This window comes from Scyliorhinus torazame, chromosome 5 (genome assembly GCF_047496885.1).
Source record: "Scyliorhinus torazame isolate Kashiwa2021f chromosome 5, sScyTor2.1, whole genome shotgun sequence".
NCBI lineage: Eukaryota > Metazoa > Chordata > Chondrichthyes > Carcharhiniformes > Scyliorhinidae > Scyliorhinus > Scyliorhinus torazame.
The window spans coordinates 118,319,433-118,391,521 of NC_092711.1; the positions used below are offsets into that span (position 1 = coordinate 118,319,433).

At 46.5% G+C, this 72,089-nt stretch overlaps 3 long non-coding RNA genes and 1 other non-coding gene across 4 annotated transcripts; 2 read left to right on the top strand and 2 right to left on the bottom strand.

The window, feature by feature from the left end:
* Positions 1-2,663: 2,663 nt before the first annotated feature.
* LOC140419587 (uncharacterized) lies at positions 2,664-13,138 on the bottom strand. The gene is made up of 3 exons (XR_011945883.1): positions 13,037-13,138; positions 12,448-12,502; positions 2,664-3,745 (listed from the first exon to the last, which is right to left on the bottom strand). It is a non-coding gene; the product is annotated as an uncharacterized lncRNA (long non-coding RNA).
* Positions 13,139-13,509: 371 nt separating this feature from the next.
* LOC140419590 (uncharacterized) lies at positions 13,510-32,195 on the top strand. Its single transcript, XR_011945887.1, has 2 exons — positions 13,510-13,621; positions 30,883-32,195. It is a non-coding gene; the product is annotated as an uncharacterized lncRNA (long non-coding RNA).
* On the bottom strand, positions 21,116-27,543 carry LOC140419589 (uncharacterized). Its single transcript, XR_011945886.1, has 2 exons — positions 27,100-27,543; positions 21,116-22,322 (listed from the first exon to the last, which is right to left on the bottom strand). It is a non-coding gene; the product is annotated as an uncharacterized lncRNA (long non-coding RNA).
* Positions 32,196-32,776: 581 nt separating the features above from the next.
* On the top strand, positions 32,777-32,849 carry trnav-cac (transfer RNA valine (anticodon CAC)). Its single transcript has one exon. It is a non-coding gene; the product is annotated as a tRNA-Val (tRNA).
* The last annotated feature ends 39,240 nt before the right edge of the window (positions 32,850-72,089 follow it).

Sequence of the window (72,089 nt, forward strand, 5' to 3'; positions counted from 1 at the left end):
TGCCCTTAGTGTCCACAATTGCCCTGAGTGTTGGGTGGGGTTACTGGGTTATGGGGATAGGGTGGAGGTGTTGACCTTGGGTAGGGTGCTCTTTCCAAGAGCCGGTGCAGACTCAATGGGCCAAATGGCCTCCTGCACTGTAAATTCTATGATCCACCAAATAGAAGCAACAGGAAGGGTCTGGGCTCCAAATTGTAATTCACCAAGTGTCTGAAATGGGGATTTGACAAGATATGAAGTTTCTTTATTTAACAATGATGCACAAACTGTATTGACTGGAACCACTTCCAGCTCTTGTCCGTCCTTACATCCCGGGGCCAGCTCAGCCTTTCACTGAGTTCATGCTGAATGTGAATCCAGGCTGGGGGCCATTGGGTGGATGTGCAATGGGAGGATGAGTGGGTGAACAGGGAGGGGGAGGGGGGTTGGTGCTGCTGGTGGGAAGTGTTTATTCTGAAGGAGTCCCACCTGAAACAGAGACCATTCATTTCTCACTTTGAAATGATCAAGTTGCTGTCTTTCCCCATTTTTGTTCAGTTTTTCAATATTTATTTATTTAAATCTCGACTGAAACATATTCTGGTTGTGACCCTGAGATCCAGAGGATTTTAAATCTGTTAAAGTCAATCCCCATCGAGTGCACAGGAGGACTCAACTGGTCCGAACTTTTTATGTTATGAATAAACCCGGATCTTACAAGATGTTTATCGGGGGGTTTTCTCTGAGACCAGGGATGGTCAAACTCTATCCCAAAGTTCAGATATGGGACTTGAGCCTGGGCTATGAGGCCCACATACATGGAGCATCATTCCCAGATGTCCTTTATCCCTGACTTTAATCACATCCCAATTGGGGGCCATGCCGTCAGCTGGCTGTACTCTAAAGCTCTGGAATTTCATCCCTAAACCTCTCTACTTTTCCACTTCATTTTCCACCTTTAAAACTCTCCTAAAAACAAAACTCTCTGACCAAGACTTTGGTCATCTGACCCAATTCGTCCTCATGTTCCTGTAAAACTGCTTGGGACATTTAATAATGTTTAAAATCGTGATGTAAATATAAGGTGTCATCGTTCAGTCAGACCTAATCTGATCACTGAGTGAGTGAGTTATTTGTTAGATTGAGAGTGAAGGAGTGGAATTGATTCACAGCCTGAGTCACCAGTTTCAGGACAGGAGAGAGAATCTGGAGAGGGGAAAAGTATCAGGAGGAGACTGGAGACTGAATCTAGAACAATGAGCAGAGAGGGAGGGGTGTGTGTGGGACTGTGATTTATAGATTTGGGAGAAGATACCATAGAAACTAGAATGGTCTGTTCTGAATTTCTATCCTGCATTTACACGGAAAATCTCTATAAACTCCTTTTACTGGGAGTTAGAGGGAGAGGATTTGCAGACAGAAAATTCAACGTCACAATCCTGACGAGATCTTTCAGAATGACTTATTCCATGTATCTGATTATGAAAGGAGAATGATTGATCTCTCTGTGGGGCAAGTTTTGAAATAATTTTGACTGAGAAAGCCTGGGACACACAGACACAAGGTCCAGCAGTGCATCTCGGATTCAAACATGAGGTGTGCAAACAGGTCTGGTTTAGCGTCAGACGTTACCAGGGAGAGGAATGGACCTGGTAGCTCGGGAATGAAAACAATGACTTTGGCTTTCCCAATATTTAATTGGAGGAAATGTCTGCACATCCACCACTGGATATCAGACAAACAGGCTGAGAATTTAACAGAAGTGGAGAGAGGTGGTGGTGAGGTAGAGCTGGGAGCTGTCAGTGTAAATGTGACACTGTGTTCAGATGGTGTTATTATGGGAACATGTGGACGAGAAAGAAAAGGAGACAAGTCTGGACTGTGCGAGTGGGAAGGGAAGACATTACAAGTGATTCTCTGACTCTGATGGAGAAGAATGGAACCAGGAGAGAGCAGCCCCACCCAGCTGGGTGACAGTGGAGAGGTGACGGAGCAGAAAGGTGTGGTCGACCTTGTCAAAGGCTGCAGACAGGCTGAGGACAGAGGGGAGGTTTATCTTTGTCACAGTCACAGAGGATGGCATTTGTAACTTTGATAAGAGTTGTTTCAGCATGGTGACAGAGCAGAAACCTGATTGGAGGGATTCAAACATGGCATTCTGGGAAAAATGGACAGGGATTTGGGAGAGGAGAGGGGTGCTGGAGATGGGGCAGTAATTTGTAAGGATGGTGGAGTCAAGGGTTTGCTTTTTGACAAGGGTAGAATGACAGCAGAAGGAGAGGGACAGTACCTGATAGAGAAAAGATTCAACAAAGTCAGTGAACATGGGGAAGTTGGGTGATCAGTTTTGTGGGAATAGGGTCAATGGAGCAGGAGCTGGGTCTCATGGACAAGATGAGCTCTGGGAGGGCATGAGGGGAGATGGGAGAGAAAATAGAGAAAGATGTGGGTTCAGTGCTCGTGAAAGGATGAAATTTAGAGACAGTTTGGTCCGGTGGGCTCGTGGAAGGGAGGGAAGCAGCAGAGGCGGCTGATCGGATTTACTCAATCTCAGTCACAAAGAAGCTCCACAAGCTCCTCACACTTCTTGTTGGAGGTGAGGATGGAAGAGACAGGGGAGAGCGAGAGAACTTCAAAAGGAACTAACTTGTGTCAGAGATATTAAAAAGTTCCAACACACTGCGTATTTTCCACAGATCTAATTTATTTGACTTTTAGCCTGAATATGAGTCCCTGTAAGTGGCTGCAGTTTATTTCCATCAGCAGAACCAGACCCCAATGAACACGGCTCAGTCCTGGGTGTGATTAATGGAAAATTCCAATCACTGTAGTTATTTATGAACTCGCTGATGTCTCAGCAGGCTGGATGAGGTTGTTAAAGCGTTCCCACACTGGGAGCAGGTGAACAGCCTCTCCCCAGTGTGAACTCGCTGGTGGGTCAGCAGGTTGGATGACTGAGTGAATCCCTTCCCACACTGGGAGCAGGTGAACGGCCTCTCCCCAGTGTGAACGCGCTGGTGTCTCTGCAGGTTGGATAAATGAGAAAATCCTTTCCCACACTGACAACAGGTGGATGGCCTCTCCCCAGTGTGAACTCGCTGGTGTCTCTTCAGGTTGGATAAATTACTGAATCCCACCCCACACTGAGAGCAGGTGAATGGCCCCTCCCCAGTGTGAATTAGCTGGTGTCTCTGCAGGGTGGATAACCGAGTAAATCCGTTCTCACATTGAGAGCAGGTGTATGGCTTCTCCCCAGTGTGCATTAGCTGGTGTCTCTGCAGGGTGGATAACTGAGTAAATCCCTTCCCACACTGAAAGCAGGTGAACGGCCTCACCCCAGTGTGAATGCGTCGATGAATCTCCAGCTTCGATGGGACTCTGAATCCCTTCCCACAGTCCCCACATTTCCACCGTTTCTCCATGTTTTGGGTCTCCTCCTGTCTCTCCAGGTTCGACAATCAGTTCAGAATACGGGTAGGATCTCTCCTCGCTGTGAATGGTGTGATGTTCTTTCAGGCTGTGTAACTGGTTAAAGCTCTTTCCACAGTCAGTTCACTGGAAAACTCTCACTCGGGTGTGTGTTGTGTGGGTCTCGGTGTTTTTTCAGTCACACTGATGTTTTAAATCTTTAGCTGACAGTTCGGGAAAACATTTCTTCTTCTAGATTCAAAGGCGGGAGATATTGAGGTTCCAGGGAAGGGAGTGACTATCAGATCGAGGCTTGACTATTGAGATTTCTGTCTGTAATTCCTTCTCATCTAATATCCTGTAAAAACAATTTACAAAATTCATCACTGTCAGTACAGGACAGAAACTCAGAACAGACAATTCTAGTTTCTATGTCACATTTTTTCCTCTTTTATTCCCTGAAAGCTGTTAATCTCCATCCCACACAATCTCCCTCCATTCTCACTCTGCTGTATCTAATATTCACCCTCTCTATTCTCCTGAAGGTGCTGATTCAAGCTGATTGACAAATCCAAGCTCACAGCTTCCTGACCAGGAGATCACAACAAATATGAGCTGCAGTTGGCCATTCGGCCCATCGAGCCTGCTGAACTATTCAATGGGATCATTGGCTGATCTACCACAGCACCGTTTTCCCACACTATCCATCATATCCCTCGACATCTTCAATACCTACAGGAGGGACAGAGAGAACCAAGTGGAGTGGCGTAGCAACAACAATCTCTCCCTAAATGTCAGCAAAACTAAGGAGCTGATCATTGACTTCAGGAAGCGAAGTATCGTACACATCCCTGTCTGCATCAATGGTGCGACGTGGAGATGGTTGACAGCTTCAAATTCCTAGGTGTGCACATCACCAACAATCTGTCCTGGTCCATCCACGTCGACCATACGACCAAGAAAGCACAACAGTGTCTATACTTTCTCAGGAAACTAAGGAAATTCAGCATGTCCACATTAACTCTTACCAACTTTTACAGATGCACCATAGAAAGCATCCCATCTGGCTGCATCACAGCCTGGTATGGCAACTGCTTGGTCCAAGATCGTAAGAACCTACAGAGAACTGCGAACACAGCCCAGACCATCACACGAACCTGCCTCCCATCCATTGACTCTGTTTACACCTCCCTCTGCCTTGGGAAAGTGGGCAGCATAATCAAAGACCCCCCCCCCATCCGGGTTATTCTCTCTTCCAACTTCTCCCATCAGAGAAAAGTCTGAGAACACGCTCGAACAGGGTCAACAACAGTTTCTTCCCCGCTGTTACCAGACTCCTGAATGATCCTCTTATGGACTGAACTGATCTCTTCACACATCTTCTCTACTGAGTAGTAATGCACTCTGTATGCTCACCCCTTGCCTGTGCATTTATGTAGGTCCTATGTTTTTTTTTCACGTATGGAACGATCTTTATGGACTGTACGCAGAACAATGCTTTTCACTGTACCCCGGTACATGTGACAATAAATAAAATAAATCAATCAATAATCTCTCATCGTAACCTAACCCCCGTAGTCCAGGTATCGTGGCGTATCGTTTTAGTAAACGTATATTGCACTCCCTCCAAGGCCACAATATCCTCCAGAAGGTGTGGTGCCCAGAATGGCTCACAGTTCTCCAAGTGGGGTCTTACCAGGGTTTTGTATAACTGCAGCATAACCTCTGTGACTTTATACTCCAATCCTCTGGATATAAATGCTAGCATTCCTTTTTGATTATTTTCTGCACTTGTTCGGGGCATTTTAAGGATCAGTGCACCTTCGACATCCACTGTACTCAATATCTTTCCATTTAGAAAGTCCTCTGTTTTATTATTTTTTGGTTCAAAACGGATAACCTCACACTTGATTATATTGAACTCCACCTGCCACAAATTTGCCCATTCACCTGGTCTGTCAATATCTCCGTGCAATTTTATGCCATCGTCTGGGCTGTCAACAATGCCACCTAACATTGTATCAACAGCAACAGTGAAGAGGCCTTTCGCCCATCAAGTCTGGCCGAGTCAGAATCCAGGAGGGAGATTGAGAACCTAGTGGAGTGGTGCAGCGACAACTATCAATCCCTCAATGCCAGCAAAACTAAAGAGCTGGTCATTGACTTCAGGAAGCAAAGTACTGTACACACCCCTGTCAGCATCAACGGGGCCGAGGTGGAGGTGGTTAGCAGTTTCAAATTCCTAGGGGTGCACATCTCCAAAAATCATCCTGGTCCACCCACATCGACGCTACCACCAAGAAAGCACAACAGCGCCTATATTTCCTCAAGAAACTAAGGAAATTCGGCATGTCCACATTAACTCATACCAACTTTTACAGATCCTATCTGGCTGCATCACAGTTTGGTATGGCAACTTTTGGGTCCAAGACCATAAGAAACTTCAGAGTCGTGAACACAGCCCAGTCCATCACACAAAGCTGCCTCCCATCCATTGACTCCATCTACACCTCCCGCTGCCTGGGGAAAGTGGGCAGCATAATCAAAGACCCCTGCCACCCGGCTTACTCAATCTTCCAACTTCTTCCATCGGGCAGGAGATACAAAGGTCTGAGAACACGCACGAACAGACTCAAAAACAGCTTCTTCCCCACTGTCACCAGACTCCTAAATGACCCTCTTATGGACTGACCAGATTAACTACACCCCCTGTACGCTTCACCCGATGCCGGTGTTTATGTAGTTACATTGGGAGCTCTTCCGGGGCAGGTGTGACCTGTATAAGATGGACGGGTTACATCTAAACCGGAGAGGCATAAATATCCTGGCCGCGAGGTTTGCTAGTGTCACACGGGAGGGTTTAAACTAGTATGGCAGAGGGGTGGGCATGGGAGCAATAGGTCAGAAGGTGAGAGCATTGAGGGAGAACTAGGGAATAGGGACAGTGTGGCTCTGAGGCAGAGCAGACGGGGAGAAGTTGCTGAACACAGCGGGTCTGGTGGCCTGAAGTGCATATGTTTTAATGCAAGGAGCATTACGGGTAAGGCAGATGAACTTAGAGCTTGGATTAGTACTTGGAACTATGATGTTGTTGCCATTACAGAGACCTGGTTGAGGGAAGGGCAGGATTGGCAGCTAAACGTTCCAGGATTTAGATGTTTCAGGCAGGATAGAGGGGGATGTAAAAGGGGAGGCGGAGTTGCGCTACTTGTTCGGGAGAATATCACAGCTATACTGCGAGAGGACACCTCAGAGGGCAGTGAGGCTATATGGGTAGAGATCAGGAATAAGAAGGGTGCAGTCACAATGTTGGGGGTATACTACAGGCCTCCCAACAGCCAGCGGGAGATAGAGGAGCAGATAGGTAGACAGATTTTGGAAAAGAGTAAAAACAACAGGGTTGTGGTGATGGGAGACTTCAACTTCCCCAATATTGACTGGGACTCACTTAGTGCCAGGGGCTTAGACGGGGCGGAGTTTGTAAGGAGCATCCAGGAGGGCTTCTTAAAACAATATGTAAACAGTCCAACTAGGGAAGGGGCGGTACTGGACCTGGTATTGGGGAATGAGCCCGGCCAGGTGGTAGATGTTTCAGTAGGGGAGCATTTCGGTAACAGTGACCACAATTCAGTAAGTTTTAAAGTACTGGTGGACAAGGATAAGAGTGGTCCGAGGATGAATGTGCTAAATTGGGGGAAGGCTAATTATAACAATATTAGACGGGAACTGAAGAACATAGATTGGGGGCGGATGTTTGAGGGCAAATCAACATCTGACATGTGGGAGGCTTTCAAGTGTCAGTTGAAAGGAATACAGGACCGGCATGTTCCTGTGAGGAAGAAAGATAAATACGGCAATTTTCGGGAACCTTGGATGACGAGTGATATTGTAGGCCTTGTCAAAAAGAAAAAGGAGGCATTTGTCAGGGCTAAAAGGCTGGGAACAGACGAATCCTGTGTGGCATATAAGGAAAGTAGGAAGGAACTTAAGCAAGGAGTCAGGAGGGCTAGAAGGGGTCACGAAAAGTCATTGGCAAATAGGGTTAAGGAAAATCCCAAGGCTTTTTACACGTACATAAAAAGCAAGAGGGTAGCCAGGGAAAGGGTTGGCCCACTGAAGGATAGGCAAGGGAATCTATGTGTGGAGCCAGAGGAAATGGGCGAGGTACTAAATGAATACTTTGCATCAGTATTCACCAAAGAGAAGGAATTGGTAGATGTTGAGTCTGGAGAAGGGGGTGTAGATAGCCTGGGTCACATTGTGATCCAAAAAGACGAGGTGTTGGGTGTCTTAAAAAATATTGAGGTAGATAAGTCCCCAGGGCCTGATGGGATCTACCCCAGAATACTGAAGGAGGCTGGAGAGGAAATTGCTGAGGCCTTGACAGAAATCTTTGGATCCTCGCTGTCTTCAGGGGATGTCCCGGAGGACTGGAGAATAGCCAATGTTGTTCCTCTGTTTAAGAAGGGTAGCAAGGATAATCCCGGGAACTACAGGCCGGTGAGCCTTACTTCAGTGGTAGGGAAATTACTGGAGAGAATTCTTCGAGACAGGATCTACTCCCATTTGGAAGCAAATGGACGTATTAGTGAGAGGCAGCACGGTTTTGTGAAGGGGATGTCGTGTCTCACTAACTTGATAGAGTTTTTCGAGGAGGTCACTAAGATGATTGATGCAGGTAGGGCAGTAGATGTTGTCTATATGGACTTCAGTAAGGCCTTTGACAAGGTCCCTCATGGTAGACTAGTACAAAAGGTGAAGTCACACGAGATCAGGGGTGAACTGGCAAGGTGGATACAGAACTGGCTAGGCCATAGAAGGCAGAGGGTAGCAATGGAGGATTGCTTTTCTAATTGGAGGGCTGTGACCAGTGGTGTTCCACAGGGATCAGTGCTGGGACCTTTGCTCTTTGTAGTATATATAAATGATTTGGAGGAAAATGTAACTGGTCTGATTAGTAAGTTTGCAGACGACACAAAGGTTGGTGGAATTCCGGATAGCGATGAGGACTGTCTGAGGATACAGCAGGATTTAGATTGTCTGGAGACTTGGGCGGAGAGATGGCAGATGGAGTTTAATCCGGACAAATGTGAGGTAATGCATTTTGGAAGGTCTAATGCAGGTAGGGAATATACAGTGAATGGTAGAACCCTCAAGAGTATTGAAAGTCAAAGAGATCTAGGAGTACAGCTCCACAGGTCATTGAAAGGGGCAACACAGGTGGAGAAAGTAGTCAAGAAGGCATACGGCATGCTTGCCTTCATTGGCCGGGGCATTGAGTATAAGAATTGGCAAGTCATGTTGCAGCTGTATAGAACCTTAGTTAGGCCACACTTGGAGTATAGTGTTCAATTCTGGTCGCCACACTACCAGAAGGATGTGGAGGCTTTAGAGAGGGTGGAGAAGAGATTTACCAGAATGTTGCCTGGTATGGAGGGCATAAGCTATGAGGAGCGATTGAATAAACTCGGTTTGTTCTCACTGGAACGAAGGAGGTTGAGGGGCGACCTGATAGAGGTATACAAAATTATGAGGGGCATAGACAGAGTGGATAGTCAGAGGCTTTTCCCCAGGGTAGAGGGGTCAATTACTAGGGGGCATAGGTTTAAGGTGAGAGGGGCAAGGTTTAGAGTAGATGTACGAGGCAAGTTTTTTACGCAGAGGGTAGTGGGTGCCTGGAACTCGCTACCGGAGGAGGTAGTGGAAGCAGGGACGATAGTGACATTTAAGGGGCATCTTGACAAATATATGAATAGGATGGGAATAGAAGGATACGGACCCAGGAAGTGTAGAAGATTGTAGTTTAGTCGGGCAGTATGGTCGGCACGGGCTTGGAGGGCCGAAGGGCCTGTTCCTGTGCTGTACATTTCTTTGTTCTTTGTTGTACATTGTGTACCTTGTGTTGCCCTATTATATATTTTCTTTTATTTCCTTTTCTTTTCATGTACTTACTGATCTGTTGAGTTGCTCGCAAAAAAATACTTTTCACTGTACCTCGGTACACGTGACAATAAACAAATCCAATCCAATACTGACACACGAAAAACACCTGACCTACCGACCTAACCGCATTTGCCAGCAGTTGATCCATAGCCTTGAATGTTATGACGTGCCAGTCTTCATCCAGGTACTTTTTCAAGGATGTGAGGCAACCCGCCTCTACCACCCTCCCAGGCAGTGCATTCCAGATTGTCACCACCCTCTGGGTGAAAAGGTTTTCCCTCAAAACCCCCCTAAACCCCTGCCCCTCACCATGAACTTGTGTCCACTTGTGACTGACCCTTCAACTGAGGGGAACAGCTGCTCCCTACCCACCCTGTCCATGGCCCTCATAATCTTGTACACCTCGATCAGGTCGCCTTTCAGTCTTCTCTGCTCCAATGAAAATAACCCACGCCTATCCAACCTCGCTTCATAACTTAAATGTTCCATCCCAGGCAGCATCCTGGTGAATCGCCTCTTCACCCCCTCCAGTGCAATCACATCCTTCCTGTAATGTGGCGACCAGAACTGCACACAGTACACTAGCTAATAATAATAATGATAATCTTTATTAGTGTAACAAGTAGGCTTACATTAACCCTGCAATGAAGTTCCTGGGAAAATCTCCTCGTCACCACAGTCTGGCGCCTGTTCGGGGACACAGAGAGAGAATTCAGAATGGCCAATTCACCTAACAAGAAGCCGTTCCCCATTTAGAAAATAGTCGCCTCGATTATTTCTTCCAAAGTGCATAACCTCACACTTTTCCATATTCTAATACATCTGCCACATCTTTGCTCACTCTCCTAACCTGTCCAAGTCCTTCTGCAGCCTTCCCGTTTCTTCAACACTACCTGTCCCTCTACACATCTTTCTATCATCTGCAAGCTTAGCAACAGTGCCCTCTGTTCCTTCTTCCAGATCGTTAATGTATTGAATAGTTGTGGTCTCAACACTGACCCCTGTGGAACACCAATAGTCCCCGGCTGCCATCCTGAAATAGACCCCTTTATCTCCGCCTGTCAACTAATCCTCTAACCATTCCAGTACCTTGTCCCGAACACCATGGGCTCTTATCTTATTTAGCAGCCTGTTGTACGGCACCTTGTCAAAGGCCTTCTGGAAACCCAAATGGATCATATCCACTGGCTCTCCTTTGCCTAACTTCCTTTTTACCTCCTCAAAGAATTCTAACAGATTTGTCAGGCATGACCTCCCCTTGATGAAGCCGTGCTGACTCAGTCCTATTTCACAATGCAGTTCCAAGAACTCCGTAATAATGGACTCTAAAATCTTGTCAACAACCAAAGTCAGACTAACCGGCTGATAATTTCCCATCTTCTACCTCTTTCCTTTCTTAAACTGGGGTGTGACATTAGTCACTTCCCTGTCCCCTGGGAGCCCCTTGACTCCAGTGAATTCTGAAAGATCACCACCAATGGCTCCACAACCTCCGCAGTTATCTCCTTCGGTACCCTGGAGTGTAGTCCACCCGGACTGGGTGATTTATCCATCTTCAGACCTTTCAGCTTCCCCAGCACCTTCTACTTAGTGATGGCCACTACACTCACCTCTGCCCCAGACTTTCTTTGCCCCACTCCCAGTTTTCCCTTTCCCTCTCCTCTGTGGGGCCGCCCTCCTTGCCCCTGGACTTGGAGCATCTTGTGAAGGCACTGCTGGAAGTACTGCTCCAGTGCTTTTGAGGTGCCTGCTCTAGGCTTTCCAAGTTTCTGAAGCTGTTTGAGGGTAGAAAGAGTGAGGGATAGCCAACAGCTCATGGAAAGCAATGACATGCACGGTTTCATCAGCGCTGCCAATACAATTGATGACCTAAGCAGTCAATGGCCCCACCCCACTGAGAGCAAAGTGTGGAGGGGAACTCATCAAGGACAGAGTGTCAGTCAGTGCTCACTGGAGGGAACATTCTGAAGAACCCCTCGACCGAGACTCTGTCTTTGGCTTTAACGTCCTCAAGTCCATTCCTCAGTATCCTGTCCGGCCCAGTCCCCGTGGTACCCAGATCTGGAGCGGAGTGAAAAAGCCATTCAACAGCTGAAAAACACCATGGCCTCTGGAGCAGAACAAATTCCTGCTGAAATTCTGAAGCATGGCGATGTTACACCCCTGGCATAGCTACACAATCTCATATTCTTCACCTGGGAAGAAGGATGCATGCCGGGGATCTCAGTGACACTGTGACTATATTCAAGAGAGACAAGTCTGATTGTGGTAACTGCACAGGCGACTCCCTGCTGTCTGCCACAGAGAAGATCATTGCCAGGATCCTCCTCAATGATCTCCTCTTCGTGGCCAAACAGCTCCTTCCAGAGTCACAGTTAGGTTATCTCCCTTCACGAGGCACCAAAGACATGATCGACACTATTTGACAAACACAAGAAAAATATACGGAACAGCAGCAATCGCAGTTCTTTGTCTTTTCTGACCTCACAAAAATGCTTTACGCCGTCAAAGTGATGTTTTTTTCAGTATGTTCTTCAAATTTGGCTGTCCTCAGAAATTGGCCACCATCCTCCGCCTGCATAATGAGGACACACAATCCATGATCCTCATCAATGGAAACACCCCAGACACTATCTCAGTGAAGACTGGGATCAGACAAGGATGTGTCACTGCACCAACCCTCTTCCCCTCCACGGTAACACAGTTGTTAGCACTGTTGCTTCACATCACCAGGGACTTGGGTTTGATTCCCACTTAGGTCACTGTGCAGAGTCTGCACGTTCTCCCCGTGTCTGCAAGGGTCTCCCACAAGTCCCGAAAGACGTGAGGTGATTTGTCAGTTGAACTGGACATTCTGAATTTTCCCCCAATTTACCCAAACAGGCGCCGGAGTGTGGCAACTAGGGGATTTTCACAGTAACTTCATTGCAGTTTTAATATAAGCCTACTTGTGACAATAATAAAGATTGTTATTATGGTGTTCATAAACTCCAGCCTTGTTATAAGAAATTAAATTCTGAATAAAAATCAAGTGATGTCAATTTGTGTTAATCATAGTTAATCACTGCAGTGTTAATGTAAGCCTACTCATGACGCAAATAAAAATTATGATCTCACCTCCGGCAAATTACCAGCGGGTGTGGAGATAAACAGGACAGGAAACCGACACCACCTTCAAAACAAAACCAGAATCAGTCAACCTCAGACATTAAGCTCCAGTTTGCAGATGTCTGATCTGTTTGTTAAATCCATCCATCTCCCTTGATTCTATAACCATTAATACTCTCATCTCATAAACTTCTATCAGTTTTTATAGTTTCTATTGACAGAATCTGAACAGAATTGCAGATTTCACTATATTTTCTGTGAAGTGATTTCTGACATTGCTCCTGAACAGCCCAGTCTCAGTTAAACAAATAAATATCACTGATTTGGACATTTAAATGGTGACAATTGCTTTACTCTTAACTGGTTATGTAACCGTATTTCAAAAACATAATAATTTGAGTAAAACTCTGCAGAAGCTGGAAATGTGAAGTGAAAACAGAAAGTTGTGGAAATCCTCAGCAGGTTTGGCAGCTTCTGTGAAGAGAGAGAAAGAGAGTTAACATTTCCAATGCAATCTGATTCTTCTTCAGAACTGAGTGTTTGCAGCATTGTGATTTCATTTGGCAAACATACTGAATGTGAACTTTGTGGTTCTTACAGATATCTGGCTGTAAATCTGATTTCAGACCTTCCTCTGAACACTTTCCAACCTCAGCTCCAGCTCATTGTCCTTCACTAAAGACCCGGATAGAAATTCACCGCCACAAGATGGCGGCGGCCATCGGGTGACCCGGGTGTTGTCACCGGGCAGGAAGTCCCGCCCACTCCCTCTTCCCTAACCAAGATGGCCGCCCCAGCGCTCTGCTCCAAGAACAAAAGACCCGCTTTCCACTCCCAAGATGGCGGCGGTCGCCGGTTTCCCCGGGGCCTGTCAGAGGAGGAAGCCCCGCCCACTCCCTCTTCCCATACTAAGATGGCCGTCTAAGCGCTCCGCTCCAAGAACAAAAGACCTGACTCTCTTACCCAAGATGGCGGCCGGTAAATTCAGGGAAAATCCACACCCGGATTGCTCTCCTCCTATTGGTCAACAGCCACCGTCAATCACTCCCCAGCTGTTGTGAGCTGGAGCACGCGCAGTGCGGACATGAAGCTGGACTCAGGCGGGTGCGCGGAGGCCCCAAACCCCCAGTCTGAAGACAGGATTGGATTTGGATTGGATTTGTTTATTGTCACGTGTACCGAGGTACAGTGAAAAGTATTTTTCTGAGAGCAGATCAAGAATTGGAGCTGGAGAACTGAACCCAGGCAGAGGAGAGGGAGGGAGAAAACTGGGAGTGGAGGAAGGAAATGGTGCAGCTGGTGAGATGTGTTTGGATTTCAGCCCAGGGAGGAGGGAGAGTGTGTGGGACAGGGATTTACAGCTTTGGGGGAACAAGGGAGGAAAAAATGTTCCAGAGAAACGTTCAGAATTTCTATCTGGACTGACAGTGATGACTTTTGTAAACTTTTACAGGATATTCGAAGCGGAAGATTGGCCGAAAGAAAACTCAAACCAAACGTCAAGATCTGACAGTCACTCAGTTCTTTAGAACCTGAATATCACAGTCTTTGAATGTGGAAGGAGTAATGTTTGTCTGTTCAGTTTGTGGGAAAAGATTTTAAACATCAGTGTGATTGGTAAAGCACAGAGACCCACACAGACAGTGAGTGTTCCAGTGAATTGACTGGAAAGAGTTTTAACCAATTACATAGACAGAAAAAGCATCACACCACTCACAGTGGGGAGAAACCGTCCATGTGTTCTGTGTGTGGACGAGAGTTCAACTTGTCATCCAGGTATGGAGAAACCGTGGAAATGTGGGGACTGTTGGAAGGGATTCAGTTACCCTTCTGAACTGGAAATGCATCAACGCAGTCACACTGGGGAGAGGCCGTTCACTTGCTCCACATGTGGGAAGGGATTCACTCAGTCATCCAGCCTGCTGACACACCAGTATGTTCACACTGATCAGACACCTTTCAAATGTTCTGAATGTGAGAAGAAATTTAAAAGCAAAAAATATCTGTTGAGACATCAACACATTCACAGTGAGGAGAAGCCATTCACCTGCTCCTTGTGTGGAAAGGGATTCACTGCTACATCTAACCTGCAGAAACACCAGCGGGTTCACACTGATAAAAGACCTTTTAAATGTCCAGACTGTGGGAAGTGCTTTAAAACTTCCGGGGAAGTGACCTGTCATCAACGTGTTCACACTGACGAGAGACCATTCAGATGCTCTCACTGCGGGACTGGCTTCAGGCGATCATCTGAACTTGCTGTACATCAGCGAATTCACACTGGGGAGAGACCGTTTACCTGCTCTGTATGTGGGAAGGGATTCATTCAGTCATATCACCTACTGAAACACCAACAGATTCACTCTGATATTAAACCTTTTAAATGTCCAGCCTGTGAGCAGAGCTTTTGAAGCAGCAATGGTCTAGTGATGCATCAGCGAATTCACACTGAGGAGAGACCATTCACCTGCTCTGTGTGTGGGAAGGGATTCACTCAGTCATACAACCTGCTGAAACACCAATGAATTCACTGTGATATAAAACCTTTTAAATGTTTTGCCTGTGAGCAGAGCTTTAGAAGCAGCAATGGTCTAGTGATGCATCAGCAAATTCACACTGGGGAGAGACCATTCACCTGCCCTGAGTGTGGGAATGGATTCACTGACTTACAACTTGTGCTGAAACACCAGCGACTTCATGAGTGTCTGCAGGAATTGGATTCTGCTGTTTTTGCTGCTGTCAATCAGATTCAGGACTGAATGTGTGGGTTAATCCTGAGTTGTGTAAGAAATGTGCCTCAGTCGTTCTCTTCCATGGTTCAGAGCTCCTAGATTCAGACAGAAGGCTCCTATACAACTGTGTTTAGAGGCAACAAGATTAATGATGAATGCTGTAAACTCCGGGAGTCACAATTTACCCAAAGAGGGGTCGATGTTATTGGAGATTTTAAAGCAGTTTATGAAGAAGCAACAGTTTAGATTTGGTACCAGGTTAAAGTCCAACAGGTTTGTTTCGATGTCACTAGCTTTCGGAGCGCTGCTCCTTCCTCAGGTGAATGAAGAGGTCTGGCACGTCTTGCAGAGATTACCATGACAGGGTTGTGTGGTGTCGTGGTCACTGTTCTGAAGACTGGGTAGTTTGCTGCAAACAATGGTTCGTTTGAGGTTGCGCGGTTGTTTGAAGGCAAGTAGTGGGGGTGTGGGGATGACCTTGGCAAGATGTTCATCGTCATCAATGACGTGTTGAAGGCTGTGAAGAAGATGACGTAGTTTCTCCGCTCCGGGGAAGTACTGGACGACGAAGGGTATTCTGTCGGTTGTGTCCCATGTTTGTCTTCTGAGGAGGTCGGTCCGGTTTTTCGCTGTGGCGCGTTGGAACTGTCGATCGACGAGTCGAGTGCCATATCCCATTCGTACGAGGGCATCTTTCAACGTCTGTAGATGTCTGTTACGCTCCTCCTCGTCTGAGCAGATCCTGATCCTGAGCAGATCATCGACATGGATACCACTATTACACGTGAGAACACCACCCACCAGGTACGCGGTACATACTCGTGCGACTCGGCCAACGTTGTCTACCTCATACGCTGCAGGAAAGGATGTCGTGAAGAGTGGTACATTGGCGAGACCATGCAGACGCTGCGACAACGAATAAACGGACATCGCGCAACAATCACCAGGCAGGAATGTTCCCTTCCAGTCGGGGAACACTTCAGCAGTCAAGGGCATTCAGCCTCTGATCTCCGGGTAAGCGTTCTCCAAGGCGGCCTTCAGGACCCGCGACAACGCAGAATCGCCGAGCAGAAACTTATAGCCAAGTTCCGCACACATGAGTGCGGCCTCAACCGGGACCTGGGATTCATGTCACATTACATTCATCCCCCACCATCTGGCCTGCGAAATCCTACCAACTGTCCTGGCTTGATACAATTCACACCTCTTTAACCTGGGGTTACCCCATCTCTGGATCTGTAAAGATTTAATCACCTGCTAATGCTCGCATTCCTAGCATTGTTTGGCATCTTTGAATTTGTCTATATATGTGTTTCTGGAACAGACCTCTTCATTCACCTGAGGAAGGAGCAGCGCACCGAAAGCTAGTGACATCGAAACAAACCAGTTGGACTTTAACCTGGTGTTGTAAGACTTCATACTGTGCTCACCCCAGTCCAACGCCGGCATCTCCACATCATAGATTTGGTACAACAGCTAAATCGGCAGAAAGGACATGTGACTGATAGCTTGTGAGAATGGATTACTGGTCTCGGGCGGTGATGCTGATCTCCGGGGCTGGAGGTGACGGTCTCCTCGGAGAGGTTTACTGATCCCGGATCAGACACTCAGACAGATGGAGCTGATCTCCGGGGCTGGAGGTGTCGGTCTCCTCGGAATGGTTTACTGATCCCGGATCAGACACTCAGACAGATGGAGCTGATCTCCGGGGCGGAGGTGACAGTCTCCTCGGAATGGTTTACTGGTCCCGGTATCAGACACTCGGACAGACGGAGCTGATCTCCGGGGCTGGAGGTGACAGTCTCCTCGGAATGGTTTACTGATCCCGGATCAGACACTCGGACAGATGGAGCTGATCTCCGGGGCTGGAGATGACAGTCTCCTCGGAATGGTTTACTGATCCCAGATCAGACACTCGGACAGATGGAGCTGATCTCCGGGGCTGGAGTCTCTTGTGTTCTCCTTCCTCTGGATCCAGTCAGAGTGTTTGGTGTTAGTCTGAATCCAGCACCGATCACTTTGAAAATCTTTCCTGTCCAAAGTGATTTTCCTGTCGAACCGTTTTAACCTTTACTCAGACAGTTGGTTTATATTTGGGTCGTCAGATCCAACCTTCTCCAGTTGAGAAATCTGGTTTCAGGGTTTGTGACAGAGAGAACAGGCCTGTGCTGTGTGTGTCACCCAGCAAGCTGCTGTGGAGGCTTTGTTACTGAGAGCCAGAGAGAGCTCATTCTATTCACAGTCAATGAATTTCTGACATTTAAGAACATTATTAGATGTTGAATTTTTTTACAAAATGTGCTGTCCAATGAGAGATGATGCAAAGCTGTGACTTGTTCCTGACTGAAGGTGAAGTTTCCAGCTGAGAATCTTCGGTCTGAAGTTTCCGAGTGTTTTTGTGACATTCCTGAGTTTTCCAATGTGAGGCAGCGACAACAACAACTGGCATTTACCCATCAACAGGTTAAAATGTCGGAGACCCTTCACAGAGGGTCAGAAGCTGGGTGGAAAAGGTAAGGAGACCGGTTTAGTGAGGGGTTTCCAGCCCTTAGGACCTCGGTAGGAGAAAGTGCCTCTGCCAATGGTGGAGTGAAGCAAGTCGAGGAGCTGAAGGGGGTGACAATTTATATTCTGATTGTTTTATGGGATGTGGACATCACTAGAAAGGCCGGGATTTGTTACCCATCCCTAATTGCCCATCAACTGAGTGGCCAGCCCGGCACTAGAGTCAACCACATTGCTGTGGGTCTGGAGTCACATGTAGGCCAGACCAGGTAAGGAGGGCAGATTTCCTTCACTGAAGGACATTAGTGAACCAGATGGGTTTTTCCAACAATCCTTGATAGTTGTCACGGCCGCTGAGACTAACTTTAGAATTCCAGGTTTATTCATTGGATTTTGGATTTGAATCCGTGTCTCCAGAGCATTAGCCTGGGCCTCTGGATCACTAATCCAGTGACATTACCACGATGCCACCTTCTCCCCTAATTGGAGGAGTGAGGGAGCGTGGAGAGTTGTAGGGCTAGAGGAGGTTCCAGAGACTGTCTGTCATGGAGAGAGTGGCTGCCTCCATGGAGCTTCAAGCACGGCTCTGAAATGGGTCGGTGTAGGTCATGACCTCGGCCGTGCAGGAGATGTCTGCTGCCTTGAACAGGATGACAGATACTGTCAACACGTCACTGATCTCCAGCAAAGGGCTCCCACCTTAGACCTATTGTCCCCAAACCCACAGGCAGTATCCAACACGCCGCCCCGTCTCCAGCTGAATCTGCCCGGTACAGGTACAGACGGGTCAGTCTGTCCCAGGACCCTCAGGGGCTCTGAAACCCAGAGGGTGGAGACCACAAGCCTCTGGACAGTGAAAGCAGGGATGTGAGCAGCCTGTCTCTACCTCTGCTGAAACCACACAGGATGCACCAAGTAGAAGCAACAGAAAGGGCCTGGGCTCCAAATTGTAATTCACCAAGTGTCTGAAATGGGAGTTTGACAAGATATGAAGTTTCTTTATTTAATAATGATGCACAAACTGTATTGACTGGAACCACTTCCAGCTCTTGTCCGTTCTTACATCTCGGGGCCAGCTCAGCCTTTCACTGAGTTCATGCTGAATGTGAATCCAGGCTGGGGGCCACTGGGTGGATGTGCAATGGGAGGATGAGTGGGTGAAGGAATGTTCAGTGAACAGGGAGGGGGAGGGGAGTTGGTGCTGCTGGTGGGAAGTGTTCATTCTGAAGGAGTCCCACCTGAAACAGAGTCCATTCATTTCTCACTTTGAAAAGATCGAGCTGCTGTCTGTCCCCATTTCTGTTCAGTTTTTCAATATTTATATATTTAAATCTCGACTGAAATATATTCTTGATGTGACCCTGAGATTGAGAGGATTTTAAATCTGTTAAAGTCAATCCCCATCGAGTGCACAGGACTCAACTGGTCCGAACTTTTTATGTTACAAGATGTTACAAGATTTTTATCAGGGAATTATTTTTATCTGAGACCGGGGATGGTCAAACTGTCCCAAAGGTCTGGGCTTTGAGGCCCACGTACATTTGGGGCAGCATGGTAGCATAGTGGTTAGCACAATTGCTTCACAGCTCCAGGATCCCAGGTTCGATTCCCGGCTGGGTCACTGTCTGTGCGGAGTCTGCACGTTCTTCCCGTGTGTGTGGGTTTCCTCCGGGTGCTCCGGTTTCCTCCCACTGTCCAAAGATATGCAGGTTCGGTGGATTGGCCATTGCTAAATTGCCGTGAGTGTCCAAAATTGCCCTTTGTGTTGGTTGAGTGGGGTTACTGGGTTATGGGGATAGGGTGGTGTGGGCTTGGGTCGGGTGCTCTTTCCAAGAGCCGGTGCAGATTCGATGGGCCGAATAGCCTCCTTCTGCACTGTGAATTCTAGGATAATCTATGACATGGAGCACCATTCCTGGATGTCCTTCATCCCTGATTTTAATCACATCCCAATTGGGGGCCGTGCTGTCAACTGCCTGGACCCCAATCTCTGGAATTTTGTCCGTAAACTCCTCCACTTCATTTTCCACCTTTAAAACTCTCCTTATAACCAAACTCTTTGACCAACTCTTTGGTCATCTGACCCAATTTATCATAGAATTTACAGTGCAGAAGGAGGCCATTCGGCCCATCGAGTCTGCACCGGCTCTTTGAAAGAGCACCCTACCCAAACCCACACCTCCACCCTATCCCCATGACCCAGTAACCCCACCCAACACTAAGGGCAATTTTGGACACTAAGGGCAATTTATCATGGCCAATCCACCTAACCTGCACATCTTTGGACTGTGGGAGGAAACCGGAGGAAACCCACGCACACACGGGGAGGATGTGCAGACTCCACACAGACAGTGACCCAAGCCGGGAATCGAACCTGGGACCCTGGAGCTGTGAAGCAATTGTGCTATCCACAATGCTACCGTGCTGCCCCAGTGCTGCTACCAATGTGTCCTCATATTCCAGTGAAACTGCTTGGCACATTTTAATATGTTTAAAACTCATTATAAATAGAGCTGTTGTTGTAGCTCATTGAGACCTGATCAGTAACTGAGTGAGTGAGTCTGTATAAATGTAACTCAGATACACACAGTTTGTGTCATAGTTCAGTGCGATCTGATCACTGAGTGAGTGAGTCTGTATAAATGTAACTCAGATACACACAGCTTGTTAAAACAGTCCTAGGGGGAGGAAGTTCTGAGCTGCCCACTGGATTTCTGTTCTCCACAATTGGGAAAAGGTGATTCTTCCCAAACATGAAAATTACCAATAATAACTCGGGGCTTTTCACAGTAACTTCATTAAAGCCTACTTGTGACAATGAGCTATTATTATTATAAAGTTGTTAAAGATGATTAGTTGTGAGCTGGGTTATTTGTTAGAATGAGAGTGAAGGAGTGCGATTGAGCCACAGTCTGAGTCACCAGTTTAAGGACAGGAGAAGAATCTGGAAAGGAGAAAAGAATCAGGAGGAAACTGGAGACTGAATCTGGAACAATGAGCAGAGAGGGAGGAGTGTGTGGGACTGAGATTCATAGATTTGGGGGAATGCACCAGAGAAACTGGAATGGTCTGTTCTGAATTTCTATCCTGCATTTCCACTGAAACCCTCTGTAAATTCCTTTTACTGGGAGTTAGAGAGAGAGGATTTGAAGACAGAAAATTCAACGTCACAATCTTGACAAGATCTTTCAGAATGACTGGAGAAAGATGTGAATTCAGGGCTTGGGCAGTAGGAAGCTTTAGGGACAGTTTGGCCGGTGGGCTAGTGGGAGGGAGGGAAGCAGCAGAGGCAGCTGATCAGATTGTCTCAATCTCAGTGACAAAGAAGCTCCATGAGCTCCTCGCTTGTTGGAGGTGAGGATGGAGGAGACAGGAGAGGGAGAGCTCATCAAAAGGAACCAATTTGCGTCAGAGATATTTAAAAGATTCAACACACTGTATTTAACACAAAGCTGATTTATTTGGCTTTTAGCCAGAATACGAGTCCCTGTAAGTGGGCTGGGGTTTATTAACATCAGCAGAACCAGACCCCAATGAACCTGGGTCAGTCCTGGTTGTGATTAACGGAAAATTCCAATCACTGTAGTTATTTATGAACTCGCTGATGTCTCAGCAGGCTGGATGAGGTTGTGAATCCTTTCCCACACTTGGAGCAGGTGAAAGGTCTTGTGCCAGTGTGAATTCGGCAGTGGTCGTGAGTTGTGATGATCGTCTGAACCCAGTCCCGCAGCGAGAGCATCTGAATGGCTACTCGTCAGTGTGAACACGTTGATGGTACATCAGTTCCCAGGAACTTTTCCAGCCCTTCCCACAGTCTGAACATTTAAAAGGTCTCTTGGCTGTGTGAACTCGGTGGTGTCTCAGCAGGGTGGATGAGGTAGTGAATCCCTTCCCACACACGGAGCAGGTGAAGGGCTTCTCCCCAGTGTGAATTCTCTTGTGCGTCAGCAGGTCAGATGACTGAGTGAATCCCTTCCCACACACGGAGCAGGGGAAGGGCTTCTCTCCAGTGTGAATTCTCTTGTGCGTCAGCAGGTCAGATGACTGAGTGAATCTCCTTCCTCACATGGAGCAGATAGGCGGCCTCTCCCCGGTGTGAATCCTCTGGTGTACAGTGAGTTGGGACGATCGCCTGAACCCAGTCCCGCAGTGAGAGCACCTGAACGGTCTCTCGTCAGTGTGAACACGTTGATGCAGCATCGGTTCCTGGAAACTTTTACAGCATTTCCCACAGTCTGAGCATTGAAATGGTCTCTCCACAGTGTGAACTCGCTGGTGTCTCAGCAGGTTGGCCGAGATAGTAAAACTCTTCCCACACTTGGAGCAGGAGAACGGTTTCTCTCCAGTGTGACTGCGTCGATGTGTTTCCAGCTCTGATGGGGAAATGATTCCCCTCCCACAGTCCCCACATTTCCGCGGCTTCTCCCCAGAGTGACTTTGCTTGTGTCTCGACAGGCCTGATGATCGACGGAAGCCTCGTCCACACACACAACACGTGTACGGTTTCTCCCCACTGTGAATGGTGCTGTTTCCTTCCATGTTCAAAATCCGCTGATATTCAGGTTACGGTAAATGAGCAACTGGAGCTGATCCTGATCTGATGAAGTTTCCCGACTGCAAATCCTCTCCTTCGAACGCCATGTGAAACTGATTTAAAACAGAAAATAGGGAGTGAGAGAGAACCCACAAAAACACAAAGGCAGGTTGTGAAATTGAGCTGAATTAATCTGGTCATTTGTGGGGCCGGCACTGGGAAAAAGTGACCATGAAACCTGCTGGATTGTTGTAAATACACAACTGGTTCATAGAATTTTATCATAGAATTTACAGTGCAGAAGGAGGCCATTCGGCCCATCGAGTCTCCACCGGCTCTTGGAAAGAGCACCCTACCCAATGTCAACATCTCCACCCCATCCCCATAACCCAGTAACCCCAACCTACACTAAGGGCAATTTTGGACACTAAGGGCAATTTATCATGGCCAATCCACCTAACCTGCACATCTTTGGACTGTGGGAGGAAACCGGAGCACCCGGAGGAAACCCACGCACACACTGGGAGAATGTGCAGACTCCGCATAGACAGTGACCCAAGCCGGAATCGAACCTGGGACCCTGGAGCTGTGAAGCAATTGTGCTATCCACAATGCTACCGTGCTGCCCTAATGTCCTTCAGGGAAGGGAACCTGCCAACTGGTCTGGATCTAGAACCAAGAACAAAGAAAAGTAGAGCACAGGAACAGGCCCTTCGGCCCTCCAAGCCCGTGCCGACCATGCTGCCCGACTAAACTACAATCTTCTACACTTCCTGGGTCCGTATCCCTCTATTCCCATCCTATTCATGTATTTGTCAAGATGCCCCTTAAATGTTACTATGGTCCTTGCTTCCACCACCTCCTCAGGCACCCTCAGGCGAGTTCCAGGCACCCACTACCCACTGTGTAAAAAACTTGCCTCGTACATCTCCTCTAAACCTTGCCCCTCGCACCTTAAACCTATGCCCCCTAGTAATTGACCCCTCTACCCTGGGGAAAAGCCTCTGACTATCCACTCTGTGTATGCCTCTCAATTTTGTAGACCTCTATCAGGTCGCCCCTCAACCTCCGTCGTTCCAGTGAGAACAAACCGAGTTTATTCAACTGCTCCTCATAGCTAATGCCCTCCATACCAGGCAACATTCTGGTAAGTCTCTTCTGCACCCTCTCTGAAGCCTCCACATCCTTCTGGTAGTGTGGCGACCAGACTACACGAGACTCTGACACACTGCGAGAAAGTGAGTAGTAAAGGCTGAATAATTGAAAGAAGTATTTAAATATCTTCAGAACAAGCAGAACATTGACAGAATCTCCCAAACCATCGACCTCTACCACCTCGAAGGAGCAGGGTAGCAGGAATATGTGAACATCATTTCCAAGTTCCAAACCAACTCGCACACCATCCTGACTTATCTGACATACACTACTGGATGGACAAAGCCATTGTCTTCATTCCCCATTACAAACTCCACTCCCTCACCGCCGACTCCATTTCTCTCCCTGGGAACTGTCTGAGACTGAATCACACTCTTCACAATCTCTGGCATATGAAAAATGAAATGAAATGAAAATCGCTTATTGTCACGAGTAGGCTTCAATGAAGTTCCTGTGAAAAGCCCCTAGTCGCCACACTCCGGCGCCTGTTCGGGGAGGCTGGTACGGGAATATTTCCCCCCAAGCTGTGTTTCTGTCCACATATCACTGTCACCGCCTATTTCCACGCAGTAACATTGTCCAGTTGTGTCCCTGTCTAAGTTCATGTGCTGCTGAAACTCATCCATTCCTTTGTTCCCTCTAAACTGGACTATTCTAATGTGGGTCTTGTCGATCTCCCAGATTCAACTTCACAGGAACTGGAGGTCATCCAAAGCTCATCTGCTCCTGTCCTCACTCACACCAGGTCTTGTTCACCATCACCTCTGTGCTCCCTCACCTACATCGTGGTAATCGCCAGTCCGATAATCGTCTGGGCTCATCTAATTGTGGTCCTCCCCCAGCTCCAGTTCCTCCCCTGTGCTCACAACCTCCTCCCTGAGCTGCCTGATCCCCTTCAGTCTGTCTCCACCAGCCACACTGAGCATGCTCAGAACACAGCACAGCCCTGCGTCCTCACCCTGGGTTCCTTTAGTCACCGATACGGGACTTTCTGACCGATTGGGCATTCTGGGTAATCTCACCACCATCGAGATCAATCAGGCAAACCTTTTCCTTAGTTGGTAAAACGGAAGATCCATGGATGAGGGGGGATAGTGGACAGGACGCAGAATCAGAGGTTCAGACATTGTATTGAATACTCCCAGCATGAGCACATTAATCTGATAGGAGATCACTTCCACACGAGAAGACAGCAGTGGTCCCTTCCCAATCAGTGATTACTGGAGCTGGGATACAGAAAAGAGTCGGAATAAATTCAGGGATTTATTTGTTCAGTTTTACAAATGGGTCTGGAGTCACATTCGAAGTTTGTGCAGACTGTGAGTACCTGGCTTTATTAACCCTCCCTTTCCAGAACTTGGGGGAAGGTGTCTGGTATTCAGGACAAATATTACAGGAACTATTTTAAAACTTGTGTCATCATTGACGCTTTATGAGTATGGGTCATGACCAAAGCATTCGTGGGATCTATTTCTTATAACAGGAGTTAGTTAATAAATCAGGGGTCTGAGCTGCATAAATAGAGGTGTTGAGCACTAAAACAAGAAATTATAAAGTCCTGGTTAGATCACAACATTATATCCAGCTCTGGTCACCAGTCCTTATGAAGGATATGAGGATCCTTACAAAGTGCTGAGGAGATTCAAGATGGTTCCAGGAGGGAAGTTAGCGGCAAGGTTAGGTTGGAGAAACTGGGCTTGTTCTACACAGAGCAAATGAGATTGAGGGGAGATTGATGGAGGTGTACAAAATTAATACAGACATAGATCAGGTCGATAAAGAAAAGCTGTTCACATGAGAGAACCTGAGATGCAGCGGGGAATATGAAGACCTTTTTTTACACTGAGTGATAACCTGGATCTCACAGCCCTGGAGGGTGGTGGAAGTGGAAATGATTCATCACTTCACAAGAAGAAGGATGATATACTGTGCGACTTTTATCAAGGATTTGGCTGCACGCTGGACGATTGCTTCATATTTTAATTATCTGTCCCACTCCCACACTGACCTCACTGCCCTTGGCCTCCTGAACTGTTCCAATGAAGCTCAAAGGGAGCTCGAGGAACAGCAGCTCATCTTTCCATTCAACACTTTACAACCTTCAGAACTCAGCAGTGAGTTCAGCAGTTTCTGCAGCAACAGAGGTTTCAGGATCTGGAACTCTCTCCCTGAAAAGGTGCCAGAACCGGATTCTATGTTTAGAATGTGTCTGCTCGTCCGAGATTCCCCAACCAGTGGAATTAGTTCCTTTCTATCTACCTCGTCAGTTCCAATTAACATCCTGCAAACTTTGATCAATTCCCTTTTAATCTTCTAAATTCCAAATATTACAACCCTCATAATCAGGTGGCAAAGGGGTAAGGGAGGGGAAAGATATAATTAATGGAATAGTGCTAAAGATTGTGCAGGGACACAGGGGACTGGGGTTTCTCAGTGCTTTTCTCTCTGAAGTGACAGGATATATTCAGAGAGTAGTTAGCAAAGCAGTTCTGTAGAAAGATCATTTCGATCCGAAAATTAACTCTAATTCTCTCTTCACAGATGCTGCCAGATCTGCTGAGTTTATCCAGAATTTTCTGTTTTTATCTCAGATTTCAAGAACCCGCAGTATTTTGCTTTTATTAAATTGCCTCTTGAGCTGATAAATGGTGTTAATGAGCACAAAATAGAAGTTTTACTGCTTTAAAAAGCTCTGATTAGGCCACAGTTCGAGAATTGTGTCTATTTCTGGTCACCACTCTTCAGGAAGAATGTGAAGGTCCTTGAGAAGGTGCAGAAGAGATTTTGCAGTATGGTTCCGGCAGAGGGGGTTGAGGAGATTTAATTCAGGTGTAGAAAATTCTGATGGGTTTAGGTAAAATAGACAAAGAAAATCTGTTCCCATTCACTGATCGAACGAGGACTCGGGGACACATTCAGGTTTTGGGTAAAAGATATGGGAGATGTGAAGGGGACCGATTTTACAGTCAGTGGTAATGTCCCTAAAGTTACGGCTGAGGGGAGGGCAGAAATGGACACGATGAATATTTTCAAAAGGAAATTGGATAAATATTTAATGGAAACCTGCGAGGATAGAGGGATGGAACAGGGGAATTGGACTGACTGGATTGCTCTAGAGCTAGCATAGACTCACTGGGCCGAATAACCTCCGCTGTGCCACAATGACTCTTTGACTATTTTTTATAATCACACCGTATAATTTAACTTTGGGATTCAGCAGTGGCACAGTGGTTAGCACTGCTGCCTCACAGCGTCAGGGACCCGGGTTCAATTCCGGTCTCTGTGTGGTGTTTGTACATTCTCCCGTGTCTGCGTGGATTTCCTCCGGGTGCTCCGGTTTCCTCCCACCGTCCAAAGATGTGCAGGATAGTGGATTGGCCATGCTAAATTGCTCCTTAATGTCCAAGGATGTGCAGGTTAAGTTCTAGGTTATGGGTATAAGGTGGGGTGGATGGAGGAAGCATAAATGGGTAGAGTGCTCATTTGAAGGGTTGGTGCAGACTTATTGGGCTGGATGGTCCCCCCTCTGAACTGGAGGGATTTGATGATCTTATGATCACTCAGGGAAATCTGTGCTCTACACTCCCTCTGAGGCCATTCTATTCTCCTAAGGTTTGTTGCCCGGACCTGAGCTTTCAAGGTGTGGTCGAACCAGGGTATGTGAATCTTGGGGCTTTCCCAGTCACACTGAGACCTGGAATCTTCTCGCACAGACAGAACAGACAAACATTTTACCTTGCACACCCAGATGCTGCTGATATTCAGGTTCTGATGTATCGCTGACTCTGTCAGATCACAATGTGATGCTTGGTTTAAATTTCCCATCAATCAGTCCTCCACTTCGAACTTCCTGAAAAAGAAAATTACAAAGACCTTCAACTGCTAGTGTGAGATATAAATTGAGGAGACATAAAAATTGTCTTGGTTTGAGTTTGCTGTGTGTAAATCCTCCCCTTCTAACCCCGTAAAAGGAGTTTCCAGAATCCATCACTGTCAGTCACAACATTCTCTCCTCCTGCTGACAGGACAGGGAGCACTGCGCATGCGCCCTGCTGCAATATGGCTGCCGTTATTCTGGGTCTGTGATGCAGAGCAGCCCAACAACGTCCTTTGCAAACACAGGATCAGGAGCTTCTTATTCGGGCTTTGAGGCATTCATGCTGTGTTTACTGTGTTTATGAGCCCCCCCCCCCCCCTCCCAGGCACTCCGCTGTCTCTTCCCACACACCTCGCGGCCCCGTGACTCAGTTCACCCAATCATTGGTCCCCTCACCGCCCAAGTCCAGATTGCAGTTTCTCCCTGTGTCTGCGTGGGTTTCCTCCGGGTGCTCCGGTTTCCTCCCACAGTCCAAAGATGTGCAGGTTAGGTGGATTGGCCGTGATAAATTGGTGTCCAAAAGATTAGGTGGGTCACCGGGATAGGGCGAAGGCATGGAATTAACTGGGGTGCTCTTTCCAAGGGCTGGTGCAGGCTCGAATGGTCTCCTGCTGCACTGTAGATTCTATGATTCTTCATCCATGTGACTCAGCTGTTACGTCAGCAAATAGGATGACCGAGTGAATTCATTTCAACATTCGCCTGGAGGCACATTCACCTTGGACCCAAGATGGCGCGAGTGCATGGCAACTCTCTGCAAGCTCTACCTCTTTTTACATCTCTTGTAATCGTACAAATCTTTTAAAACTAATTGAACACGAACATTATCACTAACCTTTACTCCTGTACGCTTCACCCGATGCCGGTGTCTATGTATTTACATTGTGGACCTTGTGTTGTCCTTTTATGTATTTTATTTTTATTTTATTTTCTTTAATGTACTAAATGATCTGTTTGAGCTGCTCGTAGAAAAACACTTTTCACTGTACCTCAGTACACGTGACAATAAACAAATCCAAATCCAAAGAATTTTGTGGTGGGATTTTACGCCTGTGATTGAAGCTCAGTCAGTGATTTTAAACCCTTCTGCTAATGAGTTCCACATTCTTAGCACTGTTCAGTCTAAGAAAAGCCAAAAAATACTACAGATGATGGAAATCTGAATTAACAACAAAAATAGTAATCTAATAATAATCTTTATTAGTGTCACAAGTAGGCTTACATTAACAGTGCAATGAAGTTATAGCCCCTAGTCGCCACATTCCGGCGCCTGTTTGGAAACACTGGGGGAGAATTTAGAATGTCCAATTCACCTAATAAGCACATCCTTCGGGACTTGTGGAGGAAACTGGAGCACTCGGAGGAAACCCACGCAGACACGGGGAGAACGAGCAGACTCCGTACAGACAGTGACCCAAGCTAGAATCAGAATACTCAGCAGATCTGGTAGTGTCTGTGGAAAGGGCGACATGGTTAACATTTCATGTCTAAGATCTTTCATCAGAACTACACTGCATCAGCATAGATCTGAAAGGTCAACTGTTTCTCAATCCCCAGATGTTGCCAGATATGCTGGGTATTTTTAGTATTTTCTATTTTAATGTCTAGTGGGCTAAACAGCTGGCTTGTGATGCAGAGCGAGGCCAGCAGCGCGGGTTCAATTCCCGTACCAGCCTCCCCGAACAGGCGCCGGAATGTGGCGACTAGGGGCTTTTCACAGTAACTTCATTGAAGCCTACTTGTGACAATAAGCGATTATTATTACTATTAGTTAAAGAGAATTGCTCCTTAGATACATTACTAAGTTATATTTATTTTTATCCTTATACAACATCTTCCAGTTGTCTACCCTGTAAAACACTTCTATACGGTTATATTGCTCAATCATTCACTTTTCCGAAGGAAACGTCGCTAGCCTGCTCAATCTATCATGGTGGGTATAACCTGTCAGTATAGAATTGCTCCAATAAAACTTTCTTGCATCCTTTCCAGTGCTTCGAAATACACTTTATAATAAGGAGATCTGAGCTAATTAGAGCAGCAAACTCGCCATTCTCCCCAAACGCCTGCAAGTTGTAGTGCTTAAGTTTTTTTCCCCCATTAGCTGAATATAAGATGGAATGAGCAGGTTCAACAAGCCGATCGCTAACATTATGGGGCGTCGACAATGGTGTGTCCTTTCCCTACAGTGAAACAGTGGGATGTTTCACTCCTAATCTGTCAATTATGACATGAAGAATAGCGCGTCTGAGAACAACAGGTTTTCAGTGAAGTGGCTCGAGGTCAGATTATGTTTTAAACATAATTTCTGAGCAGTGATAGGCTGTACTTGTAATTTATGTGTACTTTTATTTACAGTTCAGTCCTGCTTGCTCAGCTCTCATAATTGTCCTTCAAGTTCATAATTCCCCAAGTTCAAAATACTAGCCTTCTCACTCTTCTCTCCCTCAAACTGAATGTAAAATTCAAACATGTATGATCACGGCCACCTAGGGCTGCCTTCACCATGAAGTTACTAATTAATCCCATCTCATTGCACAATACCAAGTCTAGTACCTCCCTTTGGGTGGTTCCAGAAATCAGAATACACAGAGCATCAAAAAATGTTTGTAGTTGGACTCGGCACACAAAGTAAGTTTGTTGAGTCAACAACTTAATATAATGGGTTTACAGATGACAATTAACATAGTAACTCTGTCAAAAATGTTGAATAGTAATAAAAGCAAAATACTGCGGCTGCTGAAATCTGAAATAAACACACATGTCGATCCGAGGCCAGCTGCAATGCTCCAGTGATGCCCAATGTAAACTGGAAGAACAACACCTCATCTTCCTATTAGGCACTTTACAGCTTCCTCCATCTGCCCTTCGCTGTTCAGTTGCTTCCATTTCATAACCGTCTGTCTCACAAATTTCCACCGTTAATACTCTTCATTCCTTAATGGCCCCTTTGTCTTATGTCCTTGACAAATTTGTCCATGCGGCTCGTCAGCACAGTGGTTAGCACTGTTCCCTCACAGCACCTGGGCCCAGGCTCAATTCAGCCTTGGGAGTTTGCACATACTCCCCTTGTCTGCATGGTTTTCCTCTGGGTGCCCTGGCTTCCTCCCACAGTCCAAAGATGTACAGGTTTGCTGGATTGGCTGTGCTAAATTGCCTCTTAGTGTCCAAAGGTGTGCAGGTTAGGTGGCGTTACGGGGATTGGGTGTGGTACTGGGCCTAGGTAGGGACTGGGAGCTCTTTCAGATGATCAGTGCAGACTTGATGAGCCGAATGGCCTCCATCTGCACTGTGGGCATTCCATAATCTGTCAGTGGATTGGCCATGCTAAATTGCCCCTTAGTGTCCAAAGATGTGCAGGTGAAGTTGAGTTACGAGGTTTCAGGGATAGGGCGGGAGCCTGGTTAGAGTGCTCTTTCAGAGGATCGGTGCAGACTCAATGGGCTGAATAGCCTCATTATGCATTGTAGGAATTCCATTCTATTCTATTCTATTCTCCTTTTCCCCAGGCCTTCTATTCTGCCCCACCTTCTGTGCCACTTTCCAACTATATAATTCTGTCCATTCCTACCCTACCCTCCTATACTGCTGTGAAGGATCATTTAAATGAGTGTACTGCTCAACTCTGTTTCTCTCCACAGATGTTGGCAGACCAGCTAACTTTATCCAGCAATGTCTGATTTCAATCTGACAGTAATGTTGCCCATAAAGACAGACGCCAGCAATATGGTAATTGAAGCAGAGGAAATGGCAGAGATGGTTACAAATCACTTGTTCTCGGTCTTCCTGTGGAGGCAAAGCAGAAAGAGAGATGCAGAAAGAAGGTTCTGTGTGGATCTGCTGACAACCGCCTTTCTTTTTCACTGACGGGATTTGACCAACGGAATTGTTCACATCTTGTACAAGGAAGGATCAAATACAATTGGCACCTCCATTTCAAATCTGTTGTGAAGTAACATTCTCTCATTTGATTTGAAAGCTGACTGTTGTGAAGCTGCAACCGAGCACAATGGGCTTTGTGCCGCTCTTTCTGTGGTGTCCTGGTCCTCACATTCGCCGATTGAAAACCGGACAGAAACATTATCAAATCTTTCACATTAACCGTGAGACAAGTTAGAATGATTTAAGTTTGTTGCTGGATGTTATCGGGATCTCGGGTGCTGCAGCCAATTCTATTTACTTTTACCCCGGCCTCAAAATGCATTCAGCAAAATCAAAAATGCTGAATTGTCCTGAAGCAATGAGATGGAAAATATATTCGCATTTTGACAAAGTTCACATATTAGCGGTTCGTCAGTCCACAACAGAATTGAATGGGTTTACAGATGCAGGTTTAATCACTGAATGAAACATGCCCATAAAGGCAGACACAAGTGATTCTGTGACAATTAGAGGAAATGGCAGAGATTTTAATAGAATCAAATTTTAAAAAATCTGTCTTCATGATAGCGAAATAAGAAAAACCACTCGGGGAGATGAGAAAAACGAGGCTCGGTACAGATCCTGTGGCGTCCCTCTTTCTTCAACACGAACGGGATGAAGGCGTCAGAATGTCTCACACACAGAACAAAAAGGAATCAAATATAATGAAAATATTGTCCTCAAATGTCTACCTGTAAAACTATCCCATTTCATTTCCATGCTGACTGTGCTCAATCTCACATGAGCACAATGGGGTTTGTATTTCCCGGTGACTCGAATTATTTTCTTTGTCAGTCCTGTTTGCAAATCAATGTTGTATATTTCAGAGAGTCTCACTTTCAAATGAGGACATAAATGTCAGATAAGATTAAGTTTTGAGTAACGGAACAGATGCTGAGTAAATTGATTGACATTTTTAGAAGCAACATGAGAATGATGTTATTACTGAATGAACAGAAATCATTCCACCCTGAGAACGCTTCTCCATTTGAAAATTCATTTGAAACCAAATAAAGGGGACAACTTAAACAAAGTGTCTCAACAGGGCTTTGTGAAGTTCTAAAAATCATTTCCCTCTCTAATAGACAGACTGTGTGAACAGGCTACACATCAAATATAATTAAATTCTGTATATCAACTCAGAAATAATGAAGAGATGCTTGATCAGGGAAAAACACCTTCATAAATTTGATATGAAATCAATTGCGTGATTACATATTGTTTACATCGTAAACTACATAATTTCCGTGTCCACATCTCCTGGTCCAGTGAAACGTTGATCATTAAGTCAAACTGGGCATGGATTCGACAGAAATTCATTTTTCAAAAGCGAATTGGACGATCAGCTGAAATGGAGAAAACTCAAGGCCGTTGAAACAGAGAAAAACATTGAGACTAATTAAAAGATTGTTCATTTGAAAAGCTGGTCGAGGTGATCGAAGTGCCACTTATTGCGGTTTGCCATTTGATGGTTACATTGATTTATTGTTCTCTCTGCAGCATTCCTAATGAGTACAGCCGAATTCTAAAAAAACAAAGGCTCCAAAGTGTAACTGAGTGACAGAAGAGTGTGACCTTTCTACACAGGCCCATTGGAGTTGCTGTTAGCCAGCGGTTTCTGTAGTGTAGTGGTTATCACGTTCGCCTCACACGCGAAAAGTCCCTGGTTCAAAACCGGGCAGAAACATTATGGACTGGACGTTCCTCTTTTGACGATGAGTTGTATTCTTGCTGTTTTTTGTTTACTCTTAAGCGAATCCATGATCTTACACTCGTTTCAAATGATATCCTGCAAAATCCACCATTATGGGGACTGGGAGGAATCGGTCAGAGAGTTCACACGTGTTAAGTGTGAATGGTTTTCTAATGTGCTGTGACATTTTCTGATTCTAATAATAATCTTAAATCAATTTATCTGCCGCTTGTCTAAGTTTTCAGCCGAATTGGACTCCCTCAAAAGAAGGTTCTTCAGTGCAACAAGAATGCAGGTTTCCTGTTCTCGGTCAGAGGGTCAAACTCGGTGCCTGTTTCTGTGGTGTGGTGGTTGTCTTGCTTACTTTACACTCAAAAAATCCTGGATTGGAAACCGCGTAAAAACATTGTCGAAGCCCATTCGTTTAAGTGTTTGGGAAAAGTTGCATAATTGACATTTTCATCGTTACTCATCCCGAATAACCCTTGAACTGAGTAAATCTGCCGCGTGGAACCCCGGTCCCCAGAGCTTCAGCCTGATTCTCTGCATTGCCAGTTTAGTGACAATAACACAACTCAACACCAACCACTCCCCCAGTGAATCCGCAATAACACAACTCAACACCAACCACTCCCCCAGTGAATCCGCAATAACACAACTCAACACCAACCACTCCCCCAGTGAATCCGCAATAACACAACTCAACACCAACCACTCCCCCAGTGAATCCGCAATAACACAACTCAACACCAACCACTCCCCCAGTGAATCCGCAATAACACAACTCAACACCAACCACTCCCCCAGTGAATCCGCAATAACACAGCTCAACACCAACCACTCCCCCAGTGAATCCGCAATAACACAACTCAACACCAACCACTCCCCCAGTGAATCCGCAATAACACAACTCAACACCAACCACTCCCCCAGTGAATCCGCAATAACACAGCTCAACACCAACCACTCCCCCAGTGAATCCGCAATAACACAACTCAACACCAACCACTCCCCCAGTGAATCCGCAATAACACAACTCAACACCAACCACTCCCCCAGTGAATCCGCAATAACACAACTCAACACCAACCACTCCCCCAGTGAATCCGCAATAACACAACTCAACACCAACCACTCCCCCAGTGAATCCGCAATAACACAACTCAACACCAACCACTCCCCCAGTGAATCCGCAATAACACAACTCAACACCAACCACTCCCCCAGTGAATCCGCAATAACACAACTCAACACCAACCACTCCCCCAGTGAATCCGCAATAACACAGCTCAACACCAACCACTCCCCCAGTGAATCCGCAATAACACAACTCAACACCAACCACTCCCCCAGTGAATCCGCAATAACACAACTCAACACCAACCACTCCCCCAGTGAATCCGCAATAACACAGCTCAACACCAACCACTCCCCCAGTGAATCCGCAATAACACAACTCAACACCAACCACTCCCCCAGTGAATCCGCAATAACACAACTCAACACCAACCACTCCCCCAGTGAATCCGCAATAACACAACTCAACACCAACCACTCCCCCAGTGAATCCGCAATAACACAACTCAACACCAACCACTCCCCCAGTGAATCCGCAATAACACAACTCAACACCAACCACTCCCCCAGTGAATCCGCAATAACACAGCTCAACACCAACCACTCCCCCAGTGAATCCGCAATAACACAACTCAACACCAACCACTCCCCCAGTGAATCCGCAATAACACAACTCAACACCAACCACTCCCCCAGTGAATCCGCAATAACACAGCTCAACACCAACCACTCCCCCAGTGAATCCGCAATAACACAACTCAACACCAACCACTCCCCCAGTGAATCCGCAATAACACAACTCAACACCAACCACTCCCCCAGTGAATCCGCAATAACACAACTCAACACCAACCACTCCCCCAGTGAATCCGCAATAACACAGCTCAACACCAACCACTCCCCCAGTGAATCCGCAATAACACAACTCAACACCAACCACTCCCCCAGTGAATCCGCAATAACACAACTCAACACCAACCACTCCCCCAGTGAATCCGCAATAACACAGCTCAACACCAACCACTCCCCCAGTGAATCCGCAATAACACAACTCAACACCAACCACTCCCCCAGTGAATCCGCAATAACACAACTCAACACCAACCACTCCCCCAGTGAATCCGCAATAACACAACTCAACACCAACCACTCCCCCAGTGAATCCGCAATAACACAACTCAACACCAACCACTCCCCCAGTGAATCCGCTGTCGAATATCACCTGAATATAATATCTTACAAAACAAATGTCATTTGCTCTCATATATGCCGGAAAGGTATTCAGGAGAAGCAGAAGTGCTGAAAATTGCCGGCACACTGAGCAGGGACAGAGATGCTCCTGTTTTGACTCGGCACAAATATTAACAGTTCCTTCAATGGCGACAAATGCAGGCCAGAGGCTGGGAATCTCGCTGTTATTCTATTAAATTGATTAACACTAAAAGACCGGCTGGGAATCCTGCGGAGAGTAATTCACCTCCTGCCCTCCCCCCCCCCCCCCCCTTTCCAGCCTCTTCACCATCAACAGTCACAAGTCAGGAATTAAATGGCTCAAAGGGCAAAGCTGGCTCGGTGGATTGGCCATGCGAAATGGCTGGGTTACGGGGATGGGGATGGCCGTAGTAAGGGTGCTCTTTCCAAGTGTCGGTGGAGACTCGAAGGGCCGAATGGTGTCCTCCTGCACTGCAGGGATTGAATGATCCTCCCAATATTGATCGCCTTCAGTTCCTCCCTCTCACTAAGCCCAGCATCCCCAACATTTCTGGCATCTGATTTGTGTCAGTTTCTGTCTCTTTAGAATACACTGGAATTTGTCAAAAAGGCTAAACGATCAACTGAATTGGGTCAAAGTTATTGAAAATGCATTTTTTCACGGACAGAAACTGATGTCGAAACGTCTGCCACGAGCCAGCCAAGACCCGAACCTAAAACGTCCTGATCCTGAGTCAGGCGCAGTTATCCATTGCGCCACCGGCCCACAGGGTAAAGGTATCGCTACATCTTGTCCAACAGGTCACACAGGCTGTTTATCCCAACGTGTTTTACAACTATCGGGATTCTCTCAGGGTCGCCCCGGCGGATTGGATCAGAGTCAGGGTTGAATTTTTTTTTTCAATCCCTTTACTCTCTCATTCCCTTCTTTCAGATTTGGTTACTCCCTCACCCCTCTTTCTGTCCCTCCCCCCCCCCTCCCCCCCTCCCCCCTCTCACTGTCCCTCACTCCCCCTCTCCCTCTGTCCCTCCCCTCTCTCTGTCCCTCACTCCCCCCTCTGTCAGGGTTGAATTTGGCGGCAGTGTAAAATACACCAATGCTGTTCCCAGTGTGGGAGGTCATTCCCGAAAAACAGAAAGAATGAGTTGGGATTTCTGGGATCGTGTCCAGCGTCTGTTTGTGGGGAAATGCGGTTGGTGAATGGCCAGGCTTGGATAACACTTACCAGGCCATAAAAGAATAAGTGAATGAATTTAAATTTGGAAATTCCCAGCTTCTCTCTGTCTGCAGGTATTTCCCGCCCTGAGCTGCACAATGAACAACAAACCACACCGATAAAACTAACTTTTATTTCCTGTCCGTTCAACTGGTGTCGGTGCCGGCGATGTTTGTGGACAAACTGCAGCTTCTGTATATGTTTCCCCCGCTGCATTTATTCCCCTGGAACTGACACTCTCATTTTCTGTGTCCATCAAATGTCCGAACGGTGTAAAGTTCCGATCATGTCCACCAGAGGGCGACATGGTCACATGTTTCCTCCTGATCAAATACCCGCCACAATATCCACCTTCAGGTTCTGACTCAGTCAATGGTTCCTCTCTGTTTTGAAACATACGAACAGATTAAATAAAAGCAGAAGCTGGCGATTCGGCCCCTTCAGGCTGCTAAGCCATTCAATAAGATGTGGAGTTGCCGCCGTTGGACTGGGTGGGCACAGTTAGAAGTCTGACAACACCAGGTTAAAGTCCAACAGGTTTGTTTCGAATCACTAACTTTCGGAGCACTGCTCCTTCATCGGGTGAGTGAAGAGGTGGGTTCCACAACCATATATCTAGACACAGTCAATGATACAAAGACTCGCATTCAAATTATCATCTTGCATCATTGACTGTGTCTATATATGTGGTTATATATGTGAATAACTCATTCACCTGAGGAAGGAGCTGTGCTCCGAAAGCTAGTGATTCAAAACAAACCTGTTGGAATTTAACCTGGTGTTGTAAGACTTCTTACTATTCAATAAGCTGGCTGACCTGTTTGTGTTTCCAATTCCACATTCCCATCATGCAAAGATACGAAATTTGATTCTGTGATACTAAATGGTCTGTTTTATAGAATGATACACACACGGGAGCACATACTAACAGATGAGATAGAAGCAGAAGTCGGCCATTCGTCCCTTCAACCTGTTCTGCTATTGTGATACTCTTCTGTGATACTGAATATTCTGTTTTCTAGAATGATACAGCACATGTGCAGAGTTCGAAAGAAGCTCAACAAACACTCGAGGAACAGCAGCGCCTCTTTCCACTGGGCTCAATACAGCTTTCACACTCAGAGTGTGTGCAACCGTCTCACACTGTAAATGCTTCCCCCATTCTGTGTGCCCTTACATCGCAGATTTGGGTTTGAATCTTGTTTCCACTTGTTCTTTGTGTCCGGGCGGCAGTTGTTGATCAATCTGCCATCGACAGCTCCTCCAGACACATCTTTTGTTTCTTTGTTTCTTCCATTGCTCTGACAGAGAGCTGGCACAGACACGGCAGCCCGAATGGCCTTATTCTGTGGTGTAATTATTCTCTGATTCGATGCTAACCTCACCCTGTGGCCAGGGACCCAAGGCCTTTTCTCATTTAATCTCTCCTGACTTGCCCCCAATCAGAGCCCTTTCCTGTTGTTCTGTTTGCTCCCTCCGGGGTTTCACTTGCTTCTAATTTTCTACATTTCTAACCTGTCCCGGTTTCTATGGAAGATCATGGAGGTGAAAGTGATTTTTGTTTCCCTGACCACAAATGCTGCCTGACTTCCTGAGATTTCCCAGCATTTTCCGCAGATATCTGATTGGCTTTGGATGGCAATGTAAGTATCTTTTGGTTCAATAGACCGCTTTTTACCGGCTCGTTGGTCTAGGGGTACGATTCTCGCTTCGGGGTTTATACTGCATGGAAATGTGAGAGATCCCGGGTTCAAATCCCGGACGAGCCCTTTGATGTTATTTACTGTTGGTCAACCAACATGTTTTCTTCATTTCTTTGCGGTGCAGACGGCGGGATTCATTCACATTGGGTTTGCTTTGAGAAGCTGAGCTCACGCTGCAGGGAACCAATCCGTTCCCGAGAAAACCGAGACATTTTCGAAAAGCTTGACTATGTGAGAGGGATTTGTTAAGCTTCACAAATCCCTCTCACATAGTCAAGCTTTTCGAAAAGCTTAACAAATCAGAGTGAAGCTTAACAAATCCCTCTCTAATATCTCCATTAATCCAGGTGACTCCATGGTGGTGGATTCAGGCAGCTCTCTGTCTGTTTTATTCTTTCGGGGATGTGAACATCGCTGGCTGCTCCAGCATTTATTGCCCAGAACGATTCGCTATTGAGAAGGTGGTGGTGAGCTGCTTCTTGAACCGCTGCAGTCCATTGGTGTAGGTACACCCACAGTGCTGTTAGGGAGGGAGTGCCAGGATTCTGTCCCAGTGACAGTGAAGGAACAGCCGATATATTTCCCAGTCAGGATGGGGAGTGGCCTGGAAAGGAACTTTCAGGGTCTCGGAGTCTTGGGTTTGGAAGGTGCTGTCTAAGATGTCTTTAGTGAGTTCCTGCACCCATCCAGGCAAGTGGAGAGTATCCCATCACACTCCTGACTTGTGCCTTGTAGATGGTGGACAGGTTATGTGGAGTTAGGAGGTGAGTTACTCGCTGCAGGATCCCAGCCGCTGACCTGCATTTGTCGCCATTGAACGAACTGTTAATATTTGTGCCGAGTCAAAATAGGAGCATCTGTGTCCCTGCTCAGTGTGCCGGCAATGTTCAGCTGACCCTGAATGCATTTTGAGGTACATGTCAGAGCAAATGACACGTGCTTGAAAGTTATTATATTCAGGTAATATTGGACAGTGGATTCACTGGGGGAGTGGCTGGTGGTTGAATAGTGTAATTGTCTCTAGACCAGTGAAGCAGAGAACCAGGCTGGAGCTCTGGGGACCGGGGGGGTCCACGCGGCAGATTAACTCAGCGACTCAATTCAAGGACAATTCGGGATGGGTGTAAATGAATAATGAAAATGTCAATCATGTAACTTTTCCACACACGGAAATGAATGGGTTTTGACAATGTTTCTGTGCGGGTTTAAACCGAGAGCCTTTAAGCAAACATGATCATCACTACACTACAGAAACAGGGAACAGCGCTCAGCGCACTGACCGAGAATAGTAAACTGTGCGTCCTTATTGCACTGAAGAACCTTTTATTGTCAGAGTACTATTCGACTGAAAACTTAGGCAAGTGGCGGAGAAATCGATCCGACATTAGAATCATAAAATGCTATAATCAGCAATGACATTAGAAAACCATTCAGAGTTAACACGTGTGAACTCTCTGATTGCGATTCCTGCCAGTCTCCATCACAGAGTATTTTGCAGGGTATCAGTTGAAACTTTGCGGGTGTAAGATAATGCATTCGCTTAACTATTGAACAACAAATAGCAAGGATACAACTCATCTGCAAATTTCGACGAGTAACGTCAATAATGTTTCGAATAAGGGACATTTGGTGTGTGAGGGGAATGTGATAACCAGTACACTGAAAAAACAGCTGACTGCCAATGAGCCCATTGGACTGGTGTTTGGAAAATGTGTTGTCTTGTCTGTAAACGTGATAATACTCTAACAAAAATATAGACATTGAAAAGAGCAAACCGATTAGTCTCAATGTCCTTCTCTCTTTCTGTGATCTTGAAGTTTCTCTATTCCAATTATTCTTCCAATTTGCTTTTGAAAAAGGAGTTTCTGCAGAATCCTTGCTCAGTTTGATTTAATGAGAACGTTCCCTTGGTCCAATGACCAGAAGATTTGGACATGAAGATGGTGTAGTTTACGATATAAATATTATGTAATCATGCAATTGGTTTCATATTGAATTTACAAAAGTGTACTTTTTTGCTGAAGCATCGTCATTATTTCTGAGTTGATAACAGAATCTAATTAATTTGATCTACATCCTGTTTACAGAGTCTGTCTATTAGAGAGGGAAAGGATTTGTGAAGCTTAACAAAGCCCTCTAGAGATCACTTTGCTGAAGTAGTTTACTTTTTTAGATTTCAAATGAATTCTGAAATGTAGAAATGTCCGTCAAAGAACAAAGAACAAAGAAATGTACAGCACAGGAACAGGCCCTTCGGCCCTCCAAGCCCGTGCCGACCATGCTGCCCGACTAAACTACAATCTCCTACACTTCCTGGGTCCGTCCTTCTATTCCCATCCTATTCATATATTTGTCAAGATGCCCCTTAAATGTCCCTATCGTCCCTGCTTCCACTACCTCCTCCGGTAGCGAGTTCCAGGCACCCACTACCCTCTGCGTAAAAGACTTGCCTCGTACATCTACTCTAAACCTTGCCCCTCTCACCTTAAACCTATGCCCCCTAGTAATTGACCCCTCTACCCTGGGGAAAAGCCTCTGACTATCCACTCTGTCTATGCCCCTCATAATTTTGTATACCTCTATCAGGTCGCCCCTCAACCTCCTTCGTTCCAGTGAGAACAAACCGAGTTTATTCAACCGCTCCTCATAGCTAATGCCCTCCATACCAGGCAACATTCTGGTAAATCTCTTCTGCACCCTCTCTCAAGCCTCCACATCCTTCTGGTAGTGTGGCGACCAGAATTGAACACTATACTCCAAGTGTGGCCTAACTAATGTTCTATACAGCTGCAACATGACTTGCCAATTCTTATACTCAATGCCCCGGCCAATGAAGGCAAGCATGCCGTATGCCTTCTTGACTACCTTCTCCACCTGTGTTGCCCCTTTCAATGACCTGTGGACCTGTACTCCTAGATCTCTTTGACTTTCAATACTCTTGAGTGTTCTACCATTCACTGTATATTCCCTACCTGCATTAGACCTTCCAAAATGCATTACCTCACATTTGTCCGGATTAAACTCCATCTGCCATCTCTCCGCCCAAGTCTCCAGACAATCTAAATCCTGCTGTATCCTCAGACAGTCCTCATCGCTATCCGCAATTCCACCAACCTTTGTGTCGTCTGCAAACTTACTAATCAGACTAGTTACATTTTCCTCCAAATCATTTATATATACTACAAAGAGCAAAGGTCCCAGCACTGATCCCTGTGGAACACCACTGGTCCCAGCCCTCCAATTAGAAAAGCATCCCTCCATTGCTACTCTCTGCCTTCTATGGCCTAGCCAGTTCTGTATCCACCTTGCCAGCTCACCCCTGATCCCGTGTGACTTCACCTTTTGTACTAGTCTACCATGAGGGACCTTGTCAAAGGCCTTACTGAAGTCCATATAGACAACATCTACTGCCCTACCTGCATCAATCATCTTAGTGACCTCCTCGAAAAACTCTATCAAGTTAGTGAGACACGACCTCCCCTTCACAAAACCGTGCTGCCTCTCACTAATACGTCCATTTGCTTCCAAATGGGAGTAGATCCTGTCTCGAAGAATTCTCTCCAGTAATTTCCCTACCACTGAAGTAAGGCTCACCGGCCTGTAGTTCCCGGGATTATCCTTGCTACCCTTCTTAAACAGAGGAACAACATTGGCTATTCTCCAGTCCTCCGGGAAATCCCCCGAAGACAGTGAATATCTCAGGGTGAAATGATTTCCTCTCATTCAGTAATAACATCATTCTTATGTTCCTTCTAAAAACATCAAACAATTTTTTCTTAGTATTTGTTCCATTACTCAAAACTTGATATTATTTGATATTTATGTCCTCATCTGAAATTGAGACTCTCTGAAATATACAACATTGAATTGCAAACATGACTGACAAAGAAAATAAATCGAGTCACTGGGTAATACAAGTTCATAGAATCATAGACTTTACAGTGCAGAAGGAGACCATTCGGCCCATCGAGTCTGCACTGGCTCTTTGAAAGAGAACCCTACCCAAGCCCACACCTCCACCCTATCCCCATAACCCAATAACCCCACCCAACACTCAGGGCAATTTTGGACACTAAGGGCAATTTAACACGGCCAATCCACCTAACCTGCACATCTTTGGACTGTAGGAGGAAACCAGAGCACCCGAAGGAAACCCACGCAGACACGGGGAGAATGTGCAGACTCCGCACAGACAGTGTCACAAGCCGGGAATCGAAACTGGGACCCTGGAGCTGTGAAGCAATTGTGCTAACCACTTTGCTACCGTGCTAACCACTATGCTACCAGTTCTGTCGAGTTCATTTGAGATTGGCCACGTCAGTTTTTAAACACAATCAAATATCTTCACAGGTAGGAGATTAAAGAAAGATAAGTTTATTATATTTGCCCCTTTGTTCTGGGTATGAAACATTCCGCAGCCTAAATCCCGTCCATGTTAATGAAAGGAGGGGTGACAGCAAATCCACACTGAGCCTGGATTTCCTCATCTCCCTGAGTGTCTTTTCCTGTTTCTCTACCACAAAGCCCAATTTTCAAAAAGGTGGTTCAGTTAAATCTCTGCTATTTCCTCTAATTCAGTTACAGTATCGTTTGTCTCTGTCTGTGTGAGCACACATTACCATTAGATATTTTTCAGATGGTGATTAAAAATGTTAATCTACATCCGTAAATCCATTAAATTCTGTTGTGGATTGAACACACAGCGAATGTCCGAACTGTGTCAAAATGGGATCATCTTTTTCTGATCTTTGCTTCTTCAATATTCACTACCTCCGACTTCTCCGAATGAAGTTTGAGGCCGAGATGAGACCAAATATATATCTAATATATGGAATTCAGATGACATGCAGAAACAAACGCGTGTTATGCAAATTTTCCTCAAACTAAGCGAGAAGTCTTCAATGTTTCTGCCCAGTTTTGCACAGAGGACCTTTCGCGGGGTTAGATGAACATGATAACCACTACACTACAGAAACAGGCAGCAGCGGAGCAGCCAATGGACCTGTGCTATGTTCAACTGCAGTGTCTTGCTGCAGCTTCTGATGGTTAGGCTGAGAGGCCATGTCACTTATTACTCTCCTCCACCTTGTTTATTTCTAGCAACATTTTCATTACTTCCTGTTGGGGGACATTTTCTGATACTGGACTATGATATAAATTATAGGTGGCTCTGTAACTACATTTGTGCTCCTATATTACTTTTGAATAGTTCTGATGAGACAAAAGGTGCTCAATAGCTTAGATGCCTGTTTATAAGAGGCAATTTGTAGGAATAGAAAGTGTATACACAATGCTTGTTAATATCAGAAAGGATACAAAATGGCTGTTAGCTATTAAAGCAATACTAAAGACACAAAATGGCCGAACTAGCCACATTCCTGAACAATAAGTTACAAACTGCGCAAATTGCCTCATGAGAGCCAAGCATGGGTACTTATGGGGAGTGTCTCAATAGCTGCTGATAACAGCTTCATAGAACAAGGAATGCAATGTATCCATAATAGATCAAGGTCTCCAGCTGTGGACAGGACATATCTTTGTGTTTGCTTTGAATGACTTCTGAATGAAGTTAGGGGCGGGTAAGCCAACACCCACTTTAACCATATCTGTGATAACTGGATGCTAAGAAAATTGATTGACTGCATGTAATGAATTGCGACGCGAATATAGTTGATTGATTGTATGTGAATGAGAATACAACTAATTCCGCCCCTTGAATCTGTACATTAACCCAATGCGAACCTTAGCTCAAGTGAGCAAGAGTATTGCGAGACTGCATAGTCTCCAAATCTTTCTCCCAGATCTGAAATAATAGACTGCTTCTTTACTTACTCAAACACGCCTTCGTGTGAATATTTTCACCTCTAACACTTCCATTGACCTCTCTACTCTCACCATTGTCTCCCCCCCCCCCCCCCCCCACACACACACCCACACCACTTGGGCAATCTGCTCCCTGTTCCTCGTCTTCCTCTGACACACTGCTTACTTTAGTTCTGCCGTTAACACTATCTAATCTCTTAACGTGCCACTATCAGCACCTTTCTTAGCCTTGTAAGAAGTCTCTCAACACCAGGTTAAAGTCCAACAGGTTTGTTTGGAGTCACTAGCTTTCAAAGCGCAGCTCCTTCATCAGGTGAGTTTCTTAACCTTGATCACCCCCATTTACATTCCCTTTTTCTTTCTGTCCAAGACATTTTAGTCATTCTCCACCTATTGCTGGCCCTCTATCCAGTCCCAATTCTCCACAAAACCTCTGCCCCCCGCCCCATCCACCACCCCCGCTCCACCCACAATAGTCTAAATTATGACCCTGTTTCCAGTTCTCCAGCTTTGACAAAGAGTCACCCAGACCCGGAATGACAGCTGACATCTCGCTCCACAGAGGCTGTCAGACCTGCTGAGATTGTCCAGTATTTTCAGTTTTTGTTTCTGATTGAAGCATCTGCAGTAAGTTGTTTTTATCTTACAATTAGACATGATTGACACAATTATTATGTTCATCTGCATCTGTCAATCCGTTATATACTGTTGTGGGTGAACAAACTGCGAATATCCAAACTGTCTTAAAGCAGGGAAATCTTTATCAGCTCATTGCTTCTTGAAAATTCAGTACTTCAGACTTTACTGAATCAATTTTTGTGGCTGATGTGAGACTAAATCTCCTATTCCTCCAACATACAAGATTCAGGTAATATTCAGGGACAAACGTATGTTGTGCAAAGTTTTCCTCAGACTAAATGAGGAGCATTTAATGCTTCTAGCAAGTTTCGAACCAGACACCTTTCACACGTTAGCTGACTTTGATAACCTCTACGCTACAGAAACAGCTGGCGGCACAGTACCCAATGGCCCTGTGCAACATTCAACTGCACAGTCTTGCTGCAGCTTTCAATGGTTTGGCTGAGAAGCCAGGTCACTAATTACAAGAAGACAGCTGTTTCTTTAAAACCTGTGTCTCAACTTGTAAAACCATAACAAATGGAACTTATATTGAACTTCAGCATTTGTTCAGCAAATATCTAATGGAACAGTGCTCTCTGTTCAATTATTAATGCATCATTCTTATCTTCCTGCAGAAAATTTCCACCAATTTTACTCAATATTTGTTTCATTATTCAATGTTGAACATCAGAATATTTATGTTATATATGACTTCATTTTGAATTGAATAGTTCTCGAGACTTCACTCTGAATATCTCTGAAATATGCACCATTGAATTTCCAACATGAGTGACCAAGAAAGCGTGGGTCACTGGGTAATACAAATCCCATGAATCTTTGTTGAGATTGCAGCTATGATGTGGAGGTGCGGGCATTGGCCTGGGGTGGGCCTAGTAAGAAGTCTTACAACACCAGGTTAAAGTTCAACCGGTTTGTTTTGAATCACTAGTTTTCAGAGTGTAGCTCCTTCCTCTTCACCTGAGGAAGGAGCTGTGCTCCAAAAGCTAGTGATTCTTAACAAACCCGTTTGGCTTTAACCTGGTGTTGTAAGATTTTTACTTTGTTGAGATTGACCGCAGACAGCTTTTGAATAAAGTCAAATATCGTTAAATGGAAGTGAATTGAGAATTAGGTGTTGCTTATATTTGACCCCTCTGTGTTTTGGTGTGAAACATTCTGCAGCCTAAATACCGTTCATGTATAAGAAAGGAGGGCTGACAGGAAATCCGCACTGAGCCTGGATTTCCTCATCTCCCCGAGTGGCTTTTCCTGTTTCTCTATCATGAAGGCCAAATTTTTTAAAAAGGTGGTTCAGTTAAATCTCTGCCATTTCCTCTAATTCAGTGACAGTATCGTTTGTGTCTGTCTCTATGAGCACCCATTACAAGTAGATATATTTTGTACAGTGATTAAAATGTTAATCTGCGTCTACAAAGCCGTTAAATTCTTTTGTGGACTGAGCAAACTGCCAAGATCCGCACTTTGTTTTTTCATGTATGGAACGATCTGTCTGGACTGTACGCAGAACAATACTTTTCACTGTACCTTGGTACACGTGACAATAAATCAAATCCAATCAAAGAGACAGTTTCTTACTAGTTTTCAGATTGAACAATGAGCCTTCTTAAAAATTATTCATTCATGGGAGGTGGGCGTCACTGGTTGGGCCAGCATTTACTGCTCATTCCAATTGCCCTTGAACTGCGTGTCTTGTGAGGCTATTTCAGAGGGCACTTACAAATCAACCACAACATTGCTGTGGATCTGGAGTCACGTGTAGGCCATGCCACAGGAGTGCAGATTTCCTAAGGGACATTAGTGAACCAGATGGGTTTTTACAAAAATTATAGAATCATAGAATTTACAGTGCAGAAGGAGCCCATTCAGCCCATCGCGTCTGCGCCGGCCCTTGGAAATAGCACCCTACCTAAACCCACACTCCCACCCTAATCCCTGTAACCCCACCCAACCTTTTTGGACACAAAGGGAACTTTAGCTTGGCCAATCCACCTAACCTGCATGTTTGGACTGTGGGAGGAAACCGGAGCATCCAGAGGAAACCCATGCAGACACGGGGAGAACGTGCAGACTCCGCACAGGCAGTGAACCAAGCCGGGAATCGAACCTGGGACCCTGGAGCTGTGAAGTAACTGTGCTAACCACTGTGCTACTGTGGCCCCCCTATTGACAGTGTCAACACTAGACTTTTAATTCAAGGCTTTTATTGAATTTCAATTTCAATATCTGTCATAGGCAAATTCGATCCCAGATCCCGAGAGCATTAACCTGAGTCTCTGGATTACTAGCCCAGTAACAATACCATTCCACCACTGCCTATTCCACATACACTTGGCAGTATACGATGTCTCGTGTTGTGTTCTGTGATCTTGTCTTGCAATGATTCTACAGAACTGCTGGTGACTTAGCCAGAACGATGATTTATTAATGTACACGTGGTAAGGTAACGATCAGAATGCGATACAGACCAAGTTATCACAGTTACATTAGACTCTCTTGGAACTACACTGACGTGCAACTGTCCTCATGTACGCTTTACAACCTTCTGCTGGTAGCCTGATGTTCCCTGACTGATGTCTGACACCACCTGGTGGGAGGTCACACTGCTGAGAACATGTAATATTATCTACAAGCCTATCACCACATCAAGTAACTTTGCAAAATTATAGAGTCATTTATTTTTTCAAACAAATTCTGATAGCTCTGCAGTTTCTGGAACCATTTTGGTTGATCATGTTATTTTTGAAAATAAAGATCTAGTCTTTACAATATAATTACCTAATACACCAATTCATTAATGATAATCAATGTTCAGTACTGAATAATCATTAATGTAATTATTGTTTTTTCCAAATCAATACATAGTTAATGTGGAAAAGGTACAGAAGGTGAAATAGCTGCACAAAGGCACATGTTAGAGGTATAAAAGGGCTTCTTGACCTTATTACTAAGGCCAGTGAGTACACTATGAAAATAACAATATACGGGCAGCAAGGTTGCGCAATGGTTAGCACTGCTGCCTCATGGCGCCGTGGTCCCAGGTTCGATCCCGACCCTGGGTCACTGCCATGTGGAGTTTGCACATTCGTTCTGTGGTTTTGTTGGTTTCACCCCCACAACACAATGATGTGCAACGGAGGTGGATTGGCCACGCTAAATTGTTCCTTAATTGGAAAAAATGAATTGGGTACTCTAAATTTATTTTTAATAATGAAAATAACAATTTAAAAACTAAATGTGATTACACATGTGTACTTAAAGCTTCCTACATTACAACAGTGAATATTTTTCAAAAGTACTCCATCGGCTTTAAAACACTTTAGGAGGTCCAGTGGTAGTGAGAGGTTTGATAGAAATGTACATTTGTTCTAATTGTCCGCAAACGAGGATATATTACACTTGGTGTTCTCACCAATTTATTGATAAAGGTTGAGTCTTAATTTTGTGCCAGAACCACGTCATTGACACCATTTTCAATACTCTGTGAACCTCCAGATACACCATATGCACAATTATTTGTTGTAAAACACAGCGAGTTGTTGTGATTTGGAATGCACTGTCTATAAACGGTGCCAGAATCTCATTGGACTGTAACTTCCAAAAGGGAATTTGGTACATTCTGAAAACGAAAACAAAACAGTCGAACTCTGGGATGAAATGGGTCGCTGTACAAAGAGCTGGAAGAAGAAAATTGGGCCAAATCGACTCCTCTGTGCTCTAGCAGCCTTGTGTACATGTAAAGGGAGTGGTAACAACCTGGAACCTACTGCCTATGAGGGTAGGAGATGTAGAGATGACAGAAGGATTTCAATCGGAAATTGGACAGGCATTGAGAGAAATAAACCCACAGGGATTCGGGGAAAGAACGGGGCAATGGACAGACTGGCTTCCTCCACAGGGAGCCGACACGGTCTCAAAGGGCTGAATGGCCCCATTCCCCACCCTCCAGATGCTGTGATCTCAGGAGAGAAATTCAGCTGCTCCAGTCACTCCAACTAACTGGAGTCCCTCATCTCTGGTGCCATTCTTGTAAATGTCCTCGACACCCTCCCTAACAACTTCACATCTTTCCTAAAGTGTGGAGCACATATATAACAAAGAACAAAGAACAAAGAAATGTACAGCACAGGAACAGGCCCTTCGGCCCTCCAAGCCCGTGCCGACCATGCTGCCCGACTAAAGTACAATCTTCTACACTTCCTGGGACCGTATCCCTCTATTCCCATCCTATTCATGTATTTGTCAAGATGCCCCTTAAATGTCCCTATCATCCCTGCTTCCACCACCTCCTCCGGTAGCGAGTTCCAGGCACCCACTACCCTCTGCGTAAAAAACTTGCCTCGTACATCTACTCTAAACCTTGCCCCTCTCACCTTAAACCTATGCCCCCTAGTAATTGACCCCTCTACCCTGGGGAAAAACCTCTGACTATCCACTCTGTCTATGCCCCTCATAATTTTGTTTACCTCTATCAGGTCTCCCCTCAACCTCCTTCGTTCCAGTGAGAACAAACCGAGTTTATTCAACCGCTCCTCATAGCTAATGCCCTCCATACCAGGAAACATTCTGGTAAATCTCTTCTGCACCCTCTCTCAAGCCTCCACATCCTTCTGGTAGTGTGGCGACCAGAATTGAACACTATACTCCAAGTGTGGCCTAACTAAGGTTCTATACAGCTGCAACATGACATGCCAATTCTTATACTCAATGCCTCGGCCAATGAAGGCAAGCATGCCGTACGCCTTCTTGACTACCTTCTCCACCTGTGTTGCCCCTTTCAATGACCTGTGGACCTGTACTCCTAGATCTCTTTGACTTTCAATACTCTTGAGGGTTCTACCATTCACTGTATATTCCCTACCTGCATTAGACCTTCCAAAATGCATTACCTCACATTTGTCCGGATTAAACTCCATCAAATCTCTCCAAACAATCTAAATCCTGCTGTATCCTCCGACAGTCCTCATCGCTATCCGCAATTCCACCAACCTTTGTGTCGTCTGCAAACTTACTAATCAGACCAGTTACATTTTCCTCCAAATCATTTATATATACTACAAAGAGCAAAGGTCCCAGCACTGATCCCTGTGGAACACCACTGGTCACAGCCCTCCAATTAGAAAAGCATCCTTCCATTGCAACTCTCTGCCTTCTATGGCCTAGCCAGTTCTGTATCCACCTTGCCAGCTCACCCCTGATCCCGTGTGACTTCACCTTTTGTACTAGTCTACCATGAGGGACCTTGTCAAAGGCCTTATTGAAGTCCATATAGACAACACCCACTGCCCTACCTGCATCAATCATCTTAGTGACCTCCTCGAAAAACCCTATCAAGTTAGTGAGACACGACCTCCCCTTCACAAAACCGTGCTGCCTCTCACTAATACGTCCATTTGCTTCCAAATGGGAGTAGATCCTGCCTCGAAGAATTCTCTCCAGTAATTTCCCTACCACTGAAGTAAGGCTCACCGGCCTGTAGTTCCCGGGATTATCCTTGCTACCCTTCTTAAACAGAGGAACAACATTGGCTATTCTCCAGTCCTCCGGGACATCCCCTGAAGACAGCGAGGATCCAAAGATTTCTGTCAAGGCCTCAGCAATTTCCTCTCCAGCCTCCTTCAGTATTCTGGGGTAGATCCCATCAGGCCCTGGGGACTTATCTACCTTAATATTTTTTAAGACACCCAACACCTCATCTTTTTGGATCTCAATGTGACCCAGGCTATCTACACACCCTTCTCCAGACTCAACATCTACCAATTTCTTCTCTTTGGTGAATACTGATGCAAAGTATTCATTTAGTACATCGCCCATTTCCTCTGGCTCCACACATAGATTCCCTTGCCTATCCTTCAGTGGGCCAACCCTTTCCCTGGCTACCCTCTTGCTTTTTATGTACGTGTAAAAAGCTTTGGGATTTTCCTTAACCCTATTTGCCAATGACTTTTCGTGACCCCTTCTAGCCCTCCTGACTCCTTGCTTAAGTTCCTTCCTACTTTCCTTATATTCCATGCAGGCTTCGTCTGTTCCCAGCCTTTTAGCCCTGACAAATGCCTCCTTTTTCTTTTTGACGTGGCCTACAATATCTCTCGTCATCCAAGGTTCCCGAAAATTGCCGTATTTATCCTTCTTCCTCACATGAACATGCCGGTCCTGAATTCCTTTCAACTGACACTTGAAAGCCTCCCACATGTCAGATGTTGATTTGCCCTCAAACATCCGCCCCCAATCTATGTTCTTCAGTTCCTGCCTAATATTGTTATAATTAGCCTTCCCCCAATTTAGCACATTCATCCTAGGACCACTCTTATCCTTGTCCACCAGTACTTTAAAACTTACTGAATTGTGGTCACTGTTACCGAAATGCTCCCCTACTGAAACATCTACCACCTGGCCGGGTTCATTCCCCAATACCAGGTCCAGTACCGCCCCTTCCCTAGTTGGACTGTCTACATATTGTTTCAAGAAGCCCTCCTGGATGCTCCTTACAAACTCCGCCCCGTCTAAGCCCCTGGCACTAAGTGAGTCCCAGTCAATGTTGGGGAAGTTGAAGTCTCCCATCACCACAACCCTGTTGTTTTTACTCTTTTCCAAAATCTGTCTAGCTATCTGCTCCTCTATCTCCCGCTGGCTGTTGGGAGGCCTGCAGTAAACCCCCAACATTGTGACTGCACCCTTCTTATTCCTGATCTCTACCCATATAGCCTCACTGCCCTCTGAGGTGTCCTCCCGCAGTACAGCTGTGATATTCTCCCGAACCAGTAGCGCAACTCCGCCTCCCTTTTACATCCCCCTCTATCCCGCCTGAAACATCTAAATCCTGGAACGTTTAGCTGCCAATCCTGCCCTTCCCTCAACCAGGTCTCTGTAATGGCAACATCATAGTTCCAAGTACTAATCCAAGCTCTAAGTTCATCTGCCTTACCCGTAATACTTCTTGCATTAAAACATATGCACTTCAGGCCACCAGACCCGCTGTGTTCAGCAACTTCTTCCTGTCTGCTCTGCCTCAGAGCCACACTGTCCCTATTCCCTAGTTCTCCCTCAATGCTCTCACCTTCTGACCTATTGCTCCCGTGCCCACCCCCCTGCCATACTAGTTTAAACCCTCCCATGTGACACTAGCAAACCTCGCGGCCAGGATATTTATGCCTCTCCAGTTTAGATGCAATCCGTCCTTCTTATATAGGTCACACCTGCCCCGGAAGAGCTCCCAGTGCTCCAGATAACGGAAACCCTCCCTCCTACACCAGCTGTTTAGCCACTTGTTTGGCTGCTCTATCTTCCTATTTCTATCCTCACTGGCACGTGGCACAGGGAGTAATCCCGAGATCACAACCCTCGAGGTCCTGTCTTTTAACTTTCTGCCTAGCTCCCTGAACTCCTGCTGCAGGACCTCCTGCCCCTTCCTGCCTATGTCGTTAGTACCAATATGTACAACGACCTCTGCCTGTTTGCCCTCCCCCTTCAGGATACCCTCTACCCGTTCGGAGACATCCTGGACCCTGGCACCAGGGAGGCAACATACCATCCTGGAGTCTCTTTCACGTCCACAGAAGCGCCTATTTGTGCCCCTGACTATAGAGTCCCCTATTACTATTACTCTTCTGCGCTTTGACCCTCCCTTCTGAACATCAGAGCCAGCCGTGGTGCCACTGCTCTGGCTGCTGCTGTTTTCCCCTGATAGGCTATCCCCCCCGACAGTATCCAAAGGGATATACCTGTTCGAGAGGGGGACAACCACAGGGGATTCCTGCACTGACTGCCTGCCCTTTCTGGTGGTCACCCATTTCTCTGCCTGCACCTTGGGTGTGACCACATTTACATAACTGCGATCTATGACCCTTTCCGCCACCTGCATGCTCCTAAGTGCATCCAATTGCTGCTCCAACCTAACCATGCGGTCTGTGAGGAGCTCCAGTTGGGTGCACTTTCTGCAGATGAAGCCATCCGGGACGCTGGAAGCCTCGCGGACCTGCCACATCTCACAGTCAGAGCACTACACCCCTCTAACTGACATTGCGTCAATTAATTAAAATTAAAATTAAAAAAATTTTTATAAATATTTTTTTTAAATTTCAAAGTTACTGTTAACTACCTGTTTCCTAGCACTAGATTTCTAATAGAAATGCGAAAGCTAAATATAGTACTGTCCCATTTCTGGCTTAGATATCCCTCTAAATTATAATTAAGTAATTATGTTTAATTAGTTACCAATGCTTAATTTTTTAATTCAGTGTAGAATCCCAACCAGCCACTCAGGCCACAGCTTTTCTGTGATGTCACTTCAGTTTCCCCCCGACACACACACAATTTGAAAAAGGTACAAAAGTAAAAATGAGTAAAAATCACTTACTTACCTTCTTCGTGTTAATAATAAAATATGGTACTTACCTCACACCAATGGGTTTTATTATTAGGTTAGAGGAGGAGGACGGGTGGGAGACACTACACGTGTAGTGTCTCGGGTTTCCTCTCCACCAGAATTTATTGGTGAGGGTCTTCCCAGAAGTCCGCGGGTCGAACTTCCTGTTCCCACCTTAAATACTAAATTTTTTTTTAAAAACAGAAGAGGGACCGAAAACGGGGCCAGGTAAGTGTTTTTAAAGGAGAGACTTACCTCCCAGCAATCACTTCCGCACTGCCCCCGCTGAAATTGACTAACCAGCTCTTCTCCCGCTGAAATCGACTGGCCTGCCCCTGCAAAGACAAGTGTTTTTAAAGGAGAGACTTACCTCCCAGCAATCACTTCCGCACTGCCCCCGCTGAAATTGACTAACCAGCTCTTCTCCCGCTGAAATCGACCATTGAACGTAAAGCTAGATCCATACATGAGGGGAAAAAGGAATAGAAGGAGATGCTGATGGGGGGAGATGGAGAGGGGTGGGTGGAGGATCATGTGGAGCATATATACTGACACAGCCCATGGCTAACCTCAGCCAGTATGGGAATTTAACCTGTGCTGTTGGTGTCACTCAGCACAAACCAGCCATCCAGCCAACTGAGCTAACTGATCCCCGTGTAAATCTGTAATAATTCCTTAAATATTAGTGATTGCCTGTCTCCCACCATACTATTTAATGTAGTTTCCCAGTGCACCTCAGATAACTTGCCCCTCATACCCTAATAAGTTTCTTCTGTGAGAAGCACCAAGATAAGTTAAACAAAAGAACCATGTAACCACCACAGCCCATCTTCATGGAAATGTGGCATGATTTTGAGGGTTTCCAAACAGAAATGGTAATGAAACATCTTCTAACCTCCAAAAACCCTTTCACTCTTTGATCCTTGTGAAATGTGAAACTAGATATTCACAAGAAGGCTCAGAGAGAATCAGACCATTAGCGACGAAGCCATGAGACCGGCCAGTCCAGCAGAAAGAAACCCTCTGACCATCCCCATTGACCAACAGAATAAACAAAATGCAGTCCTGGATGTAATTGAGAACAGAAACAATAACAGCAGAATCCAATCCCTGTAATCAGTTATAAACTTGTTGGTCTCAGAAAGTGCGATTAATTACAAAATCCCTTCGCACATTGAGAGCAGGTGAATGGCCTCTCCCCAGTATGAACTCCCTGGTGTGACTGCAGACAGCATAACCGAGTGAATTGCACAAATAGAGGTAAACATCTTTTAGTTATGGGGGTGACACCCACGCAGACACTTGGAGAACGTGTCTCCACACGGACAGTGACATGGGGCCAGGACTGAACACTGGTCCTCAGCTCTGTGAGACCGCAGTGCTAACCACTGTGTCACCTAACGATTTAGATGAGGGAACAAAATGCAATATCTCCAAATTTGCAGATGACACAAGTTGCGTGGGAGGGTGAGCTGTGAGGAGCTTGCAGAGATCCTTCAGTGTGATTTGCACAAGTTGAGTGAGTGGGCAAACGAATGGCAGATACAGTATAATTTGGAGAAATGCGAGGTTATCCAGTTTGGTAGCAAAACGAGAAGGCAGACTATTATCTGAATTGTCATAAATTAGGAGGGAAATGAGCAACGAGACCTGGGTATCCTTGTACACAAGTCACTGAAGGTAAGCATGCAGCTACAGCAGGCGGTAAAGAAAGCAAATGATTTGCTCGCCTTCATTGCGAGCGGATTCGAGTACAGGAGCAGGAATATCTTGCTGTCATTATACAGGGGGTTGGCCATACCTGGAATGTTGTGTGCAGTTTTGCTCTCCTTATCTGAGGAAGGATGTTCTTGCTCTAGAGGGAGTGCAGCGAAGGTTTACCAGACTGATTCCTGGGATGGTGGGACTGATGTATGAGAGACTGAATCAGTTAGGATTGTATTCGCTGGAGTTCAGAAGAATGGGGGACCTCATAGAAACCTATAATATTCTAACAGGACTTGACAGGGTAGATGCAGGAAAGATTTTCCCGATGGTGGGAGTGTACAGAATGAGAGGTCGCAGTCTGAGGATACGGGGTAGACCATTTAGGACAGAGATGAGTAATTTCTTCATCAGAGAGTGGTGAGCCTGTGGAATTTGTTACCACGGGAAATAGTTGAGGCCAATACATTGTATGTTTTCAGGAAACAGTTAGATATAGCACTTAGAGCGAAGGGGATCAAAGGATATGGAGGGGAAATCGGGATTAAGCTATTGAGTTGAATGATAAGCCATAATCATAATGAATGGCAGAGCAGGTGCTAAGGGCAAAATGGTCTCATCCTGCTCCTATTTTCTGAGTTTATATGTAATTCCTTCCCAGACTAAGAGCAGGTGAATGGCTTCTCCCCAGTGTGAACTCGCTGGTGTGTCTGCAGGATAAGCTGGCACCCCTGATGATGGAGATATTTGGGGAGGCGATAGGGAAGGGGGTGTTACCACAAACTTTGGGGCAGGCATCGGTTTCCCTGTTGCTTAAAAACGATAAGGATCCGATGGAGTGTGGGTTGTTTCGGCCCATATCACTTTTAAACGTGAACGCAAAGGTATTAGCGAAGGTACTGGCAGGTAGGCAGGAAGAGTGCCTCCTGAAGGTGGTAGGTGAAGATCATACGGGGTTTGTGTGAGGGAGGCAGCTCTTTTCGAACGTTAGGAGGATACTGAACGTGGTTATGGCACCGGCGGAGGGGAAGGAAACAGAGGTGGTTGTGGCACTGGACGCCGAGAAAGCGTTTGACCGAGTAGAATGGGGGCACTTGATAGCAGTTCTGGAGCGGTTTGGGATTGGTCCACGATTTGTGGACTGGGTAAAGCTACTGTATGAGGAGCCGGGGCCAGTGTCTGCACAAAAAACATCAGCTCGAGAGACTTTTCTCTCCACCGTGGGACTAGGCAGGGATGTCCTATGTCCCCCCCCCTGCTGTTTGCACTCGCGATTGAGCCGTTGGCCATCGCAAAATCGCCATTGGCCAAGAGGTTTGGGGGTATGGAAAGGAATAGTGCGGGGTGGGTGAATGCAAGGTTATCCAGTTTGGTAGCAAACTAGAGCTAGGGTGCCCTTGTATGCCGACAACTTGTTATTATATGTGTCGGAACCGACTGTGTCAAGAGGGGGAATATTGAAGCTGCTTCGGGTGTTTGGGTCTTTCTCGGGGTACAAATTAGATCTAGACAAGAGTGAGTATTTTGTGGTGTTTCGGCCAGGGGTGTGGGCAAGGGTGGGGGGGCTGCCATTCCGTAGGGCAGGGGTTCACTTTAGATATCTGGGTGTGCAGGTTGCTCGGGATTGGAGGGGGGGTGGGGGTCACTGGAGGGTCGGTTAAAATGAACACGTTGCTGCGATTTCTGTTTATTTTCTGATGCCTGCCGATTTTGCTGCCAAAAGCATTTTTTGGAGAGCTTTAAGGAATAATTTCCTACAAGTGGAAACATCTTCTCCATGTCCACTCTACCCAGGCCTCGCAGCATCCTGTAAGTTTTAATAAGATCCCCCCATATCCTTCTAAACTCCCAACGAGTACAAACCCAGAGTCCTCAACCGTTCCTCATACGACAAGCTCTTCATTCCAGGGATCATTCTTGTAAACCTCCTCTGGACCTTTCCAAGGCCAACACATCCTTCTTAGATACGGGGCCCAAAACTGCTCATAATACTCCAAATGTGGTCTGATCAGAGCCTTATACAGCCTCAGAATTACATCCATGGTCTTGTATTCTAGCCCTCTCGACCTGAATACATTGCATTTGCCTTCCTAACTGCTGACTGAACCTGCACGTTAACCTTTTAAAAAAAATTTAGAGTACCCAATTCATTTTTTCCAATTAAGGGAATGTTTAGCGTGGCCAATCCACCCACCCTGCACATCTATGGGTTGTGGGGGCGAAACCCACGCAAACACGGGGAGAATGTGCAAACTCCACCGGGGCAGTGACCCAGAGCCAGGATCGAACCTGGGACCTCGGCGCCGTGAGGCTGCAGTGCATCTGCACGTTAACCTGAAGAGAATCTTGAACAAGGACTCCCAAGTCCCTTTGTGCTTGTGATTTCCTCAGCATTTTCCCATTTAGAAAATAGTCTATGCCTCCATTTCTCCTTCCAAAGTGCATAACCTCAGACTTTTCCACATTGTATTCCATCTGCCACTTCTTTGCGCACTCTCCTAGCCTTGCGCAGCATTGCTTCTTTTTCTAATCACTTTAAATGAATGCCCTCTGTTTATAATCTTGCCCTAAATATGACTTGCTAGATCAAACATCTATTGCAAATCCTTAGTTTTAATGTGGTCAAGTGCCTTTCCATTTGAGAACTGCTCAATAAAGTTATTAGAATTATTTATAGCTAGGGCAGCATGTGGAGCAGTGGTTAGCACTGGGACTACAGCGCTGAGGACCCAGGTTTGAATCCTGGCCCTGGGTCACTGTCTGTGTGGAGTTTGCACATTCTCCCCATGTCTGCATGGGCTTCACCCCCACAACCCAAAGATGTGCAGGTTAGGTGGATTGGCCAGGCTAAATTGCCCCTTAATTGGAAAAAAAGTTAATAATAATTGGGTACTCTGTATTTTTTTTTTAAAGGATTATTTGTAGCTTCCCCACCAATCAGTTTTTTCCATTCTCCTGAAGTGACCTTATTTTTATCGGGAGTTAACTGAAGTGTGTTCATAACCTCTCATTATCTAAATGAAAATGAAATGAAAATCGCTTATTGTCACAAGTAGCCTTCAAATGAAGTTACTGTGAAAAGCCCCTAGTCGCCACATTCCAGTTTCTGTTTGGGGAGGCTGGTACGGGAATTAACCGTGCTGCTGGCCTGCCTTGGTCTGCTTTCAAAGCCAGCGATTTAGCCCTGTGCTAAACAGCCCCCAAAGTTCCATTTACTACTTTTCTGTCCACCTGACCCAGTCCATGGCTTTCTCCCACATTGTCTAAAACACATCAGCAACTTTTGCGTAATCCTGGTGCGTTCATTTCAGTCTAAATCATTGACATATACCGGAAACTGTGGAGCCCCACTGGAACAGACATCCAGGCATCATTCAGTCCTAGATGTGACTAACAGCAGCAACAACAGCTGAATCTAAACGCTGCTGTTGCCTGTGAACTTGCTGATGTCTGTGCAGGTTGTTTGACTGAGTGAATCTCCTCCCACACACGGGGCAATTAAACAGCCTCTCCCCAGCACCGCTCCCACATGTGGGCGACACGGTAGCACAGTGGTTAGCACTGTTGCTTCACAGCTCCAGGGTCCCAGGTTTGATTCCCGGCTTGGGTCACTGTCTGTGTGGAGGCTGCGGGTTGTCCCCGTGTCTGCGTGGGTTTTCTCCAGGTGCTCCGGTTTCCCCCCCACAGTCCAAAGATGTGCAGATTAGGTGGATTGGCCATGATTAATTGCCCTTAGTGTCCAAAAAGGTGAGGTGGGGTGATGGGTTAGGTTGGTGGTGTGGGCTTAAGTAAGGTGCCCTTTGCAAGGGCCGGTGCACTCAATGGGCCAAATGCCCTCCTTCTGCACTGTAAATGCTATGATTCGGCTTCAGTGTGAACTCGCTGGTGTTTCCGCAGATTCTGTTTACTTTTAAATGAAATGAAATGAAAATCGCTTATTGTCACAAGTAGGCTTCAAATGAAGTTACTGTGAAAGCCCCTAGTCGCCACATTACGGCGCCTGTTCGGGGAGGCTGGTACGGGAATTGAACCGTGCTGCTCGGAACATTTAAAAGGTCTCTGATCTCCCGGTGGTGATCACGAAGGCTTTTTTCAAAAGGATCGTAAAGAGTACCATGAGTTTTGTGTGGGCCGGGAAGACCCCGAGAGTGAGGAAGGGATTCTTACAGCGTAGTAGGGATAGCGGGGGGCTGGCACTACCGAGCCTAAGTGAGTACTACTGGGCCGCCAATATCTCAATGGTGAGTAAGTGGATGGGGGAAGAGGAGGGAGCGGCGTGGAAGAGATTGGAGAGGGCGTCCTGTAGGGGGACTAGCCTACAAGCTATGGTGACGGCCCCATTGCCGTTCTCACCGAAGAAATACACCACAAGCCCGGTGGTGGTGGCGACTTTGAAAATTTGGGGACAGTGGAGACGGCATAGGGGAAAGACGGGAGCCTTGGTGGGGTCCCCGATAAGAAACAACCATAGGTTTGCCCCGGGGAGAATGGATGGGGGATTTGGAATATGGCAAAGAGCAGGAGTAACGCAACTGAAAGATCTGTTTGTGGATGGGAAGTTCGCAAGTCTGGGAGCGCTGACCGAGAAATATGGGTTGCCCCAAGGGAATGCATTCCGGTATATGCAACTGAGGGCTTTTGCGAGGCAGCAGGTGAGGGAATTCCCGCAGCTCCCGACGCATGAGGTGCAGGACAGAGTAATCTCAAAGACATGGGTGGGGGACGGTAAGGTGTCAGATATATAGAGGGAAATGAGGGACGAGGGGGAGATTATGGTAGATGAGCTGAAAGGGAAATGGGAAGAAGAGCTGGGGGAGGAGATTGAGGAGGGGCTGTGGGCGGATGCCCTAAGCAGGGTAAACTCATCGTCCTCGTGTGCCAGGCTAAGCCTGATTCAATTTAAGGTATTACACAGGGCGCATATGACTGGAGCACGGCTCAGTAAATTTTTTGGGGTAGAGGATAGATGTGCGAGATGCTCGAGAAGCCCAGCGAATCATACCCACATGTTCTGGTCATGTCCGGCACTACAGGGGTTCTGGGTGGGGGTGACAAAGGTGCTTTCGAAAGTAGTGGGGGTCCAGGTCGAACCAAGCTGGGGGTTGGCTATATTTGTGGTTGCACAAGAGCCGGGAGTGCAGGAGGCGAGAGAGGCCGATGTTTTGGCCTTTGCGTCCCTAGTAGCCCGGCGCAGGATACTGTTGATGTGGAAGGAAGCCAAGCCCCCGGGGGTGGAGACCTGGATAAATGACATGGCAGGGTTTATAAAGCTGGAACGGATTAAGTTCGTCCTAAGGGGATCGGCTCAAGGGTTCACCAGGCGGTGGCAACCGTTCGTCGAATACCTCACAGAAAGATAGAGGGAATGGAAAAGAAGAAGGCAGCAGCAGCAGCCCGGGGGGGGGGGGGGGGGGGGGGAGGAGGAACCAGAAGGAGTCACAGGGTTATTAATATATATGTATAATATGTATAGGTCGTTGCTATAAATAATTGTATATTGGATTATTAAACCATATTTTTGGAGAGTGGTTATCTGAGACAAGGCAGTTGCCATTTAGCTTTAGTTTTAGTTTTTGTTATATATTATTTATTCTTTGTTTATAAAACAGGTCATTGTTATTTATACTGTTATATTATTGTGTAAAGGATACACAATGTACTGTGATGGTTGACCAAAAATTTTCAATAAAATATTCTTAAAAAATAAAAGGTCTCTGATCAGTGTGAACAAGTTGGTTTGAAGTCAGGTGGGATGACCGAGTGAATTTCTTGTCACACACGGGTCAAATGTACAGTCTCTGTCCAGTGTGAACTCGCTGGTGTTGCAGAAGCTGGTATGAACAGGTGAATCCCTTCCCACACATGGAGCAGGTGAATGACCTCTCCCCAGTGTGAGTGCGTTGGTGTTTCAGTAAATTGCTTTTCCTTTTAAACCTCTTCTCACAGTCAGCACATTTAAAAGGTCTCTGATCAGTATGAACAAGTTGGTGGCTCAGGAGGAATGGTGATCGAGTGAATCCCTTCCCACACACGGAGCAGGTGAATGGCCTCTCCCCAGTGTGAGTGCGTTGATGTGTCAGTAAATCATTTCTGCTTTTAAAGCTCTTCTCACAGTCAGCACATTTAAAAGGTCTCTGATCAGTATGAACAAGTTGGTGTGTCAGGAGGTTTGATGACCGAGTGAATCCCTTCCCACACACCGAGCAGGTGAACGGCCTCTCCCTAGTGTGAATACGTCGATGAGTTTCCAATTCAGACGGGTAATTGAATCCCATCCCACAGTCCCCACATTTCCACGGTTTCTCCATGGTCATTGACAGGTCATCAGGTGTAGGTGGGATGAAGATTTGACGACACTATCAGATCAGCCGTGATGTTATTAAATGGTGGAACAGGCTCACGGGGCTGAATGTCCAATTTCTGCTTCTTGATTCCTTTGGTGCGAATGTCCTTGTGTCTCTCCAACTTGGATCAGTTGAAGCCAGAGCACGGTGTCTCCCTGATATAAATGCTGCAATTTAACTTCATGCTGTGTGATTGGGTAAAGCTCAGTTCCAGCTAACTGTGGACAATTACTTAGATGTCTGTGTCTCGGTGCTTTTCCAATCACAGTGATTTTTGAAATGTTTTCCAAAAGACAAAACAGACAAACATTTCTCCTTCCACGTTGAAAGGCCGGTCCTGATGAATCAAGTGACTGTCAGATCTCGACATGATGTTTGCATCTGCAAATATTCTGTAAAAGATTATATTGAAATACTGTGAATGTATGATACAAACAAGCCATTCTCTCAGATTCTGCTGCTGTCAATACTCGGCAGACATCCCCGACTGTCCCACCTATCAAATCTCAGCCTTTCAGCTGATTTTCGATTCCATTTTCTCTCATGTGTTTGTCCCGTTTCCTTTTGAAAACATCTCGGCACTTTCCTCAACTCCTTTGCATGGTAATGAGTTGCACATTCTGAACCTGTAGTAAATAATTTTGTCTGTATTGTCCCCTTGGCTTTATTCGTAACTATCTTGTATTTATGACTTGTTGTTTATTGATGGTCACTCTCTCACATCGCCCCTCTCCATTTAATCTTTCCTGAGAGCTGTAATCTCTCATGTTACAAAAGTCATCACTGTCAATGCAGGATAGAATTCGCAAAGAGACAAACCTTTCTGTTGGGTTCAGTTTGTTGTGTGCAAATTCTCCAATTCTAACCCCCTGTAAAAGGAGTTTACAAAAGCCATCACTGTCAGTCCAGGATAGAAATTCTGAACAGGCAATTCTAGTTTCTCTGGAACATTTTTTCCTCTCTTGTTCCCCCAAAGCTGTAAATCCCCGTCTCACACACTCTCCCTCCTCCCTGGGCTGAAATCCAAACCCATCTGCACCATTTATTTCCTCCACTCCCAGTTTTCTCCCTCCCTCTCCTCTGCCTGGGTTCTCCAGCTCCTGTCTGCAGACTGACAATAAAACCAATGGGTCTTATTGGGGGTTTGGGGCCTCCACTCACCCGCCTGAGTCCAGCTTCATGGCCGCACTGCGCGTGCTCCAGCTCACAACAGCTGGGGAGTGATTGACGGTGGCTGTTGACCAATAGGAGGAGAGCAATCCGGGTGTGGATTTTCACTGAATTTACCGGCCGCCATCTTGGGTAAGAGAGTCAGGTCTTTTGTTCTTGGAGCGGAGCGCTTCGACGGCCATCTTAGTATGGGAAGAGGGAGTGGACGGGGTTTCCTCCTCACTGGCAGGCCCCGGGGAAACCGGCGACCGCCGCCATCTTGGGAGTGGAAAGCGGGTCTTTTGTTCTTGGAGCAGAGCGCTGGGGCGGCCATCTTGGTTAGGGAAGAGGGAGTGGGCGGGACTTCTTATTGAGGATTTGGGGCCTCCAGCGGGTGTTTGTGAATCGTCCCCGCCCACCTGCCAGGGTTTCCTTTCTTGTCAGAGATCAGAGTCCTCATTGATTTGAGTGCAAAGTGTAAGCTCTTATTTATTATCTCCCCCATCCTCTGATGTGAACCATCCTCCAGTGTCTGAAGCAGGATGGTGCCCGTTAACCTGGGCCTGTTCCAGGGAGGGAGAAGCCCCGCAGCTGCAAACCAGGAAGCTGACAATGATGGTGAAGGGTTTGCTCCAGCTCACAATGCCCGGGGACTGATTGACGGCGGGTTCGGACCAATAGGAAGGCGGGTCTGGCTGACCGAACAGGAGCTTCTGGTCCTCCACCCAATCAGAGTGAATGGGAGGCGGAGCCCACCCGGGCCTGTCTCGGGGAAAAGCCCGAGCAGCTTTCACCGGTTGGACTGCCGTATCACGTTTGGAGCTTGGGGTCGACACGGAGTGTTTATGAGGTCTCCCGACCCCATTCTTCCCGCAGAACTCACCGAGCGGGATTTGACCGATCGAGGAATTCCACCGGACCGCCTCAAACCCGAGCTGTCATCAGCTGTCATTAGTGAGAGGCAGCACGGTTTTGTGAAGGGCAGGTCGTGTCTCACTAACTTGATAGAGTTTTTCGAGGAGGTCACTAAGATGATTGATGCAGGTAGGGCAGTAGATGTTGTCTATATGGACTTCAGTAAGGCCTTTGACAAGGTCCCTCATGGTAGACTAGTACAAAAGGTGAAGTCACACGGGATCAGGGGTGAACTGGCAAGGTGGATACAGAACTGGCTAGGCCATAGAAGGCAGAGGGTAGCAATGGAGGGATGCTTTTCTAATTGGAGGGCTGTGACCAGTGGTGTTCCACAGGGATCAGTGTTGGGACCTTTGCTCTTTGTAGTATATATAAATGATTTGGAGGAAAATGTAACTGGTCTGATTAGTAAGTTTGCAGACGACACAAAGGTTGGTGGAATTGCGGATAGCGATGAGGACTGTCAGAGGATACAGCAGGATTTAGATTGTCTGGAGACTTGGGCGGAGAGATGGCAGATGGAGTTTAATCCGGACAAATGTGAGGTAATGCATTTTGGAAGGGCTAATGCAGGTAGGGAATATACAGTGAATGGTAGAACCCTCAAGAGTATTGAAAGTCAAAGAGATCTAGGAGTACAGGTCCACAGGTCATTGAAAGGGGCAACACGGGTGGAGAAGGTAGTCAAGAAGGCATACGGCATGCTTGCCTCCATTGGCCGGGGCATTGAGTATAAGAATTGGCAAGTCATGTTGCAGCTGTATAGAACCTTAGTTAGGCCACACTTGGAGTATAGTGTTCAATTCTGGTCGCCACACTACCAGAAGGATGTGGAGGCTTTAGAGAGGGTGCAGAAGAGATTTACCAGAATGTTGCCTGGAATGGAGGGCATAAGCTATGAGGAGCGATTGAATAAACTCGGTTTGTTCTCACTGGAATGAAGGAGGTTGAGGGGCGACCTGATAGAGGTATACAAAATTATGAGGGGCATAGACAGAGTGGATAGTCAGAGGCTTTTCCCCAGGGTAGAGGGGTCAATTACTAGGGGGCATAGGTTTAAGGTGAGAGGGGCAAGGTTTAGAGTAGATGTACGAGGCAAGTTTTTTACGCAGAGGGTAGTGGGTGCCTGGAACTCACTACCGGAGGAGGTAGTGGAAGCAGGGACGATAGGGACATTTAAGGGGCATCTTGACAAATATATGAATAGGATGGGAATAGAAGGATACGGACCCAGGAAGTGTAGAAGATTGTAGTTTAGTCGGGCAGTATGGTCGGCACGGGCTTGGAGGGCCGAAGGGCCTGTTCCTGTGCTGTACATTTCTTTGTTCTTTGTTGTTCTTTGTACTACGCATGCTGCAGCTCACGTGGGCGACCGGGCTCAGCCCCGCCGCTCATTCACTCCGGTTGATTGGAGGACCCGCTGCAACAACTCGGTCCTCCAGGCCTACCCCTCTCTTCCTATTGGTCCAGAGCTGCCGTCAATCACTCCCAGGGCAGTGTGAGCTGGAGCATGCGCAGTGCCGATGCTGGACCCGGCCGGGAGGTTTCACTGAAACCCGGAGGAGGCTCCAAACCCCAATAAGAAGTTTCCGGGCCCGGGTTTGCATCGAGCGGGGGGACAGCTGCGGCCTGCTCCCGGTGACAGGCCTGAGTTAACGGCTGCCGTCTTTATAGAGGCTGCAAACCCGCAGGGGGCAAAACATCAGAGAGAGAGTTTGTTGTGAAACCAATGGGATTTTGTAAAACAGGAGGTCAGGGTTACAGTCAACAACAACAACTTCTATTTATATAACACCTTTAACATCATAAATCATCCCAGTCAACTTCACAGGAACATTATAAAACAAAGTGAGACACCCAGACACAAAAGGAGATATTAGGGCAGGTGACCAAAAACTTGGTCAAAGAGGTGAGTTTTAAAGGGTCTGAAAGGAGGTGAGTGAGGTGGAGACGGGGAGGTTTCGGGAGGGAATTCAGTGCTTGGGGCCGAGGGAACTTAAAATCATGGCGGAGTAATTAGAATCCGGGGGCGGGGGGTGGGGATGCAAGAGTCCAGGATCAGTGCAGATATCTCAGGGGGTTGTGGAGCTGGAGGAGATGACAGACACAGGGAGAGATGAGGCCATGGAGGGATTTGAAAACGAGGGTGAGAATTGACTGGGAGCGAATGCAAGTCTCGGAGCACAGGGATCATAGGGGAAAGGAACTTGCTGTGAATTAAGGCAGCAGACTTTTGGATGGCTTTAAGTTTACCGAGGTAGAATGTGGGAGAGCAGCCAGGTGTGAAATGGAATTGTCGAATCGGGAGGTGACAATGATAAATTGCCTTAGTATCTAAAACGGTTATGGGGGTTACGGGGATAGGTGGAGGTGTGGGCTTAGCCAGGGTGCTCTTTCCAAGGGCAGGTGCAGACTCGATAGGCCGAATGGCCTCCCTCTGCACTGTAAATTCTATGAGGTCAGAAGCTCATATCGGATCAAGTATGAAACCAAGTTTACAAAGAGACTGGCTAAGTCTAAGACTGTTGCGAGGGAGAGGGATAGAGTCGGTATGTCAGGAATGGAGATTGGAGCAGGGACCGAACAGTGGATTCAGTCTTCTCCATATTTGATTGAAGTTATTTAGTCAGCAGCAAGAGAACCAGAATGGGCCCTGAGTCTGATATCCGGTATAACTTAGTTCGAGAGGGAGAGGAAGAACAAAGGAAACCCTGGAAGGTTTGGAGAAACGACCTTTGTGATTGCTCATCAAATCTCCATACAGTCAGTTCTGGACACAAGTTTAACATCTGTTATTCTGACTGCTCAGTCAGGGTGATTCAGATTAATGTCTGCAACAAGTCATGGATGAAGTGACTTATAAAGCATATTCTTATCTCTAATTATATAAATTTGGTAACAGGAGACAGAAATAATGATTTGAATACTTTATTTGGATTTCTGCCCAGGGTGGAGGGAGATTGTGTGCGACGGGGATTTACAGCTTTGGGGAAAGAAGAGAGAAAAATATGTTCCCCACCAACTGGAATTAACTGTTCTGAATTTCTATCCTGTACTGATAGTGTGACCTTTGTAAACTCCTTTTCCAGGGCATTAGAAGATTTTCAGACAGGAAACACAAACCAAATATCACATTAAGATCCGACAGTGTCACTCAATTGATCAGGACCTGAATATCCTCAGACTATAAATGTGGAATGAAAAATGTTTGTTCTGTTTGTGGGAAAATATTTCAAACATCAGTGTGACTGGAAAAGCACCGATACACACACGCACCCGAGTGAGTGTGTTCCAGTGAACTGACTGTGGAAAGAGCTTTAACCAGTTACAGCCTGAAAAAACACCACACCATTGACTAAGGGGGGGAAACCATACACGTGTTCTGTGTGAGGACGAAGCTTCACTTGATTATCTAAAGAGGAAACACACAAAGACACTCACTCCATGGAGATACCATGGAAACCGTGGGGTATGCTTTTCGCTTCGGGATTTCCAAAATACGAGAGGTCCCGGGTTCATATCCCAGACGAGCTCTGCAAAGCGCTTGACTGGGGAGGTGATGGTGTAGTGGTATTGTCACTGGATGAGTAATCCTCAGAACCAGCACAATTCTCTGAGAATGCAGGTTCAATCCCCACCACGGCAGATGCTTCATTGTGGCTTGTATTTGAACTTGGATCCAATAAATCAGGGGCAGCACGGTAGCACAAGGTTAGTAAGTTGCTTCACAGCTCCAGGGTCCCAGGTTCGGTTCCCGGTTTGGGTCACTGTCTGTGCGGAGTCTGCACATTCTCCCCGTGTCTGCGTGGGTTTCCTCTGGGTGCTCCGGTTTTCTCCCACAGTCCAAAGATGTGCAGGTTATGTGGAGAGGCCATACTAAATTGCCCTTAGTGCCCAAACGGGTTAAGTTGGGTTACGGGGATAGGATGGAGGTGTGGGCTTGAGTTGGGTGCTCTTTCCAAGGGCCAGTGCAGACTTGATGGGCCGAATGGCCTGCTTCTGCACTGTAAATTCTATGATTGTGGAACAGTATAGTGAGAATCAGGTCAAAGGAGCAATGGGTAAGTCGCACAGACAAGATGGGCTCTGAGAGAGCATGATGGGATTTAATGGGGAAAGAGGCGAGTTCAGAATTTGGACAAGAAAGGACTTTCGCGGAAGTTTTACTGAGTAGTTTCATGGAAGAAGAGCAGCAGAATCAGCTGATCGGATTGTTTCAATGGGTGGGGTTTTCCAGCCCTTCCTGCTGGCTGGATCTTCCAGTCCCACAGATCTCTCGCTCTGCTGTTCCAGTTCATTGGTTGTCTCATTGAGTTCGCTGTCGGCCTCTTGGGGTCTGTGGAAAAACTCCCGGTGCCTCATTCGCCTGATGAATTCCCTGGAGGAGAAAAACTACATTTTCTTCACAGCCTTCAACACGTCATCGATGAAGACGAACATTTTGCCAAGGCCATCCCCACACCCCCACTACTTTCCTTCAAATAACTGCGCAAACTCAAACAGACCATTGATTGCAGCAAACTACCCAGCCTTCAGAAGAACAGCGACCACGACACCACACAACCCTGCCATGGCAAAATCTGCACGACGTGCCAGATCATCGACATAGGTACCACCACATAGGTGGAACACAATCCACCGACTTCCGGTGACGGCGGGCGGGAGGCGGTCGCACAATGGAGGGCTCCCATTCGGGAACGGCATTTTCGGGGCTTTAAGCCCGGTCTCAGGGTCCACGCAGGCGGCAAAAGCAGGAAGAAACAGTGAAGACACAGTGAAGAAAAATGTCGAGGGTAAGCAAAAAATCGTCCGTAAAGAAAACAGCTGAAGGTCCGTCGGGGAGTGGAAAGGCCACTGTGGGGTCATCAAGGAAAATGGAGGCTGGAGCACCAGTGGAGGCCGCATTGCTTACGGCTGAAGAAATAACTAAGGTGATGGCTGCGGAATTCGAACGGCAGTTTACAAGATACATGGAGACAATGAGGAAGGAGGTGAGAGAGGTTTTGAGTGTGCTGGTGGAGGAGGCGATTTCCCCAGTGATGACAGCGGTGGCGAGCGCAGTGGCGGAGATGCGGGAGCATGGGGAGGCGCTGAAGGAAGTGGAGGAGACATTATTGCAGCACGGTGATCAACTTGCCTTGATGGGGAAGGAGATGCGGAAGGTGATGGACATTAACAAGGATCTGCGAGGAAAAATGGAAGACCTGGGAAACCGATCCAGGCGACAGGATCTGAGGATTGTGGGGCTGCCCGAAGGAGTTGAAGGACCGAGGCCGATTGCGTATTTTGCCGCGATGCTGGCAAAACTATCGGGGGAGGGGGAGGATCCCTCCCGATGTGAACTGGATCGGGCTCATCGGTCGTGGAGGCCTGTACCAATGGCGAGTGAGCCGCCAAGGGTAGTGACTCTGTGCTTCCATAGGTACAGTGTGAAGGAAAAGGTCCTGAGCTGGGCCAAGCAGAAGCGGGTGGTGCAGTGGGCTGGAGCTGGTATACGTGTATACCAGGACTTTACGGTGGAGCTGGCAAGGAGGCGGGCTGCCTTCAACCGGGTGAAGAGGGCACTGTACATTAGCAAGGTATTGCGGCATTGTATTTCCAGCGAAGCTGAGGGTGACTTACAAGCTCAGGGACTTTTATTTTGGAACGGCGGAAGCAGCGGAGGAGTTTGCGAAGGCAGAAGGACTGTGGTAGAACTGAGAAATTGAGAAATGGCGATGTGCCGATGTGACCTCATGACTGACTGTATTTTCTTCTTTTTCTGTTTCACTGCGTGCGGGTGTATGGGCTAAAGGAGCCAATGTTGTATATATTTGGACAAGGGAAGTGACGGGACTTTCACTCGAAATGAGGGCTCTTTGGGGTGTACGTGGCTATGCGGGGTTTGTGTGCTAAAAGGGGATTTCTGGGCTTTCCTAGGGCTGGGCAAGGGGGAAAGGGACCCGGGCGGGGCCCTCCACGCTGGCCGGTTTAAGCCGGCCAGTGAACGGGAGTGAGGTGGGGGGACGGGCTGTGGCCATCGGAGTCTGGCAGAACAGGGTCCGAGTGGTCTAGCCGGGGTGGAAAGTTGGGGGGAAGGAACCGATGTTGGGGGGAGGAGTTTTACAAGAGGCAGTGGACGGGAGGAGTTGGAGACTGTGGGGGGGGGGGGGGGGGGGAGAGAAACTCTTGGGTATCATGTACGGTACTCTTTCAGAGGTTGGATGGCGTTGAGTGTAGGGTGGGGAGGGGGAGTGGACTCTATAGGTCAATGGTGACCATGGGCGGTCCCGGACTCCTTTTCTCCTTTGTTTTTTGTTGCCACCGTGGGAGGGTTTGTTTTATTGGATGCTTACATTGACAGGTGGGCCGTTTGGGGTGGTGGGAGGATGGGATCGTTGGTATTGTTAAGGGGATTGATTTTGTATTTGTTACCGTTTACTGTTTGTGGGTGGGGTGTAAATTCTGAAGGAAAATGTGAAAATGGAGAATAAAAACATTTTTAAAAAAAAGAACACAATCCACCAGTACGCGGTACATACTTGTGTGACTCGGCCAACGTTGTCTACCTCATACGCTGCAGGAAAGGATGTCCCGAGGCGTGGTACATTGGCAAGACCATGCAGACTCTGCGACAATGGATGAACAGACATCACGCAACAATCGTCAGGCAGGAGTGTTCCCTTCCAGAGGGGAACACTTTAGCAGTCAAGGGCATTCAGCCTCTGATCTTCAGGTCAGTGTTCTCCAAGGCAGATTTCAGGACGCGCGGCAACGCAGAATCGCCGAGCAGAAACCTCTGGCCAAGTTCCGCACATGGGTATGGCCTCCATCGGGACCTTGGATTCATGTCACATTACATTCACCCCCTACCATCTGGCCTGGGCTTGCAAAATCCTACCAACTGTCTTGGTTTGAGACAATTCACACCTCTTTAATCTGTGATTATCTCTCTCTCCAGAGGCACCGTCTGGACCTGTAAAGCCGTAATTACTCACATTCACAGAATCATCTTGCATCATTGACATTGCCCATATATGTGTTTGTGGAACCCACCCCTTCATTCACCCGAGGAAGGAGCTGCACTCCGAAAGCTAGTGATTCAAAACAAACCTGTTGGACTTTAACCTGGCGTTGTAAGACTTCTTACTGTGCCCACCCCAGTCCAATGCCATCATCTCCACATCATAAATGAGAAGCATTTAATGCTTCTGCCAGTTTCGAACCAGGTACCTTTCATGCATTAGGTGAATGTGGTAACATCTAAGGGATAACATATCTACAGAAACAGCTGGCAGCACAGTACCCAGTGGCCCTGTGCAACGTTTAACTGCACAGTCTTGCAGCAGCTTTCAATGGTTTGGCTGGGAGGCCAGGTCACTGATTACATGAAGACAGCTGTTCCTTTAAATCAAATGTCTCAACTTGTCAGACCATAAGCTATGGAACTTGTGTTGAACTTTAGCATTTGTTCAGCAAATATCTAATGGAACAATGCTCTCTGTTCAATCATTAATGCATCATTCTTATCTTCCTGCAGAAAATTTCCACCAATTTTACTCAATATTTGTTTCATTATTCAGTGTTGAACACCAGTATATTTATTTGTTATATATGACTTCATTTTGAATTGAATAGCTCTCGGGTCTTCACTCTGAATAACTCTGAAATATACACCATCGAATTGCAAACACGACTGACCAAGAAAAGAAAGCGTTTCACTGGGTAATACAAATCCCATGAATTTTTGTTGAAATTGACCACAATCAGCCTTTGAACAAAGTCAAATATAGTTAAATGGAAGTGAATTGAGAATTATGTGTTACTTATATTTGACCCCTCTGTGTTTTGGTGTGAAACGTTCTGCAGCCTAAATCCCGTTCATGTATAAGAAAAGAGGGCTGACAGCAAATCAGCACTGAGCCTGGATTTCCACATCTCCCTGAGTGGCTTTTCCTGTTTCTCCATCATGAAGGCCGAATTATTCAAGACAGTGGTTCAGTTAAATCTCTGCCATTTCCTCTAATTCAGTTACAGTATCGTATGTGTCTGTCTATACGAGTGCACATTACGGTTAGAAATGTTTTGGATGGTAATTAAAATGTTAATCTACGTCTACAAAGCCATTAAATTCTTTTGTGAACTGAGCAAACTGCCAAGATCCACACTTTGTTTTTTCATGTATGGAACGATCTGTCTGGACTGTACGCAGAACAATACTTTTCACTGTACCTTGGGACACGTGACAATAAATCAAATCCAATCAAAGAGACAGTTTCTTACTCGTCTTCAGATTGAACAATGAGTCTTCTTAAAAATTATTCATTCATGGGAAGTGGGCGTCACTGGCCGGGTAGCATTGTGGACAGCACGATTGCTTCACAGCTCCAGGGTTCCAGGTTCGATTCCCAGCTTGGGTCACTGTCTGTGTGGAGTCTGCACATTCTCCCCGTTTGTGCGTGGGTTCCCCCCGGGTGCTCCGGTTTCCTCCCACAGTCCAAAGATGTGCAGGTTAGGTGGATTGGCCATGCTAAATTGCCCTTAAGTGTCCAAAATTGCCCTTAGCATTGGGCGGGGTTACTGGGTTATGGGGATAGGGTGGAGGTGTGGGCTTGTGTTGGGTGCTCTTTCAAAGAGCTGGTGCAGACTCGATGGGACAAATGGCCTCCTTCTGCACTGTAAATTCTATGATTCTATGATTTACTGCTCATTCCAATTGCCTTTGAACTGCGTGTCTTGTGAGGTTATTTCCTGGGGCAGTAACAAATCAATCACAACATTGCTGTGGATCTGGAGTCACGTGTAGGCCAGGCCACATAAGGAGAGCGGATTTCCTGAAGGACATCAGTGAACCAGATGGGTTTTTACAACAATTGACAATGTTATCATCAGATTTTTAATTCAAGACTTTTATCAATTTCAATTTCACCATCTGTCAAAGGCAAATTCTATCCCAGATCCCCAGAGCATTAACCTGGGTCTCTGGATTACTCGCCCAGTAACAATACAGGGCAGCACCGTGGCTGAGTGGTTAGCATTGCTGCTTCACGGCACCGCGGTCCCAGGTTCGATCACACCTCTGGGTCACTGTCTGTGTGGAGTTTGCA